The following is a 72,089-nucleotide window of genomic DNA, read 5'->3' on the forward strand; positions in this document are numbered from 1 at the left end:
TCAGCGCATCATGTAAGAGAAAAGCAGTTGAAGATTTGGCCGAAAAACCAGCCAAAATTATAAGGAAGACCCTGAAGGAGAACTTGCCATCAACAATAACTAACACAGATGTTGAATACGTAAGGAAAAATATATACAACGCTCGCCGGAAATTTTTTCCACCTATTCCTAAAAGTGTTGGTGAAGTGCACCGTATATTAAGTGAGTTAGACATCAAGACAGACAAAGGTGAAGCGTTTTTGTTCATAAACAATGATTCTGATAATATTGTTGTCTTTTCTTGTCAATCAAATCTTCGCATTCTTAGTTCGGTAACACGCATCTACCTTGATGGTACTTTTAATTATTGTACGCAATTCTTTTGTCAATTTTTTACCATCCATGGTGTTAAAGATGGACATTACATACCGCTTTTATTTTGTTTGTTACCGGATAAGCGAGCAGAAACTTATAAAAAAATATTTCATTTAATTCTAAACGAATGTAAATTATCGGTAAATATTTATGAAGTTGTGATGGATTTTGAAAAAGCCATTCACAAAGCAGTCGAAGAAACTTGGCCCAATATTCGAATTATTGGTTGCCGGTTCCATCTTGCTCAAGCATGGTACCGAAAAATACAAAAATGTGGTCTGACAAATGAGTGTCATGATAAATCCAGTTTAATTGGTCAGTGGTTACGTGTAACGTTTGCGTTAACTTATTTAGATCCTGCTGAAATAGGTGATTGCTTTGCAATGGATTTATTCGAAACCATGCCTAAAGATGTCAGATTAGAAAAATACGCAGATTATTTAGTTGATACTTATATATCTGATGATTCACTTTTCTCACCACAAAGGGCTGAAAACCCTGCATGCATTACACGCACTACAAATGCATGTGAATCATTTCATCGTAATTTTAATGACTCTATGTATAAAGCACATCCAAATTTATTTCTGTTTTTAGAAAAACTGAAAGAATTTCAAATGGACACTTATGTGAAAATACAAAGTCTACATTTGGTAGCAAAAATCCATAATAAGCATGTCAGAGACAGACAAAAATTTATAAATAATATGATAAAACGACATAATAATAAAGAATTAAGTAGATTAGAATTTTTAAAATGTGTATCTTTCCATTGTAATCTTAAATAATCAATTGTTTTTCCATATACATGCATTGACTTGTTTTAATTTTCCTGTCTCAGATACAAAAATATTTATGTCCGCCGTCCGCCGGCGCCGTCCTTATGGGCAGGTAGCTGTAGATTAATTCCGGGAAGTACAGTGGCGAAATTACCGGTAGGCTTAGCATGCCCCTAAACGTTGGTGGCGAATTTACCTGTATGTTAATCCCGTAATGATGCTTGGTGGCGAAATTACCAACACCGGAACCTTTGAACCGTTTGATAAATATTGATTTAGAATCTTCGGTTTTGACGCTAGTAACTTTGTCAATTCCTCGCGTATTTGATTGGTTTCTTCTATTCTGTTAGCGCCGGTTAATGCGTCGTCCATCAAAAAAATCGTTTAATAAAACCAGGTACGCTGTAGGGTATTTATTCTTTTCTTCCTCAGCAAGTTGTTGTAAGCACCGTATCGCGAGAAAAGGTGCGCAATTTAACCCGTATGTGACCGTTGTCAATTGATATGCTCGGATCGGTATATCTGGACTTTTTCTCCACAGAATGGTTTGATATTTTCGATGTTGATCCGCGACAATTATGTGCCGGTACATTTTGTTGATATTCGCTGTGAAAACGTAGTGCTACGTCTGAAACCGAATGATGATACCAAACAAGTCATTTTGTAATTTTGGACCGACCATAACCGCGTCGTTTAAACTCACACCCGTGGCCGTTTTCGCGGAGACATCGAAAACTACCCTCAGCTTTGTAGTGGTATTTGTTTCTTTCGTGACTGCGTGATGTGGAAGAAGCAAACACCCGTTCGTTTGCGTTTATTTGAGATGGTGGTACCGGCTCCATATGATCAAGTCGTATGTATTCCTCGACAAATTCCGCATAATCACGTTTCAACGTTAGATTTTTTGTTTTCCAACGCTAAAAAACGTTTTATGGACATCTCTTTTGAACCGCCGATATTTGGAGCATTCAGCTTGAATGGTATTTCGACCGTAAATATACCCTCGGCATTTCGTGCTTTTGAAATGCGTTTCGCATTGAATGTCCTCCTTTTTTTAAATTACGACTCTTTTGTTCGTTGGATATTCGTCCACTTCCCAAAATTTGGAAAGTTGTTTATTGATAGAGTTCAATGAAACGTTACAAAGAGTCCGGTAAGATGGTTTACGACCTGCAACCATATTGCCCCCAACAACCCACCCCAGGATAGTTTCTTGCAGATGTGGGTTGTTTCGAGTTGCCTTGATTTGGCCGACACTTAAAACGCGGCAATAAATATTGGACCCCAATAAAACGTCTATTTTTCTGGACAAATTGAACTCTGGGTCCGCTAGATTTATGTTACCGGGAATTTGCCGTGACTCGAACTCAGGGGAAGATAACGGTAATTCTTCCGTAATTTTGTTTAACACCAAACAATCGATGCGAGCATTAAATGGGTTATGTATCGATTTGAAATGGATCTGCGCTAATTGCCGCGCACAACCCTGGAACCCTTCTACCGTCGTTATTGGCCAGTTAACCGGCTTCGTTCCGATTCCTAACTTTTTGATCGCTTCTTAGCTGATGAAATTAGACTGAGAGCCTGGATCTAGTAGCCCGCGGCACTGCTGCCAGTTGTCCTGAGCATCGCGGATTAAAATCTCAGCCGTTGCGAGTGGTTTTGTTGGGCTTTTCCGAACGATGAGTAGGTTACTAGTGAAATCTGCCCGTTATTTTCTACATGCAAAAGAGAATTATGTTTCTCCTTGCAGTAACGACATGCTCGCGCTTTACATTCTGAGGCTTTGTGGCCTTTTCGGAAGCAGTTTTCGCACACCTTCCGCTGCGCGGTAACTAGATTCAAAAATTGAGGACATTGGTACAGTCCGTGCGTCTCTTTGTACATGTAGCACTGTATTTGTTTGTTTGTGCTAGCGTTACACAGAGTCCTGTCCTTGCATAAATGATTCGCGGCGGTTTTTGTATTTGATTTTGACGTCGCGTTGTTTGTTTTTGCGCTCTGATGCTCCACGACGCTGAGCGATTCCAAAGTCACGCATTTTTTTTTTGCAAAAAAGATTTTAACATCTCAATAGTCGGTGGATCCGGACCCAATTGAGCTTCCCATTCGCCCTTTGTGAAGAAGTCCAATTTTTGAATTATGAAAGGTACTAATAAACCCGACCAATGTTCCGCTGCGAGGTTGATGTTGAAATCGTCAACTAATTTCCTCAGCGACTGATACGAATTTTTTCCCAACGGCGGTAAGTTTATTATGGCGTACCTACGCATGTTCTTGGATTATGAGGCGTTCGTTTTGAAAGCGAGTGATTATCGTTTCCCATGCTATCCTATAGTTTGCCTCTGGAACCGCAATTGGCTCGATTGCCTTAAGGGCTTGTTCCTTTAAGCAAGTTCTAAGATAGTGGAATTTCTCAATACCCGTGTACAGACTGCTATCATGTATCAACGCCGTGAATGTGTCGCGAAATGACAACAAATCCCTATAACTACCACTGAATGTGGGTAACTCTAGTACGAGCAATCAAACATTGCTGTTACCGCTACCGTGGCTTGATACTGATGGGGTGAAGCCCGTCGCGTTAGCGATAGTCGCGGCTTCATTAACGGTGGCGGTTTCTATTTTTTCTAAAATGGTCAATTCAATATTGTAGTACGCGTTCCCAAAGTCGGCGCGCTCGGTACCTTGTAACGCCGCTTCGTCTTGTATTTCAATTTGTAATTGTACCGCGTCAAATTCTTAGAACGACTCCCGTAAGTTTACAAGACGTGTCTTTGGCTGAAAAATATTACCGTCGCCGAAATTTCTTACGTGGCGGCGCTCTTGATAGTACCGCGACGTATCCTAAGTGTCTTCAATTCTTGTTCGTTAGCCATTTTATTTGTAAATGTACACACTAATCAACAAGTAAAGAAAAACATGCACTCTACCTTTGCCTCTGTCGTTGTGGCTTCCTCGGTGTCGATACGATCCGGCTCGAAGGACCAATGTTTGGGGCCTAATGGGGGCTCCAGGAATGTTCGGAACCTAATGGGGGCTCCAGGGGTTGTTCGGAACCAAATGAGGGCTCCTGGGTTTGTTCGGCCTAATGGAGGCTTCACTGTTTTCGAATGTAGGCGCGCGTAAATTGACACATCGTGTTGTTGTATGCATTGTAACATTTATTTTACGTTTATTTACATGTATGTTATAGCCCCTCTACTACAAATAGTACCGACATCCCGGAGCAAACCTGACGGGAACATTGAAACAAAAAAGTTCCCAACGAAAACTACTTACGAGTACGTGCCGTGTGATTTTCAACTAGACGCGGAAAAATGTAAGCACGATAACATAACATAACCTTTGGACATAACAAATAGATGCTCCAAATGATTTTACCAAGTATTGATGCATGTTAAAACTAACTCAACAAACAATAACAACGCATTGTTTTATTAATTGTGTTTACTCATTGTGTAACTACTAGGTATATACATTTTTTTGTTTGACATTTACATTAGAGTTCTTAATGACAAAGTACATACGTGTGCGTATACATTTAGATATTCTGAAATGACGTACTATGGCGGACAATAAATTTAGGCCGGCAAATTTCTGACATTTCAAAAAAGTCAATGCAAGCGACCATTTATTGTCATTATGACTGATGTGTCAGTTTCTCAAACTGAAGGTTTTCAAGCTATTTGGCGTTTCCCTCGCCTTTTTCGTAACTTACAAATCATGACGCACTGGCATAACTGATTTGTAGTAGCACTTCTCTCTGGTGCACGCTTTTTTTCACAATTTTAATTTTGATTATCGCTGTCACGATGACAAGAATGACAAAAATCGAAAATGGGGTTAGTTGAACATAATGCCAGTTTCACATTTTGATGTCAACTCAATGACAGGCCGGCCTAAATTTATTGTCCGCCATAGTACGTTTATTCCATGCCGGTCTATTTTGAAATCGACATGCACTAACTGGCAACATTGAGAAATGTATAATGGGTTGCATACTGGGAGAAATTTTCGGCAGAGTGTTTAAATGTATCGCAATGCCTGTCATAATTTCCCAAAAATGGCTTCCACAAAAAAGCATTATTCGTCTTTACAAAAGAAAATGTTGGAGTTTATTGAAGAAAATGCTACGTTGGTGAAACAAAAAATATCAAATCAATGTACTAGTGGTAATATTAAGAGTAAATGGGCGCAAGTAACAGAAAAATTAAGTGCTACCTACTCTATCTAATGCAGATATTGAGATACTACAATTTTTTTGTAGTCTCTACTTCTACTCATTTTTATACGAACAGCTAGACCGTTAATCCGTTGGGGTTAATTCATTAGAGGTTCTAATAGTTCCTCTAAATCTTCTACATCTTGTTTTCGTAATCTGAACATCTTTATAAATTTGTAATCGGATAATTCTAAAGCATCGTTTGCTGCTTGGCGAAATCGTTGCTGATTTTCCGCATTTTCTATATTATTGATCACGTTTTGTATCAATATTTGATCTAAATTGGCCATATTAGTGTTTTGAAAATACTGACGTTTCACATCAAAAGCGAAAACAAACAGCAAATCACTCGCTTAAAGGTTACAGCTTTCAAAATGCTCAGCGTTTTTTTAAAAGCGATGCGCATAGCGTCTCGAGAATACCAAGATCGGATTGCGAAGCGAATATTTACGTCATACCCGCTGAGCGTAGGAAAACGCTCAGCGTATTACAGTTACAGAATTCGGGCCCTGTAGTTGAGCAGCCATGTTTTGTACTTTCGCAACGTGCTGTATGATAGTGTCTCCCGGAGACATTCTATACTCGTACAGCTTCGTCGTGAGCAGCAGTTTGTTCGAAGCGGACTTCTGCTCGTGCACGCTCGTCAGTTTTTCCCACATTTCTTTGGCCGTTACACAAACCAAAAGCGGTTCAAGCTGTACGCTCTCAATCAGGAACATAGCTTTTGCATTGTACTTGATCCACCTGGCGATATCACGACCGACACCTTCCGGTTTCACTCGCCATCCGTCGACAATGTCTCGAATACCGTGCGCGACAAATAACGCATTCACTTGGAATTTCCAACTCTGAAAATTCGTCCCGTTGAATTTCGAAACGTTTCGCGCCGAGATCTCGTCAGACATTTTTGGATTACTCGCGAGCACTTAACTTTTGTCGAGAACGATTAACTCACTAATACGGCTACAGCGTGCGCCACTCGTTTTTTGAGACGCTCACTGGATTTATCATGATACTCATTTGTCACACCACATTTTTGTATTTTTCGGTACCATGCTTGAGCAAGATGGAAACGGCAACCGATAGTTCGAATATTGGGCCAAGTTTCTTCGACTGCTTTGTGAATGGCTTTTTCAAAATCCATCACAACTTCATCAATATTTACCGATAATGAGGCCTATTCTGTAACTTCTGTGTTAAAATTGACAGGGATGTTAAAAGTTTAATTATAACAGAACTGTTAAAATTTTAACATGGATGTGTATTCTGTAAGGTAATTTTTAAAGCAACTGGTATAGATTATTTTTTTAACACGCATGTTAACACTGACAACGTTGTCATATCATACAAATACGTTTCCCCTTCACTATCTCATATCATATCATAGTATCTCTCCTTGTTCTGATATTTAATTTTGACGTCTGTCATCATATTTTTCATTTTCATCATTAAAAGATTCAGAAAATGAGCGTGCGTTCAAGACTACGCATCACAACACGGCAACTAGAAGCTCTTGTTGCCTTCTTGGAGAACAATAAGGAGAATTTGGCGGAAAACAGAAAGCTGTTACAAAATGAAGCTGGGATAGTAGGTAGAAAGCAAATGGATAAACTTAAAAACAATATTAAATAATGATCTTGAAGGTCCAAAGCGCTCAGTAGAAGAGTAGAAATGTGTTTTTTACTACTTATTCGTCTTGAAGAAAATATGCTTTTAAGGTGTTTGGGGATCTAAAAGCAAATACCAGAAGAAGAAATGGTGGTGGGTCAGTCAAGGAAAAACCTCTGCCTGATATCAAAGAACCAATTTTAAACATACCTACTACATACCTGCGTAGTATTGTTGTAATTGACGATACACCAAACGTTTCTGAACCTAGACTTAACATAGGCGGAGATATAATAAACCTTGTGGGAGACATAGAAGCAGAAAAAGTGATAATGAAGATGTTCAAACATATTATTAAATTATCTAAATAACAGAACCAGAGCCAATAACAATGGATGCACGATGCACCTAATATGACACAACAGGTACCAGAGAGATAAAGAAAACCGAAATTGCCTCAAGTGTCGTGCAAGACAATTTTAATCCAGTTGATCTTATAAAAAGCCAAGAAACATTGGCTTCGTCTGTGAAAAGTTTAGCTGAAGACATCAATGACTTGGTCGAAGCTATAAAATATGTCGCCGACAAATTGTAAATCAATGTTAACTCATTTTTCTTCGTGGACCTATTAATTATGTTTATTTGTTTTTTTCTTCTTTCCAATTAAACTATGTATCTGTAAAAGCATCTCTTTTCCTTTGTCCTTGAAGGAAAAATATATTTGAGCATTATTTACCATAATGGTTTGCGAAGTTATAAATTCACCCTTTTTCTTCTTCATTTATCCCAGGATCAGGCCAAGGAATTCGAAAATGTTGACAGATGTTATGAAGCACTCGCAACTATAATAGTAATTTACGTTATAAGTCCGGTAGGTTACTTGTAACAGTACGAGTTAGACTGTCTCGGCTCCTGACGTCGCCTCGTCCATAATGTCTAAACGAGTACCTGTTACAAGTACTACCGGATGTATATCGTAACGTATTTTATTTCATACTGCAAGTCTCTTGTGCATCATTATTTTATTTCAAAAATTAAAAAATCACATTATATTGTGAAAATAGCATCACCTTTTTTCCTGTGGCAACGGCCGTTGCTATTGTTTTTTTAGATCGAATATTTTTTGACTTTTTCACTTTTCAATGTCAGATTTGATGTATAAAAGGAAAACAGTCCGGTAGGTGTTGCTAAGTGACACTTTCCGGCTCTGATACTGTTATAACTCACCTACCGGACTCAAATTGATGATGCAATCGAGCATCTACCGGACAGTATGAAATAAATGATTTTGGCTGCTTAATGTAATGTAAAAAGTAATGTAAAGTTCTGTCTTTCAGAAGACATCTAAATCTTCCTTTTAGTCGACCAGATAATAATTTATAACATGATGTTAAATTTTAAAAGCACATAAGGAGACGTCGTTAAAATTTTAATAATAACAGGACATATTAACAGGGTGTGTCAATTTTTTAACATAACATCGCTTTACAGAATAGGATTTGGGATTTTAATGGCCTTTATTTTATAACATGATGTTAAAAAATAACATATTACTTACAGAATAGGCTTCAATTTACATTCGTTTAGAATTGAGTTAAACATTTTTTTATAAGTTTCTGCTCGCTTATCCGGTAACAAACAAAATAAAAGCGGTATCTAATGTCCATCTTTAACACCATGGATGGTAAAAAATTGACAAAAGACACATCAAGGTTGATGTGTGTTACCGAACTAAGAATGCGAAGATTTGTTTGATAGGAAAAGACAACAATATTATCAGCATCATTGTTTATGATCAAAAACACTTCACCTTTGTCTGTTTTGATATCTAACTCACTTAATATACGGTGCACTTCACCAACACTTTTAGGGATAAGTGGAAAAAATTTCCGGCGAGCGTGGTATATATTTTTCCTTACGTATTCAGGATCTGTGTTAGTTATCATTGATGGCAAGTTTTCCTTCATGGGCTTTTTTATAATTTTGGCTGGTTTTTCGGCCAAATCTTCAACTGCTTTTCTCTTACATGATGCGCTGATCATTTGTCGGTTTAAACTAACTAAATTTGCGAGATGGCAATGATCCCGATTTGATTTTGTTACGACAAAATTAGAAGAATTGGGTTCTCCAAGGGTACGAATTGTGCACTTGCACTTTCTGTCCACACACTTCCACAGACTTTCATTAGTTGATTTAATTATTTTATGAAAACTAAATTTATAATTTTCAACCACCAACATGTTTTTACCGCGAATACTCGAAATAATTTTGATATCCATAATGAATACTCTGGATACTTCACTAACACTAATTGGAAGAGGAATAAACAACTAAGGCAAATTCTAAGCATTTATTCCGCAACAGAAAAAAAGAGATAGAGATAAGAGAGAAGATGGGGCTGTGGAAAAACGAGTGGTGGGATAAAGAATGCAGGGAAGGGAAGCAAGCAGCAAGAAAGAAACTTAAGAAATTAAAAAAAAAGAAAAAGCAAAAGAGCACGCAAGAGTTACAAATTAGTATGCAAAGAGAAGAAGGAAAAGAAACGGATGGAAGAAGAACTGAAGATGAAGGGTATAAAGACGGAAGAAGGGGTGTGGAGATATATAAATAGGGAAGGAAAGAAAAAAGGAGAAATAGTGAGTGATAGAATTACTATGGAGGAATGGAGAAAGTACATCAGTGAGTTGTTGGGGGGTGATGAAAACAGACAAGAAAAGGAAAAGAGACAACACAAAGTGGGAGAAATAGAAGAGATAACAAGAGAAGAAATAGAGCAACAACTGCGAAAACTGAAAAGGAAAAAGGCACCGGGGAGGGACGGTATACAGAACGAATCGTGGATATATGGAACTGAAAGAGAAGTTGACAGGTTGCTAGAGATAATGAATGGAGTGTGGAAGGGAGAGGGTTTCCCCCAGGAGTGGAAGAAGGGGATAATATGCCCCATATATAAGAAAGGAGAAAAGGATACAGCCAGTAATTATAGGGGGATCACGCTCCTTAATACGGCATATAAGGTATACGCGATGATTGTGGAAGAGAGACTGATGAAGGAAATGAATGAACGGGGTGTGTTACCAGACGGGCAGGCGGGATTCAGGAAAGGTAGAGGGACCATGGACAATGTATATATCTTGAATCATATAATAGGAAATTAGATAAAAAAAGGGGTAGCAAGATATATGCATTTTTTGTAGACCTGAAGGCGGCTTTTGATAATGTGGAAAGAGACTTACTGTGGGAATACTTCAGAAAGAAAGGGATAAATGAGCATCTGGTAACAAAAATAGAACGGTCACAGCCTTTTTACCGACAGCCCATTTGACCGACAGGCCGTTTGACCGACAAAAATTACCGACAAGCCTCTTGACCGACAGCCTTTTGACCAACAAAAATTAAGGTAAAGGGTATTTTTTAAAATTTGGCGTCGAAGTAGGCGTTGGAGAGTCGATTGTGTTCGCACCACTCGTGTAAAAGCGTAAGATTTAAACAGCTGATCCGTGATCCGTAACCTGTATAATGCGTTCACAATCGACAGTTCAACATATACTTCGACGCCAAATTTAAAAAAACACCCGTTATAGTAAAAACGTTTTAGATGTGAATTATCAAACTCAAGGTCGCTTAAAACTTATGATTAAACTGTACGTTAAAGAGAAATCTGTCATAAATTCCAAATACCTTATAAGCGTGCCTAGTTATTTTTCCTGGTAGTGCCAACTTAACAACAAGTCCCCCCAATCAACATCTGTAACGTTCCGGCAATAATTGAATTGAATGAAAACCGTTCTGGAAAGCGCGAAAAAAGCGTCATTCATGTCAGAAGTGACCGTTGTTAATAAATTAAAATTGATCATCTGTTTCAAAAAAGCGGCACAATAATATTTTTTTTCAAAGCTGGCTTGACCCCACAATCATATACCCTGTACATTCACTTTGTGTGTCTATCTGCTACGTTAATTTGTCATGTGATTGGCTAATTTTATTTTTTTTATTTTTAAAAGTCAATTCAAACCACCACCTGTGTATTAGGTAGTGTATTGTTTTTATATAAATTATCTTAATTTTTGTCGGTTAAAAGGCTGTCGGTAAAACGGCTGTCGGTAAACCGGGTGTCGGTCAAACGGCCTGTCGGTAAAATGTATTGTCGGTAAAAAGGCTGTCGGTAGAATGGCTGTCGGTAAAACGACCTACACCCAAATAGAACAGATATATGAAGAGACGATAAGTAGAGTGAGAGTGGATGGAAGAGTGAATGAATGTTTCAAGACTTATAAGGGAGCAAGACAAGGTTGCCCACTAAGCCCCAGCCTGTTTGCAGCGTTTATTGGAGATATGGAGGAGATGTTCAGGAAGGGGCAGGCAGGGAGGGTTGTGGTGGGCAAAGAAAAAGTGTGGTCTTTAGCATATGCGGATGATTTGGTGGTGTTAGCGAGAGAGGAGAAAGGTATGAAAGAAATGTTAGAAAGCATGGAGAAATATATGAGGAGGAAAAAGTTGACGGTGAACGTAGAGAAATCCAAGATGATGGTGTTTATAAAGGGGCGTGGTAGGAGAAAAGTAAATGAGTGGAGATGGGAAAAGGATAAAATTGAAGAATTGAAAGAATTTAAGTATTTAGGTTATGTGATGAATGAAAGAAATACAGCAGCAGCACATGTGAGAGAGTTAGTGAAAAAAGAAAATAAGATAATGGGAGCGGTATGGGGTATAGGAGAGTAATGATGTTTGATAGTCTGGTGAAAAGCGTGATAGTGTATGGAGCGGAAATATTTGAAATGGGTGCTAGAAGTAGATAGAGACACCGGGCTATACAGGGTGTTCGATAAATAGACGGCCATCTCTTCACTGCTACCTCACAGAGTCCAAAGAAAATATACTGTGTATTTGCTTTTTTGTTTTTAGTTGAAGAACGATTGAAGTTTAAAAATGACCACTGATAGAGTAGGTTTCATTAGCGCCTATTTTGTTGTATCAAGTACTCTGTTTGGAAAAAAAAGAAAAATGTCACATTTGACGGCAAACGTCCGTCAAAATTCTGTGGCGTATCAAACAATAATTTCAATGACGAATGCAATTTAATTTAATATGAATGTAAGGTACATGAAAGTTTATAATAAATGCTCAAATCGGCGACCATCAAGCTGGATACATAGTCGGGCCCGTCGCAATAATCCTGTTCTCAGATTTTCAAAAACATCTACATTATTTCTTATTTGATCAGACGGCAGTAATATTAGATTTCGCAATTCATTCACATCCGGAACATCGGTAGCATAAACAATTGACTTCACATGACCCCAGAAATAAAAATCTAAAGGAGTTAAGTCCATACTCCTGGCGGGCCACGGAAATGGACCACGTCGGCCTATCCATCTTTGCGGAAATCTGTTATTCAAATATTCCACAACAGCTCGGTGTGCATGAGGAGGTGCTCCGTCTTGCATATACCACATACTGAATCGCTGTTGCAAAGGCAGTTCGTCTAAGAAATTTTCTAACTCGTTTTGTAAAAAATTCAAATATGAGAGGCAAGTAAGGGCGACTGAAGAATATTATCGACATAAGAAATCGCTTTTGGAAACAAAAAGTGGCCCATTAAAGTGAGTAACAATACATATAAAGCAATTTATTGCCAAAGAAAGACTTTGTACGTATGTTTTTTATTTTGAATATTTGTATTTTATTAGATAAGTAAATAGTAGTTTTCATTTTTGTAAATTTACTGATATATTTTAAAATTTAGTGTTAGGCGGTATTTTCATTGTTTTTCTTTTTATTATTAATATTCACCTGTAAGCAATCTATTGCCAAAGATTGAATTCTTAGTTTTGTATTACAATTTTGATATTATTTTGTTCTTGCCATTTTTGTATATTTTTTGTTCGACACTGTCAGAATTTGAGAATTTTCTCCTGTGTGAACGGATTATGATAAATTTGACAACTTGTCAAAACGAAACGTCAAGCTAATTTTAAAGATTTTTAACCATTTGGAGCCTTTAAGGGACTCGTCGAACAAAAAAACGTTGTATTCAACTCGTTCTTGTGTAATTTGGGCTTTTTTTGGCACTCGTGGACCCTTAAAACTCTCGTTTCACTCGAGTTTTAAACTGATCCACTCATGCCAAAAAAAGCCAAAATTACACACGAACTCGTTAAATAAATAACTATTATTAGATAGGTAAATAAACAGTACTTATAGTTTTCAATTGGTATATTTTAGTGTTTTTCTGTTATTATATTATGGAACAAAATAAACGCCAATAATTTAATTTTTGCGCGATTGTACTTGGTTGTTTACCACGTCTGTTTCGAAGACGGTAAGCTCTGTTTACTCGTTGCTAACGATAAACTCGATGGTAAGTAATTTTTGGTGTTCTAGAACGGTAAGTAAAGTTTATTCAAAATTAATCGATTATTATAATAATTTTTATGTAGACAGAAGTTGAAGACAAGATGTGGGGGCACTTTCTGGAAACTCATAAAGCTCTTGTAGTCGGCTTTCCTTGCTGCTGCAATGAAATAGCATTAGCAAACTTGTCGCGACATTGGCATTGTCAAAATTTTCATACCCCGCATTTTCCTTGTCTTCTTGATTACAAATTGAGATCGTTGGCTTCGAAAATTCTTCATTTACTCGTACGTAGATGAAAGTTGAAGACAAGATGTTAGCACTTTCTGGAAACTCACACAGCTCTTGTAGTCGGCCTACCTTGCCGCTGCAATGAAACAATTTTAGTAACAGACTTGCCGCGACATTAGAATTGTCAAAATGTTCATACCCCGGATTTTCCTTGTCTTCTTGATTTCATATTGAGTTCGCTGGTTTCGAAAATTCTTGATTTATGTAGACAGAAGTTGAAGACAAGATGTTAGCACTTTCTGGACACTCACACGGCTCTTGTGGTCGGCATTCCTTGCCGCTGCAATGAAATAATATTAGCGAACTTGCCGCGACATTAGTATTATCAAAATTTTCATACCACAAATTATCCTTGTCTTCTTAATTACACGTTGAGGTCGTTAGTTTCAAAAATTCTTTATTTGTGACGCACATTCACAACATTCAAAGTTTCTTCTACAATATCCACTTCGTTTTCGGAATCACTAATATCACTCATTTTACTGCTTGTTTTTCAACACAACTGGCGATATTTGCGCACAAAAACTGCAATGGCGGTAGTTGTTTGCAGATTGCCTTAGAAACGCGATACAAAAATCGACATTGTGGCAACACCATGTGAAGGGCGTCGTATCGCATTGCATTCTAGTTAGGAATGTTTTGTAATAAATATTCAATCGCGCAAAAAATCTCATAAGCATGACGAACGTTAATGACAATGTACGGATCTCAGACAATTGTCTTCGATCCGTACATTGTCATTACCGTTCTTTATACTTAATATACTATTGTGTACTTTCTAAAAATCCTATTAAAATATTTGAACCTTTCAGTACATTCTAATGGAAATGATTTCGAATTATTAAATTTCTTTTTAGTCTTCCTTGATTTAACTGATACAATGGTTGATTTATTTGACGTGCTTCAATGTTTAGTTCAGCTTGATTAAATATTCCATAATCTATAATTACGTCTTCAGGTTCTGGTGGAACATGTGGTAAATTGTTATTTATACAAATGTTCTGTAATACTGCACATGCATTTATTATTTTTGCAGCACGTTCTGGCAGGGCCCCCGCAAGTACGTGTTCAAAGCGTGCGGTGCACGCGGGCGGTATCTCCAAGGGGCGGCAAATGGCCTCTTGGCGGCGCTGTACACATTTTAAAAGAAAAAAATTACACTGCATGCATATAAAACTAAAATTTTAATAATTTTTTGCACATAAAATAGTTACATATTTACGAAATGAGTGCGAGAATAGTTACTTATGCAACAAGTGAGTTAAAGTAATACTTTTTTTTACGAGAAGGAAAATCCTAGGAGTAAAAAAACGATACTTCACTAACGAGTTGCACACAACATTTTTTTTGCGCCCGTAAGTTTGGATAACAATTTTTTCGACACTCTCAAAATTCGAAAATTTTCTCCTGTGTCAACCTGTGGACCTCGTTTTACTCGCGTTTTAAATTGGCCAAAAAAATCCCAATTTACATACGAACTCGTTAAAAAAACTACTAATTATGAATGAAAAATTTTATAATTGCGTTAAAAAATGACACGCTACGGCATTTTTTTAACGTAAAATTCGTGCAAAAATGAACCTCTATGGCACTTTATTTAACGCTTTTTGACCGATTCAAAAATCACATATTTTATGGACGCAAACGAATGAAATAACTTGCACTTTTTTTGACAGACGTTAAAAATAGTATATTAAAAGACAAGTTTCATAAGACCAGTCTTGAAGCACGAATTCAAGATTAAAAAACGAGTAGCGTAGCCACGAGTTATTTTAAAGAATTAGTGCTTCAAGGTCTTATGAAACGAGTTTTTTATACTATTTTTTGTAATTTGCCCTTTTTAAACCGTTTTTAAACAACAATGTTTACTTTCCTCGATTTAGGGATTTTTGTGGCGGTTGGTAATGTCTTAATTTTAAAAGTGAAAATTTGATCAAGTCTTCAAAGTCGCCTTTTGTTTTATCCAAATTCTGTCACAAAACACGAATATGGAAGATGATCTTTCATGTCCGCCCGCTGAAATACGTAAAATTGCCAAAAATACGGTCACGAATTTGTTGCCTGATAAATCCTGATAAATAATTCTTTGCACATTTTGTAATTTAAACTGACACGTATGACGGATCAAGCTTTGCCAACCTAAAAATTTTCGTAAAATGTTCCGTGAAATAATGATTATAAGGATATCCCAGATGATGACGTCGCGTTCGTTAATATGTCTATTAGAGAATCAAAATGGAGGCAAATTACAAAAAACATTTTTTGAACTCATTGCCTTCAAAATCACATTTCGCGACCGCATAGCATTTTGAAGCACTAGTGCGCGAAATCGACGTTCCAGAAAGCATTCGCCTTTTTGAGCATTCTGAAAATAATTTGACTTGATAACAATAAACTGTGGTTTACAAAACGCTATTTCTCCAATTTGGATGATGAAAATTTCAAAAGAGTGAAAATAAATCGCTATTAGTTCGATTGACACTGGCAAGCGCATGGACAAGCGTGACAAGGGTATACGACAAATCAGACATAATGTTTTTTTCAAAAAATAATGTACGAACTTCGATGCGAGAAGTCGTATTCGGCACATTCGCGCAAATGAAGCACTCGCTTCTTCGTCGCTTGTGCCTCAAATAATGCGCTCATGCACGAAAAAAATTATACGTTATCCCAAAATGTCTAATAGTTATTTGTATCACAAGGCTAGAAAATGCCATTTTGCAAGTGCAAGCACGGTTTGTGAGGCAGAGGGGCCAGCCGAGGCCCACAAGTGCGAGCACTTGCAAAACATTTTCTAGCCGTGTAATACACACACATTTTTCGGCCGACAATTTATTTAAAGCAAAATACATATAAGCATTTTTGTTAAAAAATTACCAGATGGGGAATTTATTTTCCTTCCATTGGAAACATAAAGGATTCAAGAAGCGACTATCACGACAAAAATCAACCAATTCCTCAAATATTCAAAACCATCGTCGTCGTTTCTGTTATTCCTAACCCATCGCTTGATACCCCCCCGACCCCTACTGCTATATACAATGTACAGCTTGCGATAAAGGATACAAATTTGCCCGACATCAATATTTTACACTTAAAAAATTGTACAAAAATGCCACGTGACACTAACATTTTGTGCTGCCAACCTAAAATCTTTCATTAAAAATTCCTGTGTCGATTTTCTTGCCTAGGCAGGGAAATGCTTGTTTCCAGAAGATTTAGACGAATGAAAAATCAATGTTTCTAGACGGAGACCAAAAAATAATTTTTATTGCCTTTTGTGTACCTTTGGAAAAAAAGATTACCGTTGAAAATATCGGGGCAGCCCAAACCGATAATAAACTTATTCCAAGTGACAAAAGGGGTAAAAAGGGACGATAAAAGAAATTTTTAAATATAAAAATAGGAGAACATAATATGTAATCTGTTTTTTTTTTACATATTTTACATCATTTTAAGAGACTCGCAATTTTGTAGATAAACTTATATTTTCATTGAGATTTTAACTATAATTTCAGGCGTGGCTTAAAAACTTTCCTATTGTGAAGCACACACCCCCCCCCCACTCTTTCGCCAAAGGGCGCCAAATTATGAACTCGCACGCGGGCGCCTTTTGACCTCGCGGGGGCCCTGCGTTCTGGGGAATAATGTAGGACCCTATGCTTCAACACACAACGGAATCGTAGTTTCAGTACACCGTTGCATTGCTCTACAAGTGATCCAGTGCAACGATGTCTTTCATTGTAACGTTCTTGTGGCGAATTTGGTGCAGCATTTTCAAATGGTGTCAGGAGATATGACCTAAGCGGGTATCCAGAATCATCTAAAACAATACATATTTGCGTTAAAGTATTCTTTGGCTACACATCAAAATAAATCTACCTAGTAACATAAAAGATCTATGTCCTTGTTGATGTAATTGTTCCATCAATGGTAATACGTTACTATTATTCCATATATAGCTATCATGGGTACTTCCTGGAAATCTTGAAGAAACATTCATAATCTTTAAATTTGCATCGCAAATCTGAAAACTGGCCTATTAGTATGCAAAAGCACATAAATGAGTAGGCACTTACAATTTGTATATTTATTGAATGGTACCTACCTTTTCTGTTCACATAAATGTGTTCTGGGTATATGGGATCATTTCTTTTTGACGGGTAAATAGTTATATGGGTGCATAGACTGCACCCTATACTATAACACCTGGAAACTGTCTCCTTTCATAAAATCTAAAAGAAAAAACAAACAAAGAACGTGTTTACCTGTATGAACAAAAATTTTCTTACATATTTCGCACTTGATGTAACTCTTCAAAATTTCTTGGAAAATATATGTACTGATTCATTACCTCTGGCCTATTTAAAACATCACAAATTTCAGTTATACCTCTACTAACTGAAGCCTGACTTATGGCAGCGTGAATATTTTGACCAATACCACATTGATAGCTGCCATAAGCTAGAAAATTTAGAGTTGTAAGAACCTGTTGACAAAAGTCGAAATGTAGTTTCAATAATAAGCTAGGCACCCTGACTTACTTTTGTTGTAACGTCAAGCGTAGATAATCTTGACGGAGCTCTAACAAAAGGTTCGATGTTTTCAATAAGATCAGCTACTAAATTTTTTGACAACCGGAAAGTTCTAGGGAAATTTCGATCCGATAATGTTTCAAAAGGGTCGTCTCTCTCGTGAAAAATTCGCGGCGGATCACCATCTGTGATCTTGGCATCTTCTAAGGCTCCAATATCAGCTATGTTAACTATTTCATTCATTTTGTATTTACGTGTTTTACACAGTAACAACAATAATGTTCACTTGTTCAAGCTTTTAGAAGTTATCTCTGAGCTGAGGTTACGTTAGAACTGAACTTGCACACCACACGCAATTACTTGCGAGTGATAGTGGACCACTCGCAACGTTCAGTTCGCAAATTTTGGTGTACGGAAACGAAAATGTAGTTCGAGAATACCAATTCTGGCAAATCGCTCGCATTTATTCGAGAATCGCACCCCTGGAGTAGATCCGTCGTGGGAGTGGAGCTGCCACCGTTCGCTTTCCGTCGACCAGGCCGAAAGGGGAGGAATTCCTCTTTAAGGCGCTCGCACAACTCGGTCCAGGAAGATACCCGACTCTCTACCATTCGGTACCATACCAGGGCTTCGCCCTTGAGGAGTAACTTAACGTGTCTCAACAGATCGTCCTGTGAGATGTCGTGAATAGCGCATTTTTCTTTGATCTGCGTCAGGAAGTCGAAGACGGCCAACTCCTTGTTTCTATCGCCGGCAAACGTAAGCCCCCAACTCCCCATGACGTGCGACCAGTTCGTCTGAGTCCCACTCGGCGTAGAACCAAAATTTTGATCGACGCTCAGCGTGGAGGTAACACCCGGAAAACCTGACGTGCTGGCTCTCGTAGAGTCATTCGAGACAACCAAAAGAAAACGGGCCCGAGAATTTAGTGCTTCGATTCTGCGATCTAGTTCGGCGCACAGTTTCTCTTTTTCCTCGGTCTGCACCCCCTGCTCGGTTGTTATCCGGCCTAACTGTCGCCGTAAGTGTGCTAACTTGGAGGATGCGGTCCGCAACGAGATCTCGTCCCAAACCCTAACGCGTGGATCTCTCCCACGATCTCCGGTCAACTCCAGGTCCGAATCTAGATTCACCTTGACGTCGAACATGATCCCCTCTCGCTCGGCCGACAAGTAGTACCTCAGGTTATTAATCTATCTTTCCAACGGGTCCTCTGCGGACACGACCGTACCTCGTACTACTAACTCGTGGACTAACTCGTCCCGCGACAATATTTCTGGGGTGATGGCGATCTCCATGACTATTACAACGGTTTTTTGTTTTCAAACTGGTAATACCCCAGTTTGAATTCAAATTGCCGCCGCCGAAACAAACGCAAGAGGAACTATTTGGTTCTTTTGTTGTGCACTGTTGGTAGATTTGGATTGCGTACGGTTGGTACACGAAAGACGCGGTACTCGATCATAGATAGGAGACAATTCAGATCGGCAACTCTTATAGCAAATTTGAAGCCAAATCAGCGGTAGGGTGAAATGTTCTCGAACTAAAAATAAAAGCGGTAAATTTGAACAGTTCATATTGTGGTCTTGTGCTCAAATGCTTTCTTTTGCATTTGCAGTCAGTTAACAGTATCGGATAGATAATGTAAACTGCTGCAAATAGCCCAGAAACCCTGTGTTATAGAATACCTACTTACCTACACCTATAGTAAAAAAAAGATAAATGCATTTCCAAAAAAAATGTATTTTAAAAACAAAGAAATACATTTAATAAGTATATGAATATGAAAAATCACAGCAAAACCGCACCGAATCGGAATTTCGTCGTGGAACTTGAACATTTCGGAGTCAAACGATGCAAGAGTTACAGAAATCGAGGTTTTAAGACGCTAACTTTCCTATGAATAAGTTTTTACACACGCAAATATGAAAAAACAAAAATCACAGCAAAACCGCACCGAATCGGAATTTCGTCGTGGAACTTGATCATTTCACAGTAAAACGATGCAAGAATTACAAAAATCGAGGTTTTAAGACGCTAACTTTCCTCTAAATTCGTTTTTACACACGCAAATATGAAAAATCACAGCCAAATCGCACCGAATCGAAATTTCGTCGTGGAACTTGATCATTTCGGAGTAAAAGGATGCAAGAACTACAGAAATCGAGGTTATAAGACGCTAACTTTCCTCTAAATACGTTTTTACACACGAAACACGTTTTTTCAAATATATATTTTAAGAAATATCTTCTGATGTAAAATGCGCGTGATAAACGTTGTAACTTCTGTACACTTGATGTGGATTCCGTTGATATAATATAGGATTACCACAAGCCTCCACCCATCCTCCCACATACTTGTCAGTAGGGCTCGGATTTTAGGCAATTAAAAAGTCGGAAATAGGTGCCTAAAATAGTCCCTTAAATTACTGCAAATAGTCCCTTAAAAACTGAAAATAAGCCACAATAGGTCCTTAAAATTGTGGTTAATTAAATTTAAAAATGGGTTTTTAAAGTTTTAAGTACACCCAACAAGATATTTACTAATTATTGGGTAATTGTTTACTTTAACTACTTCTGGGGAATTTTCGCCTTTTTTCTGGCTAGAGAGCCTCAGGGCGTCCTCCTAGATCGTGTCCTACCATTCAAACCTTGTGCAAATGCCTTTTTTTTCTCTCTTGTTGTGTGTCAAGGTCGTGTCAAGGTCGCGCCAAGTCTTAGTATAACTAAAGTGTAAGGAAAATTTTCATTTGCACAAGGTTTGACTGGTGGGAAACGATGTAGGAGGACGTCCTGAGGCTGTCTAGACAGAAAAAACGCGAAGTAGTTAAAGTGAACAATTACCAATTATTCTTTATTACGAGTAATTTAATTGAGAAACTTCGTTTTTATAGTAGGGACCATTGTATAAACGTTAAAGTTTCTAACAATACCTAAGTGTCACAAACCATTAGACTGTGTATACCTGCACCCCTTCGAACAGGGGCAAACAGATAAACTCTGAAATTTATGCCAGACCAGTCTAATGGTTCCTGGTACTTAGGTATTGTCGGAGTATTTACCGCTGACACCATGGTCCCAACCGTAAAAGCGAAAAAGTAATTCCTCTATTGTACTGCACTTTGTACATTTCAATAATTACATCTCCTTAAATTTCAAAATCATAAAGAATTGTAAATTTTATTGAGGTACCACTTTTACATTTTTAATACCGTAAACTTCCCAGAATTCGAATATTGAGAAAAAATCGCGAAAATGAAATTTATTTTTGGTCATTTTAGGCATGTTCTGGCAGTTATAAAGTAAAATAGGTATTTAAAGGGCATTTTAGGCCGAATAGGCAGAATCAAATATAGCTCTAATTACTCAAATTAAGCCAGAAATCATTTATAGACAAGTTTCATACACGTGCCTTAATAAATAAAAATAGTCCATTTTGCCTAAAATCCGGGCCCTACTTGTCAGGTTACGGGAAACGATGGCGGAGAGAGTTTTCATTTTCATAGCCAAGAACTGCACATTTCTTTGTCCAACCCATTCGTCTGTTGAAGAACAAATCATATTATATTTATTACTTCTACATACAAGTATACATATTATATTATACAGGCTGATTCACGTAGCCCATTCATTAGAAACTTTCTGATTTCCCCAAATCATATTAATATGAAAATTGGTAGTTGACTATAATCTACTACTCCAAGTTCAAATGAAATATTTTCAAAATGGTGGCACTTCCGGAAATACCGGAAATCGACGCCATCTTTATTTTTTTAAATGGAAAGGCCTCATTTTGACTTCACATTTAGATTCTACGTTAAATTTTGAGTTTAGAACGTCTTTTTGTAAACACTTATCTGTCATCGTTTTTGACCTATGCCATCTTTTTTGCAAAAAAGCGAGGTTGCAGGGCTTCATTAACAAATTCACAACTCTTGAACCATCAGAAATAAATAATTGATTTTTTTTAGTTGAATTCCTAAAGACCTGGCTGATCTTTTCCGCCATTAGTGCAATTTTTTTATGCTTCATACGCCTACTGAAATTTTTCAAAATTGCTAATCAAAAAATGTCAAAAACTTCATTTTTTTAAATGGCAACCACCATTTGTGACACTAGATATAAATGTAAAATTTAATTCTAAGCCTACTTTTATTAACATTGTGTATGCCTATTCCCAGCCGTTTTGGCGCAATTTCGATTTTTTGAGTAAAATATTCTTTTTTTTTATCAAACAATTGTTTTATTTGAATTTTTTTTCAAAAATCACATGTAATAAACAGTAGATAACAACGAAATAATAAATAATAAGCAAATTAACAAAAAAATATTTTCAATGAAATCATTTACATTAAAATATTTTTTTGTTAATTTGCTTATTTTTTATTGTTTTGTTGTTATCTAATATTTATTGCAATGCTATTTTTGAATAAAAATTCAAATAAAACAATTGCTTATAAAAAAGAATATTTTTTTCAAAAAATTGAAATTACGCCTAAACGGCTGCAAATAGGCATACATAATGTTAATAAAAGTGGCCTTAAAATTTAATTTTACATTTATATCTAGTATCAGAAATGGTAGTTGCCATTTAAAAAAATGAAGTTTTCGACATTTTTCGATTATCAATTTTAAAAAATTGCAGTAGGCGTATGAAACATAAAAAAACGTCGTTGATAGCGCAAAAAAGCGGACAAATCTTTGGCAAGTCAGTAAAGTAAAAATAAATTATTTATTTCTGATGGTTCAGGAATTATAAATTTTTTAATGAAGGCCTGCAACGTCACTTTTTTGCAAAAAAGATGACATAGGTCAAAAACGATGACAGATAAGTATTGACAAAAAGATGTATTAAACTCAAAAGTTAACGTAGAATCGAAATGTGAAGTCAAAATGGGGCCTTTCTATTTAAAAAAACAAAGATGGCATCGATTTCCGGTATTTCCGGAAGTGTCGCCATTTTGAAAATATTTCATTTGAATTTGGAGTAGTCGATTATAGTCAACTGCCAATTTTCATATTAATATGATTTTGGGAAATCAAAAAGTTTCTAATGAACGGGCTACGTGAATCAGCCTGTATACTATACTTGGTAAGTTTTCAATAATGGAAGGTAAAAACAAGTCAAATATCTGCTGTGCAAAATTATGATTCTATTTACTACATTTACTACTTACCGACAATTAAATCACTTCCTTATTACTAGGCTACTACTACTGGACGATTTCACAGAGGTTCCTTAATTTTAAACCAAGCTTAAAAACAATCTTTGCTACGAATTTAATAATTGTAACAAACGTTTTAAGGTCTCCTCAAACTACGACGGTGATATTGGTAGTTGGGTCCACTTGCATTAACACAAAAACTAGAAAATGTTTCTTGTTCACACTCGAAACTGCATGCATGCAAAAACACTGAAAATTGGAAACGAATAACGCAATACGCAATCGCAGTAATCGCACCACACAATAACGAAAACCAATGTGGTTTGAAAATTTAAATATAATGAAAATGATCGGTCAAGTCGAAAACTGTAATCAAATCAGAAAACATGACTGCCAGCGACCTCTCTTGAAATGTTCTCGGCATAAATTATCGTCTGCCTTTCTTCGGGCCTCGACATTTTACATGCAAGTGCGGTACCCGTGTACTCGATTTTCAGCTCTCGAAGTGAACGGTGGTGTTTGTTGAAGCATCGTTTTCATTGTTATTGTTTTAGTTGAAAATGTAGTTATTGCTGTTATGAATCCCGAGTCGGGCATTTTCTTGTGTATTGTCAATGTAATCAGGGCAGTGCTCCGTAAACATTCACCAATCGCGGAGGAGACACGTGTTGGTTGATTACAGGTGCGAACCTCGTGTGTCGCCGTCAGTTTGCGCGTTGTAATTCAGGTAGTATGATCTGACCGACAAGTAGTGTCTAGCAGGTATGTTATTTCGTTTTGTTATTCCGATAAGTCCAGGAGAAGTAAAAATAAAGCACGTGGGGAAATTCTCGGGGTAAAGTCGTTTCGAGGTCAACGTCGCAATCGTGGTTATGTCCGTCATGGAAAACAGAGGAACGGGCGTCCATTTCGGGAACGGCCATTCATTTGCCACAAGGAAAACCGGGGCACTGGTTTGGCCGAAGTTAAAGGTGTCGACGCGAGGTCAGTTATCCACGTTGCAATGAAAAACGGGAGCCTGCCAAAGGAGCCGTGCGTGGGGGGACCCACGCAGTCACTCGTGGATCCCTTCATGACGTGTGATCCTGGCCGCAGAGTTTCTCGACGCCTTCGGTGGAAGGCCTCTGTTTCATCAGCTGTGGTCAGTGGCGATTCGGAGGACACAAGCTGGGGCACTGCACCCATAACGGGACTTGGACGACCCGACGTCACTAGGGAGAAATTAGGAGACTGGGGGGCGAGAACTAGGTTAAGTTCGCGATCGGAGACCGCGTGCTATCTTGAAGAGCTGAGAGTCAGAGATCCGTAATATTCAATTAGGGAATTAGAGTATTTGTCATTGCAGTCTAGAGTCTTGCTGTGCAATCTTATGTAACATGTTGTGTAACTTTGGCAATTGAAAAGATTATGGTGTGCCATCGTTTGTGGATGATTTTTGGGGATTTTACTCACCTATTTACAGTGTCTATTCGTAATAACATAACTATCATTTATTTCATGGTGTCGCTTTGTTCTTGCATTACGAGTTTAGGTTCTGAGAAACCGTTGTTATTTTATTTGTGGTATAGTTTCGCTCCGATAAAAAGAAAAAAAAAAACAAAAAGAAAGGGAACTATTTCTTTCTACCCTCCTCAAAAGGTCGGTAGACAAATGTATTGTGTTTTCTATGTATTTCTTGTTGTGTCATGTAAAGTCGCACCGCTAAATTGTTCAATTTATTAAGTGATCTTGTGGAGGATTAAATAACACTGTAAATGAAAACGAGAATGTATTTAGTCATGTACACATAAAATAAAGACAGGCGTCCTCCCACCGATTTATGCATTTTTATTTCGAAGTTTGTCCACCCTGCAGGTCCGTCATTTGCATCCCGAGCTAGTCTGCCGCCATTTTGTTCAAAATACACAACGTAGGGGTCCTACCGCTTCGATGACGATCACGACATGGCCAATTTGTTCAATTTCGCGGGTTTAATTTGAATTTTCAAATATTTAAATTTTGGCGGAAGACTGGCGATATCTGGGTTATGACAAACTAAACAAACACAACGACGAAAACCCAAAAACACGCGATTGGCAGCAGCGCAACTCCGCGACTCAGCACCACCTCTATTTACTCTCCTCGAAGTCGAGGTCTTCTCCTGCGGGTCCAAACCCGTTCTCCTCTGAGCGCACCTGTCGAGGTCAAAACCACCGGAGCAGACGCCCCTCCAGAGATGACACCAACCGAACCTATAACAGAGTGAATGAGTAAGGTCACCCTCAACAATGTCTCACCTCCTTCAGTCAATTCCTCAATTCCTGGTCACGACGCTAACGCCTAAATCGTTATTTTATTCAGCCATTGGACCAGAGTAAAAATAAATAACGTAAGAGTACCTACATAATATATATAATATAAGTCTTTGTGGACTAGCCCTATAGTTTTTGGCAGAGCGAGCTTGCGAGCAAGCCAATAAATAGGGCAAGTTCACAAAGCCTAATTAGTAATTAGTAATTAGGTACGAATTACATCCAAAGCTTTATGTTCGATTGTGTAATTAAGTTTCTTTTAGATACAAAATTAATAGATTCTAAAAATTACGATAATTCCTAAGTTTTCTGTTTTTATTGCTGCGGTTACGAAGTTGTTTATTACTATTTATTTGAAAAATAACAGTGTTTGTGTTTGAAATACGAGCTGAAATCGTCTTTATTTCTGGTTGTAATAATGAGCAAAGTAAGTGAAATTGCAGCAAAAGCCAAAGAATCTTTACTGTAAAGTTTTCTGTTAATTCTATTCTTTCCTGATTTAAATAAAATTATAAAATTTCGGGCCGGTTTCACCAACGTGAGTTAAATTTAACTACAGATTAAAATATACGAAAACATTGTTATAACAAGAGGTAACTAAGGTAACGAAGCATTTTAACCTACAGTTAACTTTAACTGGCGTTGGTGAAACCGGTCCTTAGTTATTTTGACGTTCATTTTGAAGTAATACCCGAAATTGTCAAGCGTCCTTTTTATGGAGGTTTATAGACTAGTTCCTAAAGAGTTAGTTTATGGACAATAAACGATATCATAAATCATGAATTAGGTATAATACAATCGAACATAAAAAATTTTACATTTACTTATTTATTCTAAACTTGGTTTTTTATTAACATATTTAAAGCCTATTTATTGGTTGTTTAGATTAAGTTAAAATAGTATATTCATAATCGTACATACTATTTAAATTATATCCGACATCTCAGTAAAATGAGGTTTTAGAAATTCAATTGCATTTGCAGTTTTCTTTATGGTTTAAATGGTGACAGCCATGATTGCAACACTTCTATGCTTGATGGGACTGTTTTTTGGTAATTATGTTTTAAGAATTGTTTGCAAAATTATTTTAATTATAAAGAGCGATCAAATTAATTTGTAATCGAGCCATCCATGGATTTGAATCCGTATGTTATTCGATTGATATGCACAGATCTAACCTGTGTTTTAAGCTGTGTTTTTTGTTCAAGAAACGACATACGATTTCGGATTCATGGATAACTCGATTACAAATTAATTTGATCGCTCGATATTATGCACAATTATTAAAGAGTTAAATTAGTTTTAAAAGATATTTTTTTTGTGCTTCAATTAGTCTGCTCTACTGATTGTTTAACACCTCCAAGAATTATTAACGGTGAGGAACTAGACGATATCAGTGATTACTTGCACGTGGTAACTTTTATAAGTGACAATGGAGAGCTCAAATGTGGAGGAACACTAATAGATCCTAGATATGTGATAACTGCCGGCCATTGCTTGATTAAGAGGTTTGTTTATATTTATGATCAACTGGTACAGCAATCTCGGTTTTATATTTTCTGAAATTAAGTCGGTAGAAAGATATAAGTTTTTTATTATTATGTGCCATGATATTAAAGCTTGCTTAATTTGACTGTTGAGTAAGCGTTAACATGTTACAACAATTTCTGATGCCTTTGGTTGATTTACTTGACTGAAACTACTCCACAGATCAAACTCGAAGAATATCCTTGATGAGTTAACCCTTTTATTGCACAATCGTTATCTATCAATGCAATATAATGTTAATGTAAAGGTGTGGTATATATACCACAGGCATCATGTAAGGTTCATTAGAATGATGCACATGTTTATGCACCAAATTATATACCGTTAACAGAAAAATTTCCAACAGATTTTAAATTTTGTTTCATATTTAAGCAATGTTATTTAGTTTAGGTGGTACAAACCAATTTAGAGTTTGAATTTTTAGATTGGAATCTGGAAAAAAAATCAAAATTGTAGGTTTTAGCGAGGAACTCAACGAGGAAAACCTGAGAAACTGCTTAATTTAACAGAATTTATCTCTTAAAAACATCAGCGGTACTTTTAAACTGATTATCTGCAAGAAAATGAAAAAAAATTACTTAGCAATTATCGAAGTTAATCCTCTTACTTTCGCCGACTTTATGAAAATGGAATCTGTGTGTATCGGATGGAATATCTGTAAAGTTTATGAACACGTAAATGTTTTACGGTGTTTTAAATGCGGAGGATTTAATCACACTAATGAAAAGTGCAAAGAAGATGTTTCTAAATGTTTGAATTGTTGCGAGGAAGGTCACGACGAGAAGGATTGTAATAATAATTCCGTGTGTGTTAACTGTTAGAAGTTAAACAAATCCAACAATTTAAATTTGAAAGTTGATCATTCGCGATTCAATTACTCATGTGAAGTATATAAAAAACAAGTGTCAGTTAGTAAAAGCAAAACGCGCTACTCCATATAGCAATCAAAGTGCTGCAGTGTTGTGAAAACAAGTATCCTTTTTTTGAACATCCAGTGTTTAAGAAATAAAATTCAGGAACTTGAGGTTATATTAGAAACTAATAAATTTGATATTTTATGTCTCGAAGAACACTGCCTGGTTGAGTCTGAGGCGAGTTGTTTTACAGTAGGTAGTTATTCAGTAGCTGAATACTTTGCTAGAAAAAAATCACATCCATGGAGGAGTAATACAGCTTGTTAACTCCAGTTTTGAACGTATACCTCTTCCTACTGTTAAAGATTTATCCATAGAAATAGACTGTGAATTAGTAGGGACATTTATTCCTTCATTAGATGTGTACATCATTACGGTGTATAGGTCGCCTCTGGGTGACTTTAACATGTTTATTGAAACTATGCAGCTTTTGGGTAAAATAGATTATAAAAATAAAAATCTAATAATTGGAGGGGATTTTAACATGCACTTTAATACTAACAACAAATATGCACAATCGTTTTCTGATTTACTTCAAAGTTATGGTCTATATTCGCAAGTTAAATTGACAATGTATTTTCTAATATAATTACTGAAGACATAGACGTTGCTCCAGTAAATTTTCACATATCAGACCATTTAGGAATATCAATTAATTTACGTACCAATCATTTTATCACGAGAAAATCTAAAGTAAAAATTGTTAGACCTTTGTCTGATGAGGGTAAATTTATGTTCTTTAAATTCTTAGAAAATGTAAACTGGAATTTTGTAGATTTATCCTTTGATCTCAATGTTAAGTTTCAAATGTTTATGAACACTATTATGTACTATTACAATTTAGCTTTCCCACAAAAACCAATTTTCTGTAAAACTGGTTCCAGATCTAACACTTCTGTGAAGTGGTTTACACCTGTACTAGATAAGATGCGTAATACACTAGGTGTTATATGTGACGCTTATAATTTACATAGGACTCCGGAATTGAAATCACTTCTAACAGATTATAAGAAGCGTTACCATCTTGCTATTAGAGATACTAAAATTGAAGCAAATGCCAAGTTTATTTCTGATAATAAAAACAATCCCAGAGTTCTATGGAACCTTATCAACAATAATCGAACATCAAATAACGAACACAACAATTGTGAGATAAATCCCAATGATTTTCATAATTTTTTTTCGAGAGTTGCTGAAAATATCATTAATTCATTACCCAGTGGAAGCAGAGATCCGATTTCTATTATGACTAATGAGAATAGTACAAATAATTTTTTTTTTCACTACTAGTCTTAGAAGGCGTCATTATTGAGTCTCGAACTGAACCCAGAAGTAGAATTTCTCTCCTACTAGTTAATAATTTTTCATTATTAACAAGTGGTTAATAATGAACAGCCGTCATCTAGCAACGAAAGATTTTCTTTGATTTTATTGGTTAACGTAGACAGACGATTTTCAATTTTCATAGCAACCGTTGAAAAATGAGAACTCGGATCGTCGCATCGGACAAACAAATTTGATTAATAATTATTATTAGAAAGGGTTTTAACGTATCTAGTAGTGAAAAAAATAATATATACACCACGTTAAAGAAGACAATTTTAAGCCTCGCTTCTTTAATACTTTACTTTAATAAACTACCTCGGCTTAAAAAAATGTCTTCTCTACCTTGGTGTATAATTACTATTGTTTTAAAGGGGTATCAGAAGTTCAAGTACGGGATGCAATCACCAAGTTACGTAATACCCATTCAAAAGATATTTATGGTCTTTCTGTACCGATTATAAAATGTGTTCAAAATATTCTAATTCCACCTCTTACGTAATCTACGTAATTACTGCATTAAAGAAAATATTTTTCCTGATTGTTTAAAAAGGCCGTTGTCATTCCACTGCATAAAAAAGGAAATCCAGCTGATATGAAAAACTATAGACCTATTTCTCTCTTGCCCGCTATATTAAACATTTTTGAAAAATTATTATTTGAACAAATTTTAAATTTTTTGCATGATAACAATCTATTGTCTCCTCACTTCCTCAGCAATTTGGTTTTCGTACAGGATCTTCCACCGTAAAAGCAGTTACTATTTTAGTAGAGAAAATAATAGACTATTTTGAACGTAAAATTTGAAAAAATTTTTTTTGACAGTTTAGTCTTGAAGGCCTTGGAGCTATATGTGAATTTATTAAGCCGTTTTGTAGCCTATTAACAACCATTTAATTTGGTGTACAGATAATTAAAATCCTCCGATAAATAAGAGAGCTATGGACTCGTCTTTTTTTTTGGGGACACCTGTATATAGATGTTTGGAATATGTTATTAAAAATCCGAAACTATACCCCAAACTATCATCTTATCATCAATACAGTAAAGTCCTCGTCTAGAAATAGTCAATTTTGACTTAAATTGTAAATCATTTCACAATAGGACAGCAAACCGTCTTATAACTACCATAATACCCTCTAACTTTATTGCCCCTTTGTTGTGCAGTGCCGACTCAAGGAAGAGCAAACATCAGGTAAAGTAACAGCCTCTATTTATTTATGAAATTATTTATGGTAGTTATAAGACGATTTTCTCTCCTATTGTAAAATGATTTACAATTTAAGTCAAAATTGACTATTTTTCGACGAGGACTTTACTAGGTCTCAAGCACGGTAGAGAATAATATAGGTAAGACGACGAAGCGTGTCCAGCACTGAGATTGTGTCCCTCGAACGCTAGACATGTGCGAGTGAGAGATCAATATAAAGGATGGAAAAGGTAGTGCTCAGTCCAATGCACGTAAACGAAGGACTGCTATAATTTTTTGCATTTTTTGCCTGACAATTTACAAATTTGCCGTAAAATAACGGGTATGCATTTAAAACCATCTAGTTTACATAAAATACCCGTCAAATTAGCTACACAGGTAAGGTTACAATAAAGTTTGCATAAAAAAATCTGAAGGGTTATCTAGATATTTAGTAATGCAGTAGCGGATGGATTAAAATATTATAAGGATAAGGATGATTATTTAAAACATTGAGATGTAACAATATTATTTACAAAAAGATAAATGATTTATTCGATGCTTTAAACCACCGGCGCCGTCACCCTGCAGAAGCTAGTAAGTTCCTAAGTATAATGAAGCATTTTGTCGAATAAATGAGAATATTTCCAGATATTGAATTCAAATTTGAATTACTTAGACATATACGGCCGTATTCACCAACGCGAGTTAACGTTAACTGTAGGTTAAAATACTTCGTTACTTTAGTTACCTATTGTTATAACAATGTTTTCGTATATTTTAACCTACAGTTAACGTTGGCGTTGGTGAATACGGGCCAAATGGGAAAAAATGGTCGTAGACAGGCAAATTACTAAAAATCAGTTTCTAACAAAAAGTACCACAGAAGGTTTACGCGTTACAATTTTATCTACTATTTAATTAAGTCAATGTTTATTAAGTTGTGGATTTCATTACGTACTAAGCAATAAGTTTAATCAGTATCCTATCCAGGTAATCTAAGGAATGTACAATCGCGGCCATCCAAAAGTGAACGATAGCTTGGGAAAATTTTCGTATTTTTCGTTAGATTAAATCAGACTCTATTCATTGGCGCTCGTACAGCAGGCGTTACTATTTTAATAATAAAAAGTTGTAATAAATAATTTTTAATAAAAATGAAGCTGAGAAGTAATTAATACATTATTAAAGTGAAAGTAAACTTTAGTAAAGAGACCTTTCCAACACCTATTCGTATTGGCCTCGCAAGCCTGTTTTTTTGCCAATGCCTCTTTATATTGAAGATGCAAGTCTTACTGCAATGTAATTCTCTCGCCACAGCAGCCAACGACCAATTTTCTTCTAGCTTTGCAGTAGCCCTAGCTCTCTGGATCGGACTGAGATGTGGCATTTAAAAAAAATAGTTTCAATATTTTTTTTAACGCTAGTGTTAAACTTTGACATTTTAGGACGCCTATGATTTAAAGTAAAAATCAAACTATTAAAAAAAACGTTCACTTTTGGATGGCCGCGATAGTACGTATGTTAGCTAGAAAACTACTTGTTTTATTTAAATACATAACTAAAAAAAATTTCGCTTATCTGATGGGTATTGTACACACACAGAGATTGTGCATTTCTTTTTTAGAACCATTACTGGTATATATGTTGTTTAACTTTTCAAAAAGTATTTCCGATTTAACATTTATTTCAGAGTTGTTTTGGCACTTGTACCTCAGGCTGGAGGGACCAACGATCATCCGACGTTTACACATTTTGTACAGTTGTACAGAATGTTGTCAACTTATAATTTATTAAACCCACCACAGTTCCGTAACTGTTCAGTATGTACAGGTGTCCCAAAAATGGCGTACTAACGGTGCACTACGGTGTAGAAGAGATTACCGTAAACGTCAGAAAAATTCTATTGGACTTATTTGCTGATTTGGCGATCCTTGAAAGTGGCACTTAACACGTCAATTATTTTGAAATATATGTATGAAATTGTCATGACAGCTACCTCTAGTTGTACATATTATCACAAAGTACAAGATCAGTCACTACCAATATTTAATCCTGGATAATAGAGAATTTAGAAGCTTTGGAAATCGAAAAAAATATTTTAAATCCACTACGGTAACATTGCAAGGTAATGACGTACGAATATATCTTTGTTTACATTGTATTACCGTTAATAATAATAATAAAAATAATTGATTTTTTTTGTCGGAAACATTTTTTCCATCTTTTTTTCATGTACATTTAAGCATCCTCGATAAGGTAGTAAGTAGTTTGTACGCCAATTTTGGGACAGCCTGTATGTATTAGATTCCGATACGAAGAAAAGTCAAATCAAAAAATCAATGAGAGAAAATTCGGGAAAAAAATGACAATATGATTTTTCATAGTCTTGATCAAGACACCGTAGATTGTATAATCTATTATCTGACCGAATTCATTTGTAAAAAAAGTTATAAAAACAGTAACTGTGATACATGTCGCAAGAATCTCAAGATGCCAAATAGAAGAGATAAATTTTAGCGCTTTTACCAACATAAAATCCCGAGGTGGTCTAAATCACCCACCTTTAGCAATTTTCAATCTTTTTTGAAAAATAGAGTGCATATTTAAAAATATGTACGTTCTCTCTGTTGATGCATTTGACCAAACAATAGACGAGATTTTCTCTAAAAATATTGTATGCACTTGAATTTTCCTGTCAAATGCATCAACAAGAAATTATGTCAAAATTAATTTATTATTTTTTAGTCATGAAAATAAATAGTTATTTGTACTAGTTATGAAAGTCATACTTCTTTACTGAATTTGCAGTTTAATCAAGCAATGAGTGAAAAAAAAGACTTTCATAACGTGTTATAAGTACACACTATTTTTTTGCAAATCGTTGTAAGTTGAGAAATTTGGCCTAAAAGGATTTATGAAAAATTAAAAAAAAAGTAGGTATGCTTTGCCAATCATCTCCAAGGAGATGGATGCAACTTTTATTACGATTTTTCGTTTAAAAAAGTGCAACTTTCATTACGATTTTTTGTTTAGAAAAGTGCTATTTTCATTGCGATAATTATGCAAAAAATAATATTACAAAACTGATTTCAAAAATACAAAAAAATTGTCATAAAAAAAAGAGAGTCAAGACTTCAAGCGCAATAAATATTTAATTTTTCGTATCCCACCTCCACCCGACGGCACGGCAATTTTGCCGGAGTACATACACTATTACGGATATTATAGTCCATTCATTTTAAATCTTGGGTTTAGTAATAAAACTTGCCTGCTTTGACACTTGTCCGAAACTCAGTGAATCTAAAACTGTGTTCAATACCGAGTGTCAACTACCAAACCTGACCATAGGAATTTAACATGAAAAATAGTTTTTGCGTGATTTCAGGTACCTACTTCATTAAAAAATTGATTAAATTTAACATTTGTTAAATGGTCAAGTTATTAGAAACATTTTTATTCACATTTATCAAAATGTCGAAATATGTTTGTGTTTAAATTTACTACTAAAATCGCCAAATAATTTGATTATTAAAAATACCATCCCAAACATTAAATTCCTTAGGGCATTGCGTTCTTGTAGTTAAATGTATCCGCGGATTTTCTTGAGACAAATATCGAGTGTTCTGGGTGGCTCATTATTTAACATACATTTGCATTCGTCGGTAAAACATCTGTTTTTAGGTACTATAAATATGTTCTGCTTACCTTATCTATACGACGGGTGCAGGTAATAATAAGACATCCCAAGTGTAGACAGAAAGTACATAATAATGGGGTTTTCCCGAATTTTAAAAATACAGGACCGGCCGGCCGTAAGTCACTAAACAATTACAGTCTTACTCGTAGTTGTACCGTTCAAGAAATAACTTGTGTTGTGTAAAGTGAATTCAGTGCGTTAATTTTACTCAATATGTAATATTTGTTGCCAATACTGGTGAATCATCTAGTGAATTTGATTCAGATGACGATTAATTTTCTATTTGTTTATGTAAGTATTTTATTATTTTATTTATTAATTTACTTTAAAGTATACATGTAATGGATACTTTATTAATTACTCTTATTTCTTTATTTAGTAATCTTATTTCTCAAATACAAAATTTCCCAATACAAAATCAACAATCTCTTAACATTTTTTTGGTCACTGATCGCAAAATGTGTTTTAATTTTTTTTTATTTGCGGATACTTTAAGGTCTCTTTCTTTTGCTCGTCGATAAGATGGTGAAAGTACGACGTGGTACCAATTTTATGTGAACAGAGGGATTACTACTTTACAGTACCCACACAATGAAAACTTGCCGCTTTCATAATTTACGGCGTTTTGAGTTTACAACTTTACCCAAGATTTAAAATGAATGGACTATACTATCAAGTAATAGTGCAGTGCTTATCAACATAATTACCTGCGTCTCGCCTCCGCATTTTGACTTTGTTGTGTATTATGTTCTGTGTCAATGTTAAGGAATTTCCTCACGATATGACATGAGTATAATAATATACCTTTTTGAATTTTAACCACCAATGTGTTCTCTAATTCCAAAATTTTTAAATTTTTAAAAAGAGATTGCGGTACTATTCCTGTTGCTGAAATTATAAATGGTAAAATCGAAATTTTTTCTAAACACCAAAGATTTCTCATAGCAACGGAGAGCTCTAAATATTTATTAATTTTTGTATTATATGTCTGTGTTATATTGTGTGAATATCTAAAAGATATGCTTGCTTTTGTTGTTTATTTAAAATAATAATGTCTGGTCTGTTATGCTGAATATGTATGTCAGTTAAAACTGTACGATCAAAATATAATTTGTAATTGTCATTTTCCAAACAACTTTCTGGTTTATAAATATAATGTGGTTGTGTATCCTTTAATAAGTTGAATTTAACTGCTAAATTCATGTGTATAATTTTTGCGAATATATCATGACGTTTTTTATATTCGCTTTGAGCCAAAACGGTGCAAGAAGAAATGATGTGTTCAATGGTTTCCCCTTCAGTTCCGCAAATCCTACATTTATCAATGATCGATTGTAAACCGCATATGTGTTTTTTATAATTTCTTGTATTTATAACACGATCTTGTATTGCAAATATAAAACCCTCAGTCTCAGGATGAATATTTGATTTTTTAAGCCATGCATGAGAAGCTTGAATATTAATTTCTTGTTGTTCTGAAATTATATTATCACTTAAATTTAAAGGTGTGTAACCTTTATCCGCTGAAACCAAAGCATTAAAAAAAGTGTTATCACGAGCTCTATTGAGAAAATAATTTTTTAGTGAAGCAATTTGATTGTGTTGTAGAATTTCTAGATTTGAAAAACCCCTACCACCATTTTCGCGTGGTAAATTAAATCTTTCAATAGCAGATTTGGGGTGATGTTTACAAAATTTTGTAAAGAGAACTCTAGTTTGAATATTTATATTCTGTAAATTAGTTTTGGACCATTTTATAACACCAAAAGAATAGGTCAACAATGGAACAGCATACCTATGTATTAACTGCTTTAATTAAATTATTACCGTTTAATTTTGATTTTAAAATAGATTTAATTCTTAAATAAAATTGTTTTTCTAAATTTTCTTTTATAATTGAATGTTGAATATGATTTGATTGATTAATACCTAAATATTTATAAAATTCTCCTTTATTTAAATTTTTAATGATTTCTCCTTCTTTAGTTATACTTATATTCTAAATTTTCGTAACGACCGCGACATATTGATTGCGTTTTACACTTATCAATACCAAACCTCATGCCAATATCATTTGAGAAATTTTCAGTTATTGTTAGTAAAGATAAAATGTGATTCTTTTTAGATGCATAAAGTTTTATGTCATCCATATAAAGAAGGTGATTTAATTTGGATAGTGTGGTATTATTAAGTCTAATATTGAAACCATATCCAGTGCTATTTAATAAATTTGTCAAAGGATTAATGGCTAGACAAAACCATAAAGGACTTAAAGAATCTCCTTGATAAATTCCCCGTTTAATTTGAATAGGCTCGGATTTTAATTTAGTATTGTTTATTGATAAATGTAAAGAAGTTCTCCAAAATGTCATGACATGGGATAAAAAGTTAATCAAATCCAAATTAATTTTATAAATTTTAAGAATTTTAATTAATCATGAATGTGGTACTGAATCATAGGCTTTTTTGTAGTCTATGAATGCGGTATAATATAATATTTTTATAATCTCATTTTCATTTGATTTTATTCCCTAACCTTTACTCCCAAAGACTGATGCAAAAGAAAACTGAAATAAGAGATTCAATAATAGTGAATAATTAATATGCGAGGTACCATTAGCAAATACAGTCTCTTTGAAATACGTTTGCCCGGTTTGCCGTATTTACGTTAAACGTTAAAAGGTTTATTGCCTAGATACATCACTATTTTAAGTCATCTTATTGGTTTATAAAGTCGTTTATCGTTATGGTACTACAGCAAACCTATTCAAGAACTCCTTGTCTGGGTTTTTATATTAATTTACACGCCGAAATTAGTGAGCCGCTGCAGCACTACCTTCTCCGTCTCTTTCTAACACGATCGTCTACCACTCGAGACTCACTGCTTGGCGCTTCGTCGTTTTACCTTATATTATTCTCTACCGTGGTCTCAAGACATTGATCATATATCGTTTAGCTAAATCACAAGATGGAATCCACTATTATTGCATTCAATTTTTCAACGCACTTCCGGACTCTCATAAAAATTTACCTCCAAACCAATTTTTAAAGCAAATATAAACTTATTTATTATACAGGGTGGTCCCGATATAACCTGCCAGAAGAAATCCAGTAATAAGTGACGATGAGTAGAACTCACACACAAAAAAAGTTTCTAATAAAAGTCTTTTCGTTTTCGAGATAAAAATAATTGAAAATTTGGTCAAAATTTGCTGTACGCTAATGAGTTAATCGGTTTTAAAAAGGTAATTCTGGTTACTTGGCTGCGATTTCTTTAGCAACGGTACCTGCAACACCTATGACATTTGTCAAGTTTAATTTTAAATTTGCGAATTCTTCAAAAAGTTATAAAATTCACGAATCAAGAACACGCCGATTTGCATTTACTCTATGGCGAAACACGTGGTAATTCAAGACCGGCAAGGCTACCATACGGCGAGCGTTTTCCTGAAGGAGTCCTTCCGTCTCGTTGTACTTTTGTGGAGCTATTTTACATCTGCATTTATGTGAGGTTGGTTCTGACTGATTCCAATACGATGGCGTCCCCGATCCTCCATTTAACCCCTCTGGATTTTAATTTTTGGGGCCAAACGAAAGATTTGGTATACGAAGTTGAAATAAATACAAAAAGCCAACTCCAGAAACGCGTAACAGACGCCGCGAACCAGATTAGTAAAAACCCAGAAATGCTGAATTCTGTTTATGAAAATTGGTACCAGCGTACTCAAATGTGCTTAAATGCCAACGGATGGCAAATAATGTGTCTAGTCTAGTTTACCTTTCATTAGTTAGTAGATATTCTCAGTTAGAGTTGAAAGTACGAATATGTGAAGTATAAATAAATTTATTCAATACATTATTTTGGCTATTTAACCACAATTAAGACGATACTCTTATTACACAGTTCTTCCACAATTTTGCACACACTACCTCTACATTTATTTACACATTGAGGAACACCACTTTATTTATTACTTATTCATCTCAGTCTACAAAATCAGCTTTTGTACCTAAATAAGCTGGTGAATTAACGCACGCGTTTTCAATAAATGTCATTAATTTAGTTTGTCAGATTTGAAATTTGTCATAAATGATACAGGTACCTATGTTGCTTAGATACTGTCATCTTTGCAAACACCAACAATTAATTCCTGAGTAGGTACGTATTTTTGGGGTCAGCAGCGTCGAATGGGTGTGGATAGGGGTTAATTTATCCCCATTATTTTGGACCTAACAAAGGGGGGTTTTTTGGACTTGTTAGATCCTTCTCATGACCCAGAATTTTTTTGGCAGGTTATATCGGGACCACCCTGTATAAAATCATTTACCTACTCTTTTGATGAATTCTTAACAATTCATATAATGATTTGAAATAGTCAAATTTGTTTTATTTGTTTTTTCTTCTGTCATTACTATTATGTATGTAATTAATTTTTCTTTCGTTTGGGACATGTGTAAATACTATTTTGTATATTAACACGAATAAACAATTATTATTATTATTACATACACATGCAAAAATATGCATAAATAACAAGTTTGGAAAATTTTATTATATTATAAAAATTAATAAATTCAAATAGTGTTAAGATATATATTTTTTGTGCTTTATTTATTATAGCCTTTTCCACTGGTTTGTCACGTCCAAGAATTATTAACGGTGAGGAACTAGATGATATCAGTGATTACTTACATGTGGTAACTTTGGTAATTGAGGACAATCAATTCGACCAATTTATATGTGGAGGGACACTGATAGATCCTAGACATGTGATAACTTCAGCCCACTGCTTGGAAAAGGGGTTTGTGTAAATTTATTATCAACTGGTATTTTCTGAAATTAAGTTCGTATAAACATATATTATAAGTTATTTATTAAGTTTTTAAGTGTTACAATAATTCTTGATGCCTTTGGTTGATTTACTTGCCTGAAGCTACTCAAATTTCAGATCAAACTCTTAAGAATATCCTTGGTGAGTTAGCCCTTTCACTGTTTAATTGTTATCTATAAATGCAATGTAATGTCAATGCAAAGGTGTGGTATACAGTCAGTGGCGGCCCTGGGGTAGAGCGAGAGGAGCGGCCGCTCTAGGCGCCAGGTGAGAAGGGGCGCCAAAATTCGATTTTTGAAAATTTTTGTATTTTATTACCAGAAACTGAACTATAATTGATTCGAAGTTGTCGACTAAAGGGCGCCGAAAGACAACCTAGCTCTACCCTAATAAAGGGCTAGGGCCGCCGCTGTATACAGTGCGTTCGTAAAGTTCGGAATAAATTCCATAAAACTGTAAGTATTAAGTTCTGAGAAAAATCCTTGAACAAGTCGCCTTTGTTTTTAAAAAGTGCATATTGTTCAGTACTTTGCTTATATTGACAGCTTGTCATCTCCTAATAATGACGTCATCTGTAATTTTTTTAAATGACAACCCCCATTTTTTATTATTTTTCTGGTACACCTTCGTACTAGCTCAACTATCAATGAAAAAAATTTACACCTTACATGACAATTTTTTTGAGAAAATGACAAATTTTACTTAAAAAAATTTAATTTAATTTTTAACTGAATTTTTTTTTCAATAGATTTAGTTACAATGGAAGGTTTATTTTAATAGACCAAAGAATTTGCGGTAGAGAATTCGCACTGAAACGGAACAAATAAACCCTGACATTATTGAGCGCAGTGTACAAAGTGTCGGTGAGTGCCAAATAGTTGGCGGGAGGCAACTTGCGTTAAATTCTATTGTTAACCTGATATGTTTGTTAGATTTTGTTTGACGTCAATTAAAATTTTTACATTAAGAATTAAGTTAAATTTTTTAAGTAAAATTTGCCATTTTCTCAAAAAAATTGTTATGTAAGGTAACAAGTTTTTTCATTAGTCGTTTAAGTAATAAGAAGGTCTACCAGAAAAAGATGAAAAAAGTGAGGGTTGTCATTTAAAAAAATTATTGATGACATCATTATTAGGAGACGACAAGCTGTCAACTTAAATAACGTACTGTACAACATGCACTTCTTAAAAACAAAGTTGACCTCTTTTCTCAGAAATTAATACTTACAATTTTATCGAATTTATTTCGAACTTTACGAACGCACTGTATACAGCCTCTGCATTCTCAAACTCGAACATAGGCAATTAACATTGTATTGAACGTTTTTGCTGATTCCTGCTCGCCAATTGAACTTACAGGTAAGGTAATGGTATCAATAGAAAGATAAAATTATTGCGCTTGAAATGATTACTAATAATAAGATTAAAGGTGCTATTTTTATTTTAAAATATTAATTTAAAACTTGGCGGTTTTTAAATATGACATGCCATGATTTTCAATTTGGACAGCATTTGTCCAAAAATTTAGTAATTTGTTGGGTTAAGTCAGCGAATTTCGGTAAATTACTGTCAAAATTATTTACGGAAAAATGAATAGTTAGGTACTCCATACAGATTAAGACTAATTTCTCTTGAAGTAAGTTTATGTAAATCGCGGATACTGAATATCCTCAGGACGTACAAATATCATCCCTACAAGACACAGTGGCATCAACAGATGTTTGCTGTTGATGAAGAAAGTAAGAGTGAAACCTGTTATGAAATACAGTAGCGTGCTAATGATCGTCGCTTTCTGTCGACAATTTGCTTCACAGAGGAATCTACTTCTACACTAGATAACGAACCAAATGTTCAAAACACGCGATATTGGGGTCAAGAAAATCCTCGAGTAAATATTCCTACTAGAACTTAGTATCCTCAAAAAATTCATATCTGGGCTGGTATTTTTAGTAACATTTGAAATAAAGGGAAATTTAAATTCAGCAAATTATTTAGATTTATTATTAACTAAGGTAGGAACTGCATTGTAATTTTTTCAAAGAATTTATAATAAAAACTGCTTAAACTGTTAATTACTTTAATATTATAATTTAATTCTTGATGTGTCGAAATAATGGCATAATGGGGTCTATTCTGTAATTTACATGTTAATTTTAACAGCCTCAAAAAATTCGTAACCATGACAATGACCCATCAGAGAAACATATTTAATACTTTAACAGGTTGTTAAATTTAAACAGGCTGTTAAAAAAATACAGAATAGACCCCAATATCTATAAACTGAATGCACAGTGTTAATTGCCTATGTTCGACTGTGAGAGTGGACACCCGGTATACTACAGGCACCTTGAAAGGGTTAATTAAATTGATGCACTAAATATATAAGATATGCCGTTAATAGAAAAATCTCCATCACATTTTTAATTTTGTTTCTAATTTAATCTTTATTATTTAGTTTACGTGGTACAAACAACAAGAGTTGTAATTTTTAGGTTGTTAACTGCAACAATCGTTGGAAGCAATAATCTCATATATGGTGGAACTCCCTACAGAATATTATCAACAAAAATTCATCCATCTTTCAATAACGGAACATTTATGCCAGTTAACGATATTGGTATTATCACACTGGCAGAAAATGTGAAAGAAGTGAGTAAATTTCCAAAAAGAAGAAGACGTGTCTACAAAGATTACAAAACCCCTTGTAAAATACTAGGAAAAGGAATAATAGGATACCCGGGAAACGATGTACATTCAAATAAATTAAAACTGGGTTTCGTTAAACAAGTACCGAAATCTGTTTGCAAAGGACAATGGTGGAAAATGACCAAACATAGAAAACTATCACCACATTTATTGTGCATGACCAGTAACGATGCAGCTTTTTGTTCTGGAGATTCTGGAGGTCCCTTGCTTTGCAATGGCCAGCTGACTGGTATCATGTCCTTTGCAATATCCTGTGGAATTGGAGTACCTGATTTATATGTGGATATTACACATTACAACGCCTGGATTGATGGGGTAATTAATAATGAAAAATATAATTGTTGGCACCATGGTTGATCTATATATTTCACATTTGTCTCCTTCTTGATAATAAACTTAATACAAACAGATTTTATTTTTATAAATCCCCATTATGGTGAATATACTTGTTCCAATCATGTTCTTGCAGTTTCTGGAAGAGCATGACCTGACCTGACCTAATCTGTTATTTCATTACTATTAGAACTTTTTTTGAGCAGGTAGGTACTTTTCAATTTTGGAAAAAATCGTGTAGGATAGATGTTTGAAAAGAAATGTGGCTGTTTCTCTTGGTTCTACCTAAATAGAAATAGTAGAAACCTACAAGTATGTATACAGGGTGCTACGGAAGTCCACGTAATAAATTTAATCACCAGTACGACTCGTTAAAATAATTTTTTTATTTATCAATTTTTTCGCAAAATTTTCAAAACAGAGTTAAAATTAAATGTGATTGGAACCCTAAAATTCATACCTGCTCATGTTTTTACACATCCTTTGATAACGAAGCATGAAAAAAGAATTACTCGATTAAAATCCTCGAATGAATAACAGTAAAAGCTGTAGGTATTAGAACAGCGATCGTTCTTTCTTCAAAAAACTGATATAAGTTTTTACCGCACAAAAACATTTTCACTCTCTGTTTCGTTTCAATTGATGATTATCCCACGAGCGAAGTGTCGAATTAGGGGATAGAAAAATGTAAAAAAAATATTTAATTAAAAAAAAGATCAACATTTAAAACATGTTTATTGTAAAGAGTTCTATTGGTGATTATTTCCTTCATATGTTTAGCAACCAATTGCGTAACAAATATTGACCAATCAAAACGAGAAAACAAAAAATAACCCGATATAATTTCTCTAAAATGCACACTGTTCAATAATCGGATAAGAAATGTCGGTACCTGATTTTTTTTTAAATAAATTATTTTGAATAAAAAGGATTGGATATAATACGTTTGTTTTCATTCTATTCAGGAAATAATCAGCCGTATACCCCTCGTGCAAAATTTTAATATCGGCAAATTTTTTGCTAATGAACTCAAACATCCATAAATTATTCGGTCAGAAGACGAATTATTATTATCAAATAAAAGCCCTCGACTTCGTCTCGTGCTCTTATTTGCTAATAATAATTGGTCTTCTGACCTCATTTATGGATGTTTTCGTTCATTATCAAAAAATTTTCCGATAAAAAATTTTGCACTTGGGATATAATATGTGACTAGATGGTAATATAGTTGGATGTTTGACAACTGTATTTCAATCTTCAAATCTCTACAATTTATAAGGCAACATGTGACTAAAGGCAGCCTTGGTGCAAGGCCGCCTTAACATGTTATTCTAACTGAAAAGTTTAACCGGTGCAAATTTTTTCAATTAAATACCAAAGATCATATAGCAATACAATTATGTCAGAATTAGTAATTGGAAATATTTTCACTTCACCCTAATAGGGAAACCGCTGTTTTTTATACTCAAAATACAATGCAGTTAAGACAAATACTTCAGAAGAACCAGTGGTATTTTTAGAATCAGTTAACACTAAAGCTTAAGAAAAACAATGCAAAAATATAAACGACAACGTTGCAAAGTTATATTCCACTGAGTAATTAATGATTTAATATTGTTAAGAGGCATTCCTTCTGCTTCGCTTAGCCTTTTTCACTGGTTGGTCACGTCTTTCTTAACGTCGCTCTTAACGGTGAGGAACTAGACAACATCAGTGAGTATTATTTTAGTGTTGTAAGCTTTAGTACAAAATGCTACAGGGAATATGTAGTAGGAGAAATGTTACAAAAATTCCAGAACTTACGATGTTACGTGAGTAAAAATAGTTATTTATTGGGTCGTAATTAACGCCCGGTAATTTAAAGCGGTTTGCAGATTAAAAAAATACTAAATGCTCGATAAAAAAAATAAAAATGCAGTATAAAATAATAGAAAATGCCTTATATTTTTTATAAAATCACAATATAAAAAATACAACTTGCACGTTAAGTTCTGGTCGGTATTTTAACCAAATGTGCACCAAAAAAATATATAAATGCTCGATAATTTACGTACACTATTGAATGAAATTTTGCATTTTACAGTAATGCAAATAAACCGGTGCTTGCTTACCGACGATCGACGAACAGTACATAACCTCACAAAACGAAGCGGGCATGTTCCATGTTCTACGTGTATGAGTGGCAGTGAGATTCCTCAATACAGTTCTTCAGAGGATAGCGCGGCTGGTGTACTTGAGGAGTCGGAGCCAAAGAAAAGAAGGAAAAAGGTTGATGATAAACAGTGGAAAAGAGAACAGGTATTCAGTAACAAAGCCTTAGCTCAAAAATCACTAAAAGATGAAGGTATTTGGAGCTTTTATCATAAAAATGTTGATACAGAGGGTAACGTTAGTGCAATTTATCGTTGCAATAAAGTAAAGTATCGAGGAGAGCAATGTGCTTCAGGTGTATATTTATATTATCCCGCAAATACTGAGGATGTAGTTTTATACCGATCGGAATTGCTTCATACATGCGAAAGTATCCCGTCCAAAACAACCATACAGCGGACATACTAAAACTGAGATCAATACCTTGTTTGAAAATAATCCAAAACTAAAACCGAAAAAGATTTTGGAAATTTTGGCGAAGAAACATTTACCAATTCCTAAAAAGCAACAGTTAAATAATTATTTGGCTTCTTTAAGAAAGTCAAAATTTGGTCCGAATTCGATAAGTCTTGGGGAGTTAGAACAATTTTGCATCGACCACTCTCCAGTTCCAGAAAATAAAGATGAGGCTTTTATAACATCTCACCAAATGGATTACGGGGATCCCCCTTCTTTTCGATTTTTTATGTCAACCAAAAATTTAATCAGGCAATCACAGAATACTTGCCATGTCCACGCAGATGCCACATATAAACTTATATGGCAAGGTTTCCCGCTATTGGTGTTCGGAACAACAGACAAGGCCAGATCATTTCATATTTTTGGAGTGGCAGTTTGTGCCAACGAGCAAACTGAGGATTTTATTTTTGCATTCAAAGCGCTAAGAACTGGTGCAGAGAAAGTTTTGGGTGAAACCATTAATCCATCGATACTAATATGTGATGCGGCCCATAGCATACAAAATGGTTTCAAAAATGTATTTGGTCCGAACGTTACAATAAAAATGTGCTGGGCTCATATGAAAAGAAACGTAAGAAAAAAAGCTGATAAACTGGTGCGTCCAAAAGCAAACATACATACAATCTTGGAAGATATTGATTGTCTTCAATTAAGCAAAAGTCAAGAGATATTCGATAGAGCGTCTATCATGTTTCTTTCAAAATGGGAGGAGCAAAAAGACTTTTTACGTTATTTTGAAAGTGAATGGCTACAGATGAATCGAAACTGGTATGAAGGGGTTGACAAGAAAAGTCCAAGTACTAACAACGCCCTAGAGGCTTTTAACCGAGTTATCAAAGATGAAAATACTCTAAGAGAACGGCTTCCTCTATCTCTATTCTCTGTGATATTAAAGGAGTATGTAACTACCAGGTCTCAAAATTATTCTTCGAAATTAAAAGAAGTGCACGTAAAACCAGTTATTCACCTAGATTTGTGGACAAAATCTTATCAGTGGGTTAAAGCACAAAAAAAGATTATTTCTAAAGCGACACCATCGGGAAATGTTTACATTATTCCTTCAAAAGATATAACCGAGGTGAACCAGGATAACCTTGAAAAGTGTACGAAACTAGACTTTCATAGTTTTGACAAATATAAGACTGTTATGTTTAGTGTATGGACAGTAACAATTCCCGACGACAAAGATGATTGGATTAATGGTGAATGTGATTGTCCGACTTATTTTAAAATGCTGATTCGTAAACACATTGTGGGATTGGCCATACGGCTAAAACTTACCACACCACCTCCTGAAGCAAAAGCTATTCCAATTGGAGTAAAGAGACGTCGTGGGCGACCACCCAAATCTAAAAGAACTCTTTTAGTTCAATAGGTAAGACACAGGTCAATATTTCCCTGATGTACCTATGTACATATGCCATTTTTTATTTCAGATAATCTCATATCCTCAGATGTACTTTGTGCCTAAAGTTTTTGTTGTTGCGAATCAGATTTAAGTTTTGTTTTGTTAGTAGATACCTACAAAATTAACAACTTTATTTTAAGTTCTTTGTTGCGAGCATTTTGTTTTCAGAATAGTTAGTTACCAGAAAATGTGTTTTTGTTTTTGAATTGTTAGACTTTTTGTTTTGTATTACATATTTTATTAAATTAGTGTTTATTTTGTGTTCACTGATTTTTTATTTTCAATGAAAATGTATAGGTAAGTACCTACTCTTTGTGGGCTTTGAACTTTTTTATGGATAAAATCATCATTTTTATTGAAGGGTAAGTATTCTTTCACCATCAAACTTCTACTGAACATTCATTATATGTACATTTATCGAGCATTTATTATATTTTACCGAATATTTAATAATTTAGGAAGCATTAGAATTTGGTACTGAGCATTCGTTACATTTATTGAGCCTATATTTTTTATATCGAATATTTATTAATTTAGGAAGCATGTGAATTTGGTATGGAGCAATCATTTTATTTATCAAGTGTCTATTATTTTTATCGAATATTTATTATTTTAACAAGCATGTAAATTTTATATCGAGCATTCATTACATTTATCGGGCGTCTATTATTTTTATCGAATATTTAGTTTCTTGTCATGCATTTGAATAAATTAACTGGAAAATGTAACATGCATTGGGAATAAAATTTCGAACATTTAATTTGTTCCCTTATTTATTTAACGAGTTCGTGTGTAATTTGGGCTCTTTTTGGCATGCCAAAAAAAGCCAAAATTACACACGAACGAGTTGAATACAACGTTTTTTGTTCGACGAGCCCCTTAAAGGCTCCAAATCGCTAAAAATCTTTAAAATTAGCTTGACGTTTCGTTTTGACAAGTTGTCAAATTTATCAAAATCCGTTCACACAGGAGAAAATTCTCAAATTTTGACAGTGTCGAACAAAAAAATCGTTTTTCCACTCTCTACATGGTAAGTACGTTGTTATGACATTGATTTGGTGGATGTAGGTACAACTTTTTTGACCTATCGTTGGTTACTATTAACGACGGGATGTAAGTAACCACTTACCTCCCTCGGAGAAATATGTGACAAAAATTAAACCAAACAAAACACTAATATGCCTTATGGTAACGTTTCTTCGATGTCTGTGGCAGAGGGAAGGAACATGAAGCGTTTGTATTGAGGTTTTTCTCTTAATGAAAACAATATTTCGTGTTCTTTATGAATCACTCTTTAATATTTTTTGAGGAAACCGATTACATTTATAGTTTTACTGACAAGCTCAAAAAACAAACTTATTTATTCGAGGGACGCAGCTCTCAGCTTTTAAAACGATTTTGTTTGACATATCATTTATTAAAATCGAATAAAAAATAAGGAAGTTATAGCACCAAAGGTTTTTCATAATACACCCGGTATATACGATTTTAAAATTAAAAAAAAATAAAAATAAGAGTACCTACTGTGATGAACGCGGTATTTATACATTTTATTTTATTACCATCGCGGAAATTATTCACCTTAAATTCAACAAAGTCAAATTTGTCTTAACGATCTCCAAATTGTTTCTGTGCAATTTATGCATTCCATTTATTTCCATTTTTAAATACACACATGTTTTGTAAGTGTCAGAATGTTGAGAAAAACAGAGCCGTTCCCACGAAGGGTTTCCTGGAATGTAAGACCGTTGCAAATCGCAAGATTAACTTCTTTAGTTTCTTTCAAAAGGCCATGTGGTATTTCTCCAAGTTATCAGGGTGGCGAGACGCCCACCACACTCGACCAGTCGACCAAGCAAGGCATTCATTTGCATACGAAAGGATAAATTATTTAATTGTTGTTTAAAAATTGATGAAAATAGAGATATAACGATAAATAAATTAATACATCCGTTTAGAAAGGAGTCGCCGGGTATTTTGAGTGACACAAACAAAATTTAACTAGAATTAACAATGTTGATAATGATTCAATTCGTCTGAGTTTGGTCGTAAATGAAGTTTCATTTAAATTGAAGATGTTTACATTAAATAGGAAGCCTTGTTCGGGGTTGCTGAATCCATATAGTAAAAAATTGTTAATTAGTTTAAATCCTGGTAAATCGGTCAAATCGTTTAAAATATTCACAATTGAATTGGTCCACTAGAATTTGGTGTCTGCGATTTAGATTTTAAACACAGCGTCGCCAGCCAAGGGTGGTCCGTTTTGTTAAGGTGGCGAGAGACGCGTTACAGATCGAGACTTTTAAGTAAGATATCGGATTACACTTGCACGTGTGGTCAGTTGTGGGAAAATTTAGCAAAATTAATAAATTCTTGTTTAAACAAAGTCAAGTCACAAACCCACTATTTTAGAAAGACGCGCTGTGTTTTTCTGAACATTTTGATATCCAATTTAACCCTAATTTAAGCTGGTGTAATCGTAATTCTCATGTACAAACCAATTTTCCTTATCTAATTATTGTAAGCAAATCTTGCACCGTACGATTACTGCCCATTTACTAACATAGTTTTACAAGGGAAGTAGGTAGAAATTTCTGTAAGAAAAGCGTAGAAAATCGTGAAAATGTAAAAATAGTACCGCTGTAGTACTGGGGGCGACATCTAACAAGGGGTAGTACTACGAAATTTACAGTTTTCTTACGCCTTTCTTCCATATGCTTTCCGTAAATTTAAACAAACAAAATTTGTTGTTACATTCATTAACCATCTTCAGTTCAACAATTAGTTGCAGACAGAACAACAACCAATTTTGGAGTTTAATTTCTCTTTCAGCGTAATTGGGGTTGATTCGCTATCGTTACTATGTTGTATTATATTGTCCAATGGACAAACAAATTGTATGTTTAATAATGTTGATATTGCGAATCGAAAAACCACCCTAACTAGGAAATAATAATATTTTTAAGCGAGTTAAACGAGGTTTGATCGAATGCCCATGCGTCGTAAGAGTCAAATTTGCATAATTCCACACATGTGGAAAATGAGTAACAAGGGAAGGGGGGTAGGCGAGTTAGCGTCCCCTATTTAAAGTTTTGGCACATTTGTCTTAAGGATTCGATTTTTGACTGTCTTTCGAGCTAGTCGATATCCGTGTGTCTGTCTTTGCGATTTTGTTTAAATTTTCTAAGTTTAAACTATATTTGTATTAAATCACTTTAGCTTCGTTTAGAGTGCCGAGTGCTAATAAATAAGTTAGTGCCAGTTCCAACAACAGGTGCCGACGAGCAACCAGGGTGTTAAACTTTCTAGGTAAGCCCGAGAAAGGGTTATATTATTTTGATTAATTAACTCTATGTCAAAATTTACTTGTTTTTCGTTGAAATTATTTTATCAGTCATTCACCATGAAATATTTAATTTCAATTTATTCAACAATTTGAAATAATCAAAATCCAAATTTAAAATATTTTTTCCAAGTTTCGAGTTATTTGAAGTAAAAGTTTAAAGCTAGAGGTAGCCAGCAACAAATGATTCTATTTCCGATGGAAAGGGGCCGCAACACTTTGGTTGTCGGATTACTTAAATTACAAATTTAACTTATCTGATCCTTTTATTCAACATTTTTTATATTAAATTCTTTACTCTAAATTTGAGTGTAACCACCAGTCAGGGACTTTGAAACTTAACAGTCAATTACTAATTTATAACTAAATCGTTCCTGAATTTTCTCAACTGGTGCCCGCAAATCAGATCGAAATTTCTAGTTATAAACTTTAGGGAGATAGAATAATTGGTTGCATATTCAATATAGGGTAGAGTAGGGCTATTTCTCTCCCGCGTCGTGTTTAGGCGACCAAGCAAAATTATTGTTTTGCCCCAATTGCACCTGAAATTATAGGCGCGTTTGTCGGCCATCAACGATGAGGAGAGTCGTGGTTCCCGGGGACCCTCTTCTCCAACTTTACTAGGTCTAAGACACGGTGTCAGGTCGTAGTTTCCGACCGTGGACTTAGAATGGGCGTCGTAATTCCCGCTCCAACGACATGTACTATGTATGTGTGGGCTACCACGAGGACAAACGCGACAAAATAACCATCCCGGTTACCTGTAATAAACTGGTGTCGCGTACGACAAAGTTCTGTACAAGTCTTTGTCGAAGCTCGTGGACGAAAGTTGTGAGAGAAATGACGACTACAGTCATTCAGATTGATTTGCGAGGACTTGTATATCCGGGTTTTATTCGGAAGTTGTAAATGGTGTTTAAGCACCGGACTTTTACCGGAAGCGGTATTTCGGCAGTAGGGCGTAATAGTTAAATGCGATGCACTTATCAAATGCCGCGAGCATGTTATCTTCCGACTCTGGTACAAGTCTAACTCAGTGCCCTCGATATTAAATGTTGCTTGGGTGATATAAGTCCGAACAAGTTACCTGAAGGTTAGGTTAGATTTGCCGTACGTAAATAGGGTTGCATAAAAATGGGGGTTACAGCAAAATCAAACTTTTCAAATCTAAATTGGATAACATAAAATCTCATCAGGTGAAGACTGACGCCTCAATCATTTGTTTAAATTCACGATCACCATTACAAAGAAAGTCTCTTACGAATTTGCTTACAAACATAACCTAAACAATAACTTTAACACAGGGCAAAATTTGATCAAACCCGCAGAACTCATCCATTTTGTAAACAAGGCTTCGAAATATTTTGTAATAAAATAATTGTGGGGAAACTTGTGTTTAAATCTCTTCCTCCATGCGTTTTGACACTACTTTGTCTCCGAATTTGTGTTACGACTACTGAGTATTGCCTAATAGGCCTTAAGATAAAACACCATCATCACTATAAAGGTGACTATCGACGAAAAATAAACACAACGTAGGTAAGTGAAAATAATAAGTATAAAGGGTTACTAGACGAGCCAAATAGATTAGTATATCAAATTGAGAGTTTAAAAGATAAATTAACAGTTAAAAATGTAAAAATTTACGACATCATCACGATCAAAATGGACGGTCTCACTACACTACCTACATTCCTATCTATCTCTAAGTGAAAGTAACAAAACAGAATGAATTTTGGGAGTTCATATTATTAGACCATTTTAATTTATTACAATACCCATTACAGTGTTTTTCTTTTGTTTTTCCTCTTTTGTCAATTGTATATTTCACAATTTCTCAAAACTAAGTTTTTCATATTTACGTCACTTTGACATTTAATAGAGATAGGAAATAGTTTTGACAAATAGTGAAATACAGTTGGTTGCAAAAAAAAACGGGACATGAAAATTTTCTTAATGTAAATTTGATTTTGTCCATTTGTCCTGACCTGACCTGACCTATCAAATAATTTCTAAAATTGTCATTGAATTTTGATCATAATTCTAACCTCTCCCGTTGCTGAAATTACAAGTGGTAAAATTGAAATTTTTTCTAAACACCAAAGATTTCTCATAGCAACGGAGAGCTCTAAATATTTATTAATTTTTGTGTTATATGTCTGTGTTATATTATGTGACTTTGGAACAGCTATATCTAAAAGATATGCTTGCTTTTGTTGTTTATTTAAAATTATAATGTCTGGTCTGTTATGCTTAATATGAATGTGAGTTAAAACTGTTCTATCAAAATATAACTTGTAACTGTCATTTTCCAAACAACTTTCTGGTGTATAACTATAATGTGGTTGTGTATTCTTTAATAAATTGAATTTAACAGCTAAATTCATGTGTATAATTTTAGCGAATATATCGTGACGTTTTTTATATTCGCTTTGAGCCAAAACGGTGCAAGAAGAAATGATGTGTTCAATTGTTTCCCCTTCAGTTCCGCAAATCCTACATTTATCAATTATCGATTGTAAACCGCATATGTGTAATAATTTTATAAATATTATTATTCGACCTTTTTGGAGACCGGTTAGGTTACTATTTAGCCGCTTTTGGTAAAGAGTTTGAGCATTTAAAATACTAAAATATTTGTCCACCTCTTTCGTTTAAAATTTATAATTTAGATTGTAAATGTTTCATTAAATAAAATTGTTCCCTATGGTTCATTGATAAAAAAATTCACTGTATATTTCTCGCACACAAACATTTTCACTCATTCTTTCATCAAAAATGGCGCATAATATTTATAGCAAGCGAATCTATGAAAATCCTGATCAGTGCGACCTATTTTTTATAATTTCGCAAAAATTGCAGAGCACAAATGCATTGAAGACCCCCTGTAATAAAGAACGGCCGACAGCAATGGGCTGACCGAGCCCTCAATCATAAAAGTATTAGTAGGTTATAAGGACCTGCATAAGTCGTTCTCACTAGTCGTAAAACACGTCTGAGCGGGAAAGGGCGCGTCGTCTTAAGTACGTTTGGTTGCCTATTTTCGGATTTATTTTTTGTAAATATCAAAAAAACCATGATAGTAAACGAAAAAAGAAACTGTCATTGACCTCCGTATTTTAATTATCTATCAAATGAGTGTTTATTTACCGCGAAAAAACGTTCCACTACAAAAAAATCCGAAAAAAATGATTTCGCGTTTTTATTTAATTACACATTAATTATTATACTTTTTTTTTTAAATAAAATGTCATTGACCTCCGTTTAGGTGCCTACTAACCAACCAAAAGCCAAGCATTGCTTCAAAGTTGATTTTGTAGAAAAATTCCGGAAAAAATAACTCCATGTATTTAGAATGGGTGCTACGTGAGGGATTGTGGAGTCTTAAGGAAATAAGACCGCGAGTGGTGGAAATATGGGAAGATATCTATCAGGGAGCAATAAGGGCCCTGACTGAGAATATGCATCGTCGTTACCAAGCTGTCATTCGCAGTAGAGGAGAAAACACCCATTATTAAGTTCTTTTTCGCAGTTCTGAACTTTAGAATTTTTGTTAAAGATTGGGAAATTGTTAAAAGTGTTACTAATAAAATTGTTCAAGCAGTAAGGGGTCTTTATTCCGATTGTTAAAGGTATGCAAATGTGTTTTGAAAAATATATGATGGTTCTGGACATCAAATTTGTAGATATTTCTAAATTTTAAGGTGGTGCGTTAATTTTGTGGAGAAGTGTATTTTGGCAATAAATGACTTTTTTCAGTGTCGTAGGGAAAATAGTGTACAAAACTCGCTGGAAATTGAAGAGTGGAAATTTCTAGACGATGTTGTCAAGGCTCTTGGTGTTCTCTCTGGTCATGTGTTTAAAATGATTATCCGTGTTGTTAATCTTGGCTTGTCAGTTTTCAGTGAAGAACACATTCCAGATCTGGCATGAGATGTTAGGATACCTACCAAAATAAGCGTCATGTGAGGAAGCTCCTGATAGGCTATCAGGTCGACTTCGTAGACGAGGATAGTTTTTGCGGAGCTTGTGTCGAGGGGAGCAACTTACCAACACATTTCAGGAAAGAAAGCAGGGTGCGTTAGAACCAGGTGCAATTATGCCTGCTGATTTATGCGGCCCAATGAAATGTGCTTCTTTAAGCGGAGCAAAGTGTTTTTATGCATCACGTGTGATTTTTCAAGTAATCAGTTGCAAGTAAATTTTGTGTTTATTTTCTTGATATTTAGATAATTACTTACATGTGATTTTAGAATCTTTTGACTAAGACTGTACGTAAAAGTAAACAGAAGCACACTGAATTCAATTTTCATTGCATTTCTGTTAAAGTTCTTAACGTAAGGGCCGGTTTTTCAATCGATGATTAATTTTTTATTAAGGTTTAATTTGTAATTAACACAATGTTACCGTTTTTCAACCTATGATTAACAAAAAAGTTCATGTTAATTCTTGATTAACTTAATCATACGATGTTCTGTGAATTAATCGGAATTTAATGATTAACGTCAAAAGTGACATTGCCGATTTATTGAAAATTTATTATTAAAATAGTAAAACCATGAGCAAAGAATAGTGATTGATGATATTTATGACGTTAATGCTTATAGTAGTGATGAAGAGCCACGAAGGCCAAAAACTATACGCTTTAAGCCCAATCACTTCGAAGAATGGGACCAAAAAGATTTTTTTAGTCGCTTTCGTTTGTCTTCGCGAACAGTAGAAAGATTGTTAGAAGAAATAGAAGAAGCTATTTCCTATCAAACTAACCGATGAGTGTTGTGGAGTAGTCTGCATCAAATTCAGGGGTTAAAATACCAGCAAAATTTTTATTTCAGAAATGACTGTCTATCGCTTCAAAATCAGTTGCTTTTTAGTCTGCGATTTTACGCAATAGGAGCGTGGCTGGAGGCTTGTGGTGTACACAAGTAGAGTTCTAGCGGCGTTGCGTCCAAATTATATTAAAATCCCCCCAAACCGAAATGAAATTAACGAATGTAAACAAAAGTTTTTTATAGTACTTCTAGAAATAAGTGAGAACAGAGTCAATTGCTTTATGGATGTAATTATCCTTGGTAAAATGGTTAGAGATTGATACCCAACTGTTAGGGCACAATAAAAGCAATTGACTCTGTTCTCACTTATTTCTCTTTAACATAGCAAGATTTCCTAATTGTATTATAGGGGCATAGACTGCAGAAATACAATCAGTAGGTGGAGAAAATGCGGAAATTAGGATGAACCAAAATTACAAATTTGGGTCATTGTTTACTTTACCTATTTGTGGAATTTTCGCGTTTTTTCTGGCTAGACAGCCGCAGGGCGTTCTCCTACATCGTTTCCCACCACTCAAACCTTGTGCAAATGAATTTTCCTTGCCCTTTAGACATTGATCAATGATCATTGATGCGACCTTGAAACACAACAAGAGAGAAAAACAAGGGCATTTGCACAAGGTTTGAGTGGTGGGAAACGATGTAGGAGGACGCCCTAAGGGTGTCCACAAGTTGCTAAAGTAAACAATTACCTAAATTTGAAATCGTTACAAATCACAAACCACCAAGTTGTCAAATTTGACAGAAAAGTTAATACCAACGTAACAAACTTTCAGTTAATTTTTAATTAGCTAATCATAATTGAATTTTGGTTTGAAAAACGCTATCCATGATTAATTTCAAATTAATCAAGAAGTAATGATTAGCTAATCAAAATGTTAATCATCGATTGAAAAACCGGCCCTAACTGTAGTAAAACGTGCGATATGAGTGTAATATTGCATACCGACGTCAATTATATGCATTTTGTTCACTTTTTATTGAAATTAAAACTGTACATAACCTCAAAAACCGTGTTTTTCCACATATATTTAGCGATTACATGGAAAATCCTTGACCAACTTTTTTGTAAATTCATTAGAAAATTCTACGATATTGATACTTTATGTGTGAAAAATTTAAGAAAAATTGGCCATTTTGAAATATGTTTTTTATCAATTTATATACGAGTATTGATCGATTTCTCATAAGAGCGCGTGTAAAATATCCCGAAACTTTAAAAGGTAATAACTTTAAAATTCCTCGATCAAATTTTTTCAAATTTGGCACAGTACTTTAGCATGGATAGAAGGACTATTGTACCAATTTTGAGCAATTTTCGCCATTTTTCAATGCTACTCCAGTTCATCCTTAAGGGCCGGTTTTTCAATCGATGATTAATTTTTGATTAAGGTTTAATTTGTAATTAACACAATGTTACCGTTTTTCAACCTATGATTAACAAAAAAGTTCATGTTAATTCTTGATTAACTTAATCATACGATGTTCTGTGAATTAATCGGAATTTAATGATTAAGGTCAAAAGTGACATTGCCGATTTATTGAAAATTTATTATTAAAATAGTAAAACCATGAGCAAATAATAATGATTGATGATATTTATGACGTTAATGCTTATAGTAGTGATGAAGAGCCACGAAGGCCAAAAACTATACGCTTTAGGCCCAATCACTTCGAAGAATGGGACCAAAAAGATTTTTTTAGTCGCTTTCGTTTGTCTTCGCGAACAGTAGAAAGATTGTTAGAAGAAATAGAAAAAGCTATTTCCTATCAAACTAACCGATGAGTGTTGTGGAGTAGTCTGCATCAAATTCAGGGGTTAAAATACCAGCAAAATTTTTATTTCAGAAATGACTGTCTATCGCCTCAAAATCAGTTGCTTTTTAGTCTGCGATTTTATGCAATAGGAGCGTGGCTGGAAACTTGTGGTGTACACAAGTAGAGCTCTAGCGGCGTTGCGTCCAAATTATATTAAAATCCCCCCAAACCGAAATGAAATTAACGAATGTAAACAAAAGTTTTTTATAGTATTTCTAGAAATAAGTGAGAACAGAGTCAATTGCTTTATGGATGTAATTATCCTTGATAAAATGGTCAGAGATTGATACCCAACTGTTAGGGCACAATAAAAGCAATTGACTCTGTTCTCACTTATTTCTCTTTAACATAGCAAGATTTCCTAATTGTATTATAGGGGCATAGACTGTAGAAATACAATCAGTAGGTGGAAAAAAAGCGGAAATTAGGATGAACCAAAATTACAAATTTGGGTCATTGTTTACTTTACCTATTTGTGGAATTTTCGCGTTTTTTCTGGCTAGACAGCCGCCAGGAGAACGCCCTGTTCTCCTACATCGTTTTCCACCACTCAAACCTTGTGCAAATGAATTTTCCTTGCCCTTTAGACATTGATCAATGATCATTGATGCGACCTTGAAACACAACAAGAGAGAAAAACAAGGGCATTTGCACAAGGTTTGAGTGGTGGGAAACGATGTAGGAGGACGCCCGAAGGGTGTCCACAAGTAGCTAAAGTAAACAATTACCTAAATTTGAAATTGTTACAAATCACAAACCACCAAGTTGTCAAATTTGACAGAAAAGTTAATACCAACGTAACAAACTTTCAGTTAATTTTTAATTAGCTAATCATAATTGAATTTTGGTTTGAAAAACGCTATCCATGATTAATTTGAAATTAATCAAGAAGTAATGATTAGCTAATCAAAATGTTAATCATCGATTGAAAAACCGGCCCTAAAGCACTTATTTTAATAATTGGTATTAGAGACTTTTTTTGTGTTGGCTACACTCAAACATTTAAAATTTAAAATCAACATCGCTCTTGTTTCCTGATATTTATTAAATTTTCGTTTTTACACTATTTGATATTTTGCTTTGTTCGTGTTTTGATAAACTGTCATTTTCAATCAACTTGCTGCTGTCACTTTATCCTAATCTACAAATTACTTGCAGTTTTTTTGTCAGTCTGTTATGTGTTTTATAGTTCTCCCAGAGCTGCAGCGATTTTATGGCAGGGCAATAGTAATTATTGCGCCTGTTGAGATGCCGATAAGCGACATAAACAGACCCCTGTCAATCATCATTTTCGTTCTATACCTGTCAGTACTTGGACGAATTTACGATTAGGGGTTGTACTTGCGGTTTAAACCTATTGTTGGTGTTCTTAACGTTTATACAATGGTACCCTGCCATAAAATCGCTGCAGCTCTGGGAGAACTATATGACTTTTATGTCAGCCTAGTAGATAACAGTGTTGAACTGTTTCTTAACGTCAACGTTTTTTTTTTGACAATGAAATTTCTGCAAGCTAATATAGTCCAATTTTTACCATTTTGCGATGACGTCATTATCTAATAACTTCACGTATGTTTGAGCTAGGATCAGAAACAGATTTGAATTGATCACAAATAACTATAATGTTTCAAATTTGTTGACAATTGCTTCGAAAGGTTATGTTTGTAATCAATGTATGAGACCTCAATTTTTGAAGGATATGGTCTCTTTTTCTGCTGGAGAAGCTGGTAAACGTACCCTCAGCAGCCATTACAAAATTATGTAACTTTATTCTTGCTGGTAAGATTAATGAAGAAGTTCTTGCCATATTTTTTGGAGCTTCCCTCTGCGCTCTTTCAAAAAAAGACGGTGGTTTGAGACCAATAGCAATTGGTTGCTCGTTTAGAAGACTTGCAGCTCGCGTTGCTTGTTTTAAAAACAACTGCGACATTCATTCATATTTAGCTCCCCATCAGCTTGGACTAGCAACAAAAAAAGGTTCCGAAACGGCTATCCACACAGTTTGTACTTATCTTAATCTCCCTAAAAATAATGATAAAATTATGCTGGAGATTGATTTTGCGAATGCATTTCATTCCGTAGAAAGAGATAAAATGCTTTTACAAATTAAAGAAAATTTTCCTATCCTTTATCCCTTTATGAATCAAAGTTACAGATTACCTTTATCTCTTTTTTTTTGGAGATAAAATCATATCTTCAGAAGTTGGCGTTCAACAAGGTGATCCCTGTGGTTCAATGGCGTTTAGTGTTTCAATTCAACCTTTGGTAACGATAATGATATCGGTGCTGAACATTTGGTATTTGGATGATGCCACTCTTGCAGATACCCCAGAAATTGTTTTAAATGACCTTCGTAATCTAATTGAATTAGCAGCTGAAATTGGTTTGAAAGTTAACACAGATAAATGTAAAATTTTCTTCAATTCAAAAAATGAAGATGTCTATCATTCAGCAATTTGAAAAAATTTGTCCAGGAATTAGAATAGTATCGTCTAACGACTTACAGTTACTGGGAGCTCCAATTTTTGAAGAGGCGTATGTTCAACAATTCAGGATTAAAGAACAAAAACTTAAGTTACTTATCTCTCGCCTTGACCACCTCAACCCTCATGTGGCGTATTTTTTATTGAAGAACTGCCTTTTTATACCAAGTGTGATGAACCAAGTGGGTAATTCAAATTTCCCACCAAGCGTCCATCTCATTTTTTTTTTCTAACAACATACGCAATGAAAATAACACCCGCGAAATTCAAAAATGGCCAAGAGCGCGTGATCGTACCTCGTTAATTTCCCTACGTTGTGGTTTTTTTTATACAAATTAAACATTACCAGATTCGTTCCAACAGGGTTTGTGAACCACACAGAAGAGTGCAAATAAAACAACACAATAATTAAAACCAGCTATTTATTCAAAGTTATGATTTTCGTTAACGCCGGGATTCATGAATAATAAAACGTCTCGGGAGGGGGCACCCAAGTCTCCTCAAATGTGAGAAGACTACTCATTTAGAACTCTAGGAAAATGGTGAGCTCTGGCCAATCTCCCAGACCCCCGAATGAGGCTCCGCTAAAACCTCTCCTGAAAATACGAACAAGTCCGAAGTGACAACGTGGACGGGACAGTTAGTGAGAATTGAGCAAAACTGATTTCATAAACAACACAATTCAAATTCAGAAAAAACAGGAGGGCCATGTACATTACAAACAAAACAGTTACTTCGGACCGTTCGAGCGAGAGCGGGCACTAGGCGAGAACTTCAGCATGTTCTTTTTTTTTCTTTTCCAAGTTAATTTACAAAATACGGCAGGTACGCTATAGAAGGAGTGAGTGGCTTTGGGTGGTCCGGGGGTCTGTGGTACCTATCCTTACGACTTTATCATTTCCCGCCTACCCGTGATTTAGTGCTAAGGGGAAAAATCCTAACTGCTTTACGTTAAGTCAACAAATTGAGGTACTCTAAGTTCATCGGTTGAATTGAATATGACTATTTCAGAGCAAAAACAAACGACGCTTGTCAAGTACCACAAACTTCGAGAACAGATTACCATTCCGGAAGTTATGTGCCAAGGAACTCGGATTCAACTTACACCATGAGCGACGTTGCGGACCAGCATTCAGCAAGCCCCGCCAAGCGTTATGGTTTTCGGGTCTCTCTTGGGGCACAACATGTTAAACGAGGGGCCGCGGGGTCGTGTTCAACGATTGTATGTTAGGAGCAACTAAACCCCTCAAACAGAGAGAGACCCTCGCGATAAGGAAGAATTGACATTTACAGCAACTGGAAAATGTAAACGAAACCGCGACAAAACTTTGTTGACGGAGTAATCTAAGAACACTTTCAGTTTGGGATGGAAAAGTGGTAACAACCAATAACACATACATAACAATAAAACAAAAAAACACAGTCCAGTCGACCCTAGCCTATTAGAGCCGGATCATCGACAAGGGGGCCCCCCCCCCTTGGAGGGCGCCCCAGGACTAAATGATGAAAATACCTAAATGTAGAAGATCCCTGGATAAGGAAAAAGCCCGCGCAGATACCTGAAATATAAACCCAATTGGTTGCTACCGGGATGGAAAGTGGAAACTTTCAAATTTTGATTAAAAATGTTAAGCAATAAATAAATACTTGTTACACCAAAAGCGTCACTCAGAATAATTAGAAAGGGGATCAAAGTGAGGGAGTGCGCTGATAAAAAGTGAAAGCCACAGACCCACGCTAAAACTTGGAGTCATTTTCTTTTAGGAAAATTTGTGAATTGTAAAACCTGCTTTGACAACAAAAGGAAAACGTGATCCGTCAATTTTATAAATTTAGCAAAACTAGAACCAGGCTGCCTTACGCTCCTTCGCAAGCTTATAATGTTAAAAACATAATACATGGGGATGGTCGAGATAAATGTGGATTTTGTAAAACATGGTGGAAACCCACGTGCGACCCATTTGTGTCTTATTATTGTTAAACTACATTTCGCGCGAAGCAGAATTAATTTTAGTACCCCAAACACATACCTAGTTCAAAACAGAAGTTGGACAGCAACATTTAGCACAGTTCAATAAAAAAAACAACTAAAATCGCACAATTAGCACACAGAAAAAATACACGGTACTTCTGTACTACTCTGCGGTCCAGAAAAAAAGTGCCCTCCAAAAAGAAACATGGCCGTTCATCCCCTGTCGACTTTCACCCACGCCCCCCAAGCGGTCGCCGACGGTACCGAACGCCGGTAATTCTATAGCTTTCATTGGCGGTTAGTTTTGAATTCAAAAGCGGTTATCTCACAAGACTAACTTATTTTATCTATAGGGGAGACCGGCGTCAAATGTAACAAAAATTGTTTAGTATTTTTTTCCTGCGGAACCCCTTAGTAATTTTTATCAGATTTTTTTTGTCAACATAAGTAACAATTTGACATACTTATACCGACTTTATAATTTGCCTGCCAAAAATGGTTTTTTAGAATAGTTCCAAAATTATCTCACGTGTCAGGTGTTACTATTGACACCTATTTGGTGTCATTTGTAACAGGATTGATGTCAATTGTTACAAACATTAACAACAACAAAAAATATACAGAACTCACGTAACTTTATTATAAAAATTTTGAAATTAAACAGTATTCATAAATAATACTAATAAAATTAATCTGAGAGGCAATTCAATAATTCATGCATACAAAATACGGATCTTCATCAGTGCAACTAACATGTGCCCATTGTTTGCACTCTCTACACTGGATCCAGTCTTCTTGGCTTGTGTTATAAGGGCCAAGACATACTAAACAGAAAGTTTCCTTATCTTGCTCATCCTCTTCAAACGAATCGCTATCATGAACAATTTTATTTTTTTTTAGTTCTCTTCGGTTTGACTGGATCATTCAGTTTAAGAGTCACGTTTCTGCGTTTATTTTGTGCTTCAATCAACAAGAGTTTCTCAGGACTGTCAGTGTAAATTGCCGTTTTTCCTTTGGCTCTTCTCCCTCTCGTTGGTTTTTGAACGTCGCCTTTGGGGAAAGGCCTTATTGCATCTGGTGTTGTATGAGAAAATAATGTTCTTTTGTTTCTTGACGGTGTAGTGAATCCTCCAGTTGACGTACTTGGCTCTGTTGAAGGGTTGTTAACACTTATCATTTTCTGTCCAATTTCGTTTCCAGTAGTGTCCACACTTGACCTGTTTACGTTGCTTTGTGCAGTACTGTCATCGTCTTGACTTTCTATAGCTAAGGGCCTATCGGTTACAGTTGATGGTGCAAAGTCAGCATCAGTAAATATTTCCCGGTTAAATGGAGAAATTCCCGTACAGTTAAATCCAGATAAAATGTTTCTAGGTGTAGCAGCTGCACTCAGAGCTTGTTTGGCTATGGAAGGCAAATCGTAAATGGTAAGACGCTTTCCAGGATGGTTTTTCATCCACTGATCGGCAAAAATGTTGAAAAACTTCTTTTTTTTTTTTTTTTTTAAATTGCCATTCCCGTTTTTTGCCATACGGCTTTTACGGTACCTTTCGGTCGGCCGTTTTTCCAATTCATTTTCCTTGTTCCTTTGCCTATCGGTGATGCGACGGGGCTCCGGGGCACTTTCCCCGGCCACCCACGCCCATTCCACCTCACATTCACAGACATACACAACAACATTTATACACCCATGGGCACCCTTCCCGACGGGACTCGAACCCGTGCTGACCTCGCGGTGGTGGCCGAAAGAGTGTTGATTCTTCCTTCCACCACCCTACCGTCAGCCCCTGATAGACATACACACACATCCATGGCCGGGCGGAGGTTCCTTCCTTTGAAAAAATCCTCCCCCTTCGGTGGGATTCGAACCCACTAGCATCGGGACCGCGACCTCGGAGTACTTTCTCCGACAGCCATGCGGCCACCGAGCCACCTAGTTGAAAAACTTCTTAAATGGCCCATAAACGCCTCTGTCTAAAGGTTGAAGCTTATGTGAAGTGTGAGGGGGGAAAGATAACAGTGTTACAAAATTCTGCCTGCAAAAGTCAATCACAGGGATAGATATATGGGACCCACGATTATCCAGTATGAGCAGAACTTTGTTAGTTTCACTGGGATTCGTATGTTTTGCAAAATGCTTCACGAATACTAAGAATTCAGGTTCTTGCATCCATCCCGATTTATTTCCACTACCTATGCAGCCAACTGGGCCATCTCGCACAAAATGATCCTGGAATTTCAACCGAGGAAAAATGAACATGGGTGGTATTGTGTTGCCAACCGCGTTTACGGCCAGACACATGGTTACTAGAGTTCCTCTTTCTTGTGATGTGATGGATCCAACTTGTTTCTTGCCCTTTTTGGCAATAACTTTGTTTGGCTTCTGCACAGTTGATATTCCTGTTTCATCAACGTTATATATATATATATATGTATGTGTATCGTTTTCTTTAAGGACACGAAGGTGGCGCCTCCCTAAATATACAATTCGTTTAATTTGAGGACACACTTTAGTTTTGTGTAGAACCAACCAAATAAAATTTATGAAATGAAACTAATAATAAGTACCTAATCAAAAAGAAATCTTTATTAAACACAAAGCTAGCTGTTTTATACTTACCTCTTAATTTATTATTATAAGTAGTACCAACGGCTAGTATGTAATAATAAGTCTATCATATAATTGACTCTTTTTCTTTTTTCAGAAATAATAATCACTTGAATTGAGTTTGGTATTGAAAGGTCATAAAAAGAAGAGAGGAGATTGGAGAAGAAAAAAAAGAATAAAAAAGAAAAAAGAAGACACAAAATAATAGGGGAGGGAATTATGTGTAAGATCCACAATCCCGCACCGAAGGGAGGATCTTCGTCTCCGGCTTTCCAGCGGGATAAGGAGGAACTCGGTAAATTCGCTTTGGATTTAATTTTTTTACCACGAGTTGTTCTTCTCGATGATAACGTGACCTCGTCTGGAAACGAGCCGTTATCGGAACGGACAACTTTCTGTGTCCTTACCTTGCTTTGCTTCTACTGTTTTTCGTGTTTGTGACAGGACGGCGGCGGCGAGGGCCGGGACCGGAAGAAGTTCTCCTGGAGTAGTCCGGTTGAGTCTTCCGCGGATCGCGGCCGCGGTGTTTGTTGAGAGCTGGCGGGCAGATGCAGGATCCCGCTTGGCAGGTGGTGCGCTGGTGGTCCCCCTTTCCGGGACTGTTCTTCGAAGACGAGGACGAGGGGTGACCAGTGAAGAGACGCGTGTGAAAGGACCACCGTGAGGTGCTGTGTAGTTTTAAGTTTAGGTTGTAAGTTAGGGTAAGTTCTAGGTTTAAGTTTGTAGTTAATAAGTTTGTAAATTGCTGTTGACGAGAGAAATGTAACCCGGAGGTTAATAAAGAAATTTTGTATTTTGAAATCATTTATTTAATTATAATTATAATTTTAATAATAATAATAAGAATATTATAAATTATAAAATTTACTTACAAAATATATGTAGTTGAACATAAATAGTAAACCTAATTATTTATTTGAATGGCTTTCTGGCATAAATATGTTATACATACCAAATGCTTAAATATAGGGTGATTTAAGAATAATAATGAACCTAACAATACATTTGCACTAATAATCTTAATGTAAATCACCTTGTACTTATAGTGTAGTACATAACATTTACAATGCAATCAATAAAACATTTAAATGCACTTACAGACAGAACACAAAAAAATATGAAAACATAACAAACTAAATTTGAAATCTCTTAAAATGAATGTAGTCAACGTCTTGTGAATAAAAATAACAACCACTCTTTTCTAATTTAAAAAGTACTTAATTTCTTTCTCCTTTGCATTTCATTATTCACTTTTGCTTTTAACGTTGTGGGGTTCCTGTTTTTAAGAACCGGATATTTGGCGATAACATTTGCACATCTTTGTAAACTTGGAAGAATTCCACTTCGATAGCATTCAGCAAATTCTTGTTTTACAATAGCCCTTTCTGGAGTGAGCCACGTCATTCGCTTAACTGCAAAAATATTAACAAAATTACTTTCTTCAGTTGAATATATTGTTGAATAACGGTTAATGCATTTGTAATTTTTTTAAATTCAAGTTGCCGGCGCTAATAATTTTGGTTGCATAACCCAGAATTTTAGCATTGCATCGATCCTGTCGTTTAAAAACTGATGCTGAACATAGTCTTTGTTCAGAATTAAAACAATGTCCTGGTATATTAATAACGCAACACGTAGGTAAAAATAAATGCAAATCAAAGGCGCTGTGAATTTTGAGCAGAAAATATATATGTTTATAGTGACAGTGACAACTCGGCTTTTAAATTGCAGTCGGGTTAGTTATTTTCGTTTAGCTGCCTATACAAATAGAAGCACTCAACAACAATCCAGGGCCAATAACTAAATTAAATTTAATAATTTATTTTTGAAGGAACAATAGTATATTGGGATATAAGGTTAGAAAGTGCATTATAACAGAATCTAGGAAAAGTTTGAAAAATCGAGACGAAGTCGAGATTTTTCAACTTCGGAGATTCTGTTGTGGCACTTAATAACCGTATAGTCCATAACGTTTTTCGCACAATCGCTTATAACTACGAAAAGAGTTGACTTTGAAGTAATTTTTTTGACAGAAGTATTTTGAAGACATTAGCCATTAATGACTTACCGCAGCAGGTATCGGTGTCGTTATTTATTTACAGCATTAAGGGTGTAAGTTCAACGTTCAGATTGAGTCAACAACAATGGTAACTAGCTATAACAACACGATTGTGCGAAAAATAATAAACACAATACCTATAGTTGAATTTTTTTAATAAACAATTGTCAAAACGTTGTCTTGTTGGTATCAGCCAAACTGTGATTTTCATGATAATACGATTGGTCACATTGAGTGTCAACATTTTTTTATGTAACTGAGCCTGCGCCCTAACGAGCGAGAGTTTATTTCAAATTCATAAAGGTTTCTCCTGATTTTTCATTAAACTTGTTTTGAAAATGAATTTACGGAAGAAAGGTACGGGAAGTGAAGTGAACATAACCTTAACCAAGATTTGGTGTCAAATTGTTATACAGCTGGTCCATATGTCCAAATTTTAGGGTGGTACAGTTTGGTTTTTTACTTCATTTTGACACTGACAATTGTTTATTAAAAAAATTTCACTATAGGTAATCCATTCGCTGACCTTTCAAAAAAATCATAATAATTAATTAACAGAATGTCAAATTTGCATTTTGATGTATTTTTACTAATATACCGGGACATTTTTTTAACATTGAACATAGCCCATACTTATTCCCTATGTTCAGTTTTAAAAAACACAGGTCAATGCATGTATGTAATCACGTAACCAAGGTAACGAAAATAAGTACTTGACAGTTTAACAAAATGGTCAAGTTGTTTGAAGAAGAAATACACATAATGCAGTTATTCTATGCCAATCAGAGCATTAGAAATGTGCGTGACATTTCCAATGCAACACATGATAGACCAATTCCATCAATCGGAACAATTTTTAACATTATTTCAAAATCTCTGGTGTTCGGTATAGTTGGTTACATAGCAACTCACAATGCATTGATCTGTGATTTTTAAAATTGAACATAGGGAATAAGTATGGACTATGTTCAGAGTTAAAAAAATGTCCCGGTATATAACATTGATAACTAGTACTAATACCTACCTACCTATCTGATATTTGAACAGTTTTTACATCTACAATATTTACCTCCACGTTTCTGAGGTGTGCGATTAGAGCTTGATGCCCTTTGTATCTGGTTGTTGATCCAGGCCTTTAATTGTTTACCAGTTCGATTTGGTATATAAGTCTTGCTAATTTTATTGCAGAATGAAAGAGGTGGAAGTTCTTTCTTTTCAATAAACCTATTCAAGTACTTTCTCGCTGCTTGTCTTTCTGGGGTATTCCATGTCGACTTTTTATTTTTTCTGTTCTTTTCTGGAGTTCCTGAAACACAGGATTACAAGAAAAAAGAAATATGGGTATATATTATGTTCAGTACCATTCACAGAAGTTTCTTCATCGGAAGTAGGATGATATGAGGATGGTGACCATTGATAAGGCTCCTCAAGTGGTGCAGGATCGTCAACCAATTCATCATTTTCCACTAGAAGACTATTGTTATTAAGTTTACAATTACGAAGTTTAATAGGAGATCGAGTCTCAGTTTTGCCTATTTTATGTGCATTACTGAAATTTTCATCATTTTCTTTCTCGCATGGTGTCAGTGTACTAGTTCCAAGTATTGTGTTGTTAGTGTTAATTTCCGGAGTCTCGGGGTCTGTAGCATTCGTACTTCCAACTTGAGGTACTTCATTGTCTTTGCCTGACACCGAATCACCCTGAGCAAGTTCCAGAAGTGCAGAAATTTTTGTGATCTCTCTAGCAGGAAGTGGCATACGGTAATGATCTTTGTGTATTTTTTCCGCGTGCCCCATAAAAGAGGCAAGATCTGTCACATCTGTTTCATTAAGGTTAAGTATTACTGATTGAGTAGCAATATGTTTTCTTAATTTTGTTCCTCTCAAAGATTGTGGGTTTTCAGCCCCACATTTATTCGAAAAATCTCTCATTAGAGCACATGCATCTAAAAATTGACACTTGTTGTTTGTACTAGGCACTCCAAACACATATGGATTTTCAGAACTTATTCCTGCGCTACTTCTATGTTTTAATATTAATTTAATACATTCCCAATGAGTCTTATGAAACAAAACAGGCACACCACGTGCCAATTTTCCACGTATCACACATCGCATATACTGATCTGCTGTCTGTTTTCCTGCAGCTGTTAGGGAATTATACAAATCATCATTAGTACCATCTCTTATTCCATGAGTTTTCTCTACATCCGCAATTAAAATTCTTTGAATTTCTCCTGCTCTTCTTCTATTAAATAATTGAAGGGTAGTTAAAGTATACATAGCTAGTGCTTTCCAGTCGGAAACAGAAAACTTTTCTTTTAAATTGTTAAAATATTTAGAGCGGTTTTTGTCTAAATATTTTTTTAGGATTTGAATATCTCCCAAGTTAGGGATCTCAGTTCCTTTATTTCTTTTCTTTTCCAATTGATTTTCAAGAACGGTTTTATTCACAGATGTTCCATAATCTTCATGAAGTAAATGTAAAAATTCTTCGACATTAGTTTTAAGATATTTATTTTGGTCTTTAATACATTCGCTTACTAGAATTTTGCCAACTTGTTTTAATAAGATACCAATCATATAAGGATAGGATGGTGCTCTATAGCATCCAGTTTGTTCATTTAGACCTCCCAGTTCATTTATTGTTTTTAAAGTTAAATCATAATATCGACAATTATAAATAGAAGCAAAATTCAGAATTTCTGGATTTTTTTCTTTAATCGCAAGCAAAAGTCGACCAAGAGATCTTAATTTTGATCGAATCTCCTTATGGTGATATTTGGCTCTATATTTCTTGAGTAACTTATTTCCTAATAGTATGAGTAACTTGTCTTGTCGCAAAGTGTTTGTCACTGCATCATCTCGCAGTATTGGAAAAACTTCATCACGAAGAACAGTACTTGCAATGTCAAGTAAATGCATTCTCGATTGTCGTCCTGATTGCATAATATTTCTTTCTCCCTTTCTGGAAGTCTTCATACATTTTCGAAAGTGACGCCTCAGGGTTAATTTTGAAAAAAAAGATTTACAATTGTGGCAGCACTCATAATGTGAATCTGTGCGTTGTTTTTCCAATTGAGGTCGTCTTGAAACTAGAAGTTGCTTCTCGTTATTGTAAACTGGAGAACAGTTATATTCAAAAGTGCCTTTCTTTCTTAATTCTTCAATTAGTTTCAATCGGTCTGGAGATCCTTGACAGAAAATTGTTAACATAAAAAAGGTGAAATTTAGCTTCTTGACTTGCAATGGGTTTAGGGTGGGTTGTAAAGATTATAATAATGACGATTTACGACTGTCAGCACTTCATTCCTGGAGGCACAAACAATCCGCATTTTGCCGATATTCGGCATCCCTTTTTAATAACTAGCAGGTACGAGTATACTAGACTAGCATGTCGGCAGGCAAAAACTGACCACTATCGTAAATCTTCATTATTATAAATTTTAGAAGCTACCTACCCTAAACCCATTAAGTCAAGAAGCTAAAGTTCCAATTTCTCGTTCCCAAACTATACATTTTTACTTACTTTTGTCAAAAAATATAATATCTTGAACTTCAGGCTTATCCTTATGAGCAAGACACAAATGTCTAGCAAATTTAGTTGTCAACTTTTTGCAGAAAATGCAGAAATACCGTTTTGACCCTTCTTTAGATGTTGGCACCTTATAACCGCGAGAAAATTGCTGAATAGGGCATTGATTTTTCGTGCCAAAAAGATTTCTTCTAACGCCTGAAATCAAACGAAACATTTAGAACCCCATTTGTTTCTGGAACATAGCTAAATTTTCTTTCCTTACCAATCAAACTGTAAGATTTCTTGAACTTGAATCAATCACGTTAGTATACTTGGTGTTTCTGAAATAAGTACATTAATTTTAACTGGTAATAGAACTCATCAAAAGGAACAACTTTTCTCTCTGCCATTTTGGCGAAAAACGTTGCGTAGTGGCTTAAAAAAATAGGAAAGATTTTCCTAAAACCGTTCTATCTCCAAAACTAAGCTACCTAAAAACGTGAAACAACCAGATTCTTACGAAGTGGATTTTTTGCAATACGGGTAGATTTATTTGAATTTCGATTTCGGCGTTAAAACACGTTTATGAAAAATCTCTCCAATTTTTTTTTGGAATTAAACATCGTTTTTCGGCAAAATGGTAAATAGAAAAGTTGTTCCTTTTGACGAGTTCTATTACCAGTTAAAATTAATGTACTTATTTCTGTTACACGTTGTATATTTAATGAAAAATACACGAGTGTTTTCTTTTTTTTTTCAGTGAAAACAGCGAGTGGTTATTTTTCACTCCTGCTTTTATTGATAAATATTCTAACAACTCATCTCAAATTTTGATATTTTGAGGTTGTTTTTTTAGCATCCACCTAAATTTTATCTGCGAAATAATCGGAACCATAACATCTTAAGGTTGTCGTGTGGCGCCCACGAATTCAGCTGGCGCTGCTTATCCTTCAAACCGAACTCCCAGACAAAACAAGGAAGACGTTGGGATTTCTTACAGATAATTCGAATTAAATTAATATTTAATTCCCCTTCTATACTGGGTGTCCCGGAACAATTCAAGGGGCAATGTCGACTCATGTTGGAATATAATGAGAAAAATAATTAGGTAAAAAAATCCATACCCCTTAGATTTGAAGATACGGGGCTCAAAAGGTGCAGCTTTGATCTCATTTATTTTAAATATTAAAAAAGATTTTATTTATTTATTTATTTGTCTTTTACTACCCAGTGGCATAATAATTCTGAGCGATTGTGATTAGGTTTGAAAATATTTTCTTCATTATTTCCAGCATTTCCAAGTAGTAATTTAATGTCCGTTTCACCTCAAATAACGTATGGCAACATGGCTTTGATTTTTCTCTCATTTCCATAGATACAACAAAAATGAAATGAAAAATTTGCAGATTATTGGGATACATAGAATGTTTTTAAATGTTGCCACATTTAGGGTAACAAATAGGTCCATATCTTCTACAACAAAGAAGATTGATTTTAAACATTTTTATCAGATATTTTAATGACTACTTAAAAAAGTACTGCTAAGCTCTTCCGTCAATTTTGGGGCACCCAGTATACTGGCCCATAGCCTTCTTATTTGTGAACTTAACAGAAGTATAGTTTCTATAGGTACTTTGATATTGGTAGCCTGGACAATTCAGTTTGCGGATTTTAAATTTGATTTTAATGGATATAAGCATAGATTCTGTATTGATTTTAAAAAAATAGGAGCTCTTTAAAAAATGAACTGCTAATCAAATGGAAGAAGTTGATAATACGGTGTGATCAAGAATGAGTCTGTTGGTAACAATAAAATTTGACAAATTTGAAAATTACAATCAAAGGTTCATTTTTGTAATAGCATGAACGTAACCGGCATAAATTCAGTCAGTGCGAATTACGAGACAAAAAACACCAGTACTTTTCAAATATTTCATTGCCCACAGACGCTGTAAGTTATCTTAGAAACCAAATGAAAAGCCATTTAAAAAAAATCTACTATAGTGTCTCTTTAAAGAAGGGGGGTTATTCTGGGACACATGTATATGAATAAAAAATTTCAAAATAAAATGCCAATTTTGAAAGTAATAAAGCAGTTCTAGTTCTTGTTATATTGGGAGACAGAACAGCAAATTTCTGACATTTCAAAAAAAATCAATATAAATGACACTTTATTGTCATATCGTTTGTCAATTGAATTTGAACGTTTGCAATTTGACATACCTACCTATATTTTTTACGCGTCAATTGCTGGTTCAATACTAGCAGTATCTGTCCAGAGTCTTTCGGGCAAATTTCAATGAAAAAAGCAAAAATCAAAATGTTGGATAGTTGATCTGATGTCAGGGGAATGACGCGTTGTTCAGAATTTATTGTCCGCCATAGTAGGTACTGTTGGTTGCAAAAAAACCGGGAACTATATTAACGCGAATTATGGTCAACATTCAATAACATTTTAAAAAAATATTTAAATATTTGATAGGTATTGTCAAGTAGACAATTAATTGACAAATCGACAAAACCAAATTTACATTAGGTAAATTTTCAATTACCGTTTTTTTTGCATACCAACTGTAGGTCTGATTTTTGTCCAAAATAAACTTTCATTCAAATACCTTTCACATTCTGTTACATCATTAGTAAGCAAGTAGTCACATCATAAATAATTAAACAAATTTGCGTACCTGTTCTTTTTACTCCAGAATTTCCCACGGTAAATTTCTCAAAACCTGTAACTTCAGGATTTCCCTTGGTAAAATTCCCGAAAGCTGCAACTTCAGTATTTCTCTCACTAAAATTCTCAAAAACTGCAACTTCAGGATTTCTTTCGGTAGAATTCTCGGAAGCTGTAAGTTCAGGGTTTCTCTTATAATCCTCGAAAGCTGCAGCTTCAGGATTTCTCTCGGTACAATTCTCGGAAGCTGTAAGTTCAAGATTTCTCTCATTAAAATTCTTGGAAGCGGCAACTTCAGGATTTCCCTCAGTAAAATTCTTGGAAGTTGTAAGTTCAAGGTTACCCACCGTAACATAATCTAAAGCTGGAAGTGCATTTACATAAGAGAACATGTAATTCAAAATTTACGTTATGTAGTTCTTTTAACTATTGCCTTAGGGAATTGCTTGCTAAAATTTATACCCCCTGTTAACTTTTGTTCTGATGAAAATATTCAAACAATTTTTGGAACAAATTTGGAAGATTTTTTAAACTATCGGATAGATTACAATTCAATATCTTAAACTGTCGAAAAGTTGTAAAAAAAAATATTTTAGTAAAAGTGTTTTCTTGCCACTATC

At 35.0% G+C, this 72,089-nt stretch overlaps 1 protein-coding gene and 1 long non-coding RNA gene across 3 annotated transcripts in view; one reads left to right on the top strand and one right to left on the bottom strand.

Annotated features, from left to right (window-relative positions):
- Nucleotides 1-26,241: 26,241 nt before the first annotated feature.
- On the top strand, nucleotides 26,242-42,220 carry LOC138129720 (uncharacterized). 2 transcript variants are annotated; one of them, XR_011159358.1, is made up of 3 exons: nucleotides 26,445-26,653; nucleotides 38,897-39,077; nucleotides 41,599-42,220. It is a non-coding gene; the product is annotated as an uncharacterized lncRNA (long non-coding RNA). The 2 variants fall into 2 exon arrangements; XR_011159359.1 differs by lacking the exon at nucleotides 38,897-39,077 and having other exon boundaries at nucleotides 26,242-26,653.
- Nucleotides 42,221-64,018: 21,798 nt separating this feature from the next.
- The window catches only part of LOC138128650 (uncharacterized), a 9,632-nt gene continuing 1,561 nt past the window's right edge, over nucleotides 64,019-72,089 (bottom strand). The window contains exons 2-6 of the mRNA XM_069044859.1: nucleotides 71,480-71,833; nucleotides 68,808-69,011; nucleotides 66,640-68,472; nucleotides 66,348-66,584; nucleotides 64,019-64,631 (exon numbers count right to left, since the gene is read on the bottom strand). Coding sequence (XP_068900960.1) covers nucleotides 64,426-64,631; nucleotides 66,348-66,584; nucleotides 66,640-68,260 — 2,064 coding nt within the window. The 5' untranslated portion in view covers nucleotides 68,261-68,472; nucleotides 68,808-69,011; nucleotides 71,480-71,833 and the 3' untranslated portion in view covers nucleotides 64,019-64,425. The remainder of the gene's footprint in view (nucleotides 64,632-66,347; nucleotides 66,585-66,639; nucleotides 68,473-68,807; nucleotides 69,012-71,479; nucleotides 71,834-72,089) is intronic.

The sequence above is a fragment of the Tenebrio molitor genome, chromosome 4 (genome assembly GCF_963966145.1).
Source record: "Tenebrio molitor chromosome 4, icTenMoli1.1, whole genome shotgun sequence".
Lineage (NCBI taxonomy): Eukaryota > Metazoa > Arthropoda > Insecta > Coleoptera > Tenebrionidae > Tenebrio > Tenebrio molitor.